The sequence below is a fragment of the Narcine bancroftii genome, chromosome 2, assembly GCF_036971445.1.
Source record: "Narcine bancroftii isolate sNarBan1 chromosome 2, sNarBan1.hap1, whole genome shotgun sequence".
Taxonomy (NCBI): Eukaryota; Metazoa; Chordata; class Chondrichthyes; order Torpediniformes; family Narcinidae; genus Narcine; species Narcine bancroftii.
This window is the reverse complement of record NC_091470.1, coordinates 89795746-89867834: the sequence shown is the minus strand read 5'-3', so window position 1 is coordinate 89867834 and position 72089 is coordinate 89795746. Positions and strand designations below refer to the sequence as shown.

The window sequence follows — 72089 nt, the reverse complement described above, 5'->3', positions numbered from 1 at the left end:
GAATATTTTCTAACTGCATTTATTTTCTGGAAAACTTGCTCCGACTTCAACTGCCATGCGAAAACTTTATGGACACGTTCCCTTAGCTCAAAACAACGTTTATACCTTTGTAATAACTATTCAAATTTATGTGTTTGTAAACTATTATAACATAACTTTAATTAAGTTAAATAGGCCTTTCTATCTTCCATCGAATTTCATTGTAAATCCGTTTTGAAACCATCAATTTCCTTCTCCAAATTTTGACTTTCAGCCAAATATTGTTTCTTCATTTTATTCGACTAATTAATAATCTGGCCTTTCAAATACGATTTTAAATCATCCCATAAAATAAATGTACTTTCTACTGAATAATTTATCTATAGAAAAAGTTTAATGTGGTCTCTAATATATTCAATAAATTGAGGTTGTTTAATAACATCATATTAAATCTCCAATGATACATAGTTTCTACATTTTCAGAACCTTTACAAGAAATTACCAGTAAAAAATGATCAGACAAAATCCTGCTCTTATATTCAGCTTCTGCAATTCTACCTTGTAATTGGGCTAATACTAAAAATAAATCTATTCGAGAAAAAGAACCATGTCTGGATGAATAAAAAGAAAAAGTATTTCTCTGTCAGGTTTAATCTTCTCCAGATTTCAATGAAATTTAACTCCTGAAATGGTTGACAGTTGCTTAGCTATCTTTGTTCTCTTCAGAGTTTGTGGAGATTTATCAAATAACGGATCCAAACAGCAATTAAAATCACCATTCACTATAACATTCTCATTCACTTGATTCAGATTTAAAAACGTTTCAATTACCAACCCTTCATCATCCACACTGAGTGCATAAACATTCATCAATGTCCACACTTCAGCAAAAATTTTACAATTGTGCCAGTACTCTCCCTGTCATTGAAGAAACTGAATCCAATGTAAAAGGTAACTTTTTATGTATTAGAATAGCCACTTCTTTTGCTTTGGAATTAAAGGAAAACGCTATGACGTGCCCTACCCAGTATGTTTTCAATTTCTGATGTTCTTTTTTCAGTCATATGTGTTTCTTGTAAAAAGGCAATATCAATCTTCTCCTTTTTAAATGTAAGATAATACTCTTTTCCTTTTAATTTGACTATTTAATCCATTCCCATCAAAAGTTGCAAAATTTAAATTTGCTATATCTCTAAACCTTCCCCCACCTCACATAGCTTTACAATATCAAATAGAGTTCCTTAAAAATCGCCTAGAATAAAAAAAGCAGTCTAAAAATAAACAAAAACACAATAAAAGGAAGAAATGCAAAAATAAAACCCCAAAAATGACAAAAAATACAACAAGTGGTGAAGTACCCTCCTCAATTATATGGATCTGACCAATGTCACCAGTGGCAGATGACTCCAGAAGTGGCCGAGTTATCCACCTCCCCCCAGACCAAACTCTACTATAATCAAACATACTTTTCATGGTTGACTCACAGCTTTCAATATGGGATTGACTTGATCATCATCATCATCGATATCAAACATCTGCAAAGACTCCAATTCCTTCTTCCCATTCTTTCCCTCGGATAACTTCACAAGCGGATTGTTCATCAAGTCTTAATTTGACCTCTTTTGGAATCAGGGTCGATGTAACAATATCAATATTTTGGGGCTTCCAGAGATATTGAAGGACTGGAACCATTAATTGTTTTGGAGGTGGATTCCATTCCTGAGGTTTTATGGTTCGAGGGTTTTCCAGATGGTTTGGAATTAGATTGAGTGCATCGAGCAATAAGGAGACAACCTTTTCAGGTCAACTTCCATGGTCAGTTCTTACATGATGTTTGCACTATCAGAACAGTGAGATGACTTTGCGTCTTGCTGTACAAAATGCCTGGAAAAAAATCAGGGCCCTTTAATGGTTAAAGGTAGTAGGGTATTTTTTCCATTTTGATTTAAGTCAAGACATAATCAAAAGTTGTAAAAATTTAATACAGCTACAGCGGTATTATGGGAAAAGGGATTCAAATTTGCTTTTCTGTATCTGGCTGTATTGAAGGTGGACGGTTTTTTGAAAATGATTATGATGCATTGACTTTTGCTAATTCCCTAAGAGATAAATTAAAGTTTGATTATATTTTCATGTTAAAAATAATGAAAAGCAAATTTTGTTTTAGTAATCTTATGTCTTTGTGAAAAACATATTCCTGCTGTGTTTTGGGATCATATTGGCTTGTAACATTTTATGGGAGCTCGTCCATTCAATTTTATTTTGGATTTTTTGTGGTTAAGTAGTTAATTTGTATATTCAAGCTAATATAAACCTTGTGTGTGGAGAAACAGCAGCAAAGGATGTTGATACATTTTTTGTCATATCCATCAAATCCTGTAGTAGAGCAAGAGATAAGAGGAACTTTTGGTTATTTCTAAGGCATTAAAACTGACTGATATTTTTGTAGTGGATGTGCAAAGTACAAATACAGAGGATTATAGTGAAATATTATATAGTTGAGGGAAGATTTTTTGAGAAAGAGAGAATTGATTTTGGAGGATGGATTTGTTGAATTTCAATTGGAATTGGAGAAATGGAGGGTATTGGAGGCTGAGAAACAGAGACAATATGAGACAGACCAAGCTGAAAAACAAAGAGAAGAGGCTGAAATACAGAGGAAACATGAGGCAGAGGAAGCTGAGAAATGGAGGAAATATGAGTTAGAGGAATCTGAAAGACAAATGAAATATGAATTATAGGTAGCTGAAAAACAGAGGGTGGATGATGAAAGACAAAAAATATGAAGTAGAAAAGATTGAAAGGGTCAATTTCAATTAGACAAATGAAGAATTGAGATGAGGGAGGTAAGAGAAATGAGGCTGTATGTCCTGGGGAGAGATTTTGCCTAGTAGAGAGATAAATCTAGTTCCTCCTATTGATGAGGGAGATATAGATACATATTTTCAACTTTTTGAAAATGTTGCTGAGAGCTCAAGATGGCCAAAAGGAAAATGGCCTCTTTTGCTCTGAAGTGTATTGAAAGAAAAAACACAAATTGCATACTCTAACTTGACTACAGAGCAAGTGGCAAATTATGATACTGTTAAATAAGTAGTATTTAAAGCTGATCATTTGGTTTCAGAAGTATATAGACAACAATTTAGGAGTTTGGAAAATACATGGTATCAATCTCATATGGATTTTGCTCTGACTAAAACTGTATGATTTGACCGTTGGTGTGCCTCAAAAGGAATAAATAATGATTTCGACATATTGATAAAATTAAAAGATGTGTTCCAAATGAGATTAAATTATACCTGGATGAGAGAGACATTGGAACATAGTAGATTAGCAGTTGAATTTGTCCTAATTCACAAAAATAATTTTCTGAATAGGATGTTTTTATTTTCTGGAGGTTCGATCTGTTGAGTTGCAATTGGAATTGGAGAAATTGTGCGTGGAAGAAGAAAGAGAAAAATGGAATTTTGAGTTGCAGAGAGAACAATATGAGGTGAGGTAGAGTGAATATCTCTTCACAACATAGTGCTGAATTCAGAATTAAGTAAAGGACCGTTGCAGTAGGAGTAATTTCAAAGTTACCCAAAGCAGTTTTTAGGGAATGAATTGGCACAGGATAAAATTGGGTCAGCTTTCAGATGAACAAATCTGCTTTGGAAGGATGAGGTTAAAGATGATTGTGAGATATATCCTGCATGTGCTGTAACAAGGTCTGTGACTAAGAAAATGAACGAGAGCTGAAGAAGATCCATTTGATAGAGACCTGCCCAGAGATCAAAAATAGGTTTGAAAGAGCAAGGTAATTGTGAGAGCAAGAATTTATTTTTTCAAGGAAAGAGCTAATTCAACAACACAATGCAGATATAAATCTTGTTGACTTAATGGACAAAGCTGTAATTGAACAGGAAGTTAAAGAAATGGCTGGTGGAGATGGCTTGAAGGCTGAATTGTTAATGGAACCTTATTTAGAGGAATAAGGTAGTGGGGAGAAATCTGTATCAGAGGTGTTATTTGTTGACAGGTTTGAAGATATTATGGATCATAAGATTATGGAAACAGAATCTTGTGAGGGTAACCTTAAAGAAAGCATGTTTCCTGTGCATCTGTTTGAAAAATGTGGAAGAACATTTAGGCTATCTTAAGTTACAAGAGCAGATGCAGTTGAAAGAATTAATTTTGAAATGTACAAATTTGTTCCCTGATGTTCCAAAAATGACATCACTGATTCATCATGATGTAGATGTAGGAGAGGCCAGTCCCATAAAACAGCCCCCACAGAGCATAAACATTCAGAAGAGTAAAATCATGGATCAGGAAGTGGAATATATGTTGAGACAAGATATTATTAGACCTTCGAACTCAGATTGGGGTTCTCCTTGTATTCTGGTACTGAAATCAGATGGAATTGTTAGGTTCTGTAGAGATTACAGGAACGTTAATTCAGTAACTAACACAGCTTCTTATCTTAATCTGTGAATAGATGAATGCATTGATAAAATTGGCAAAGCTAAATTTCTTACTAAGTTGGATTTGTTGAAATGTAACTGGCGTGTGCCATTAACTGAGAGAGGAAATAATATTTCGGGTTTTGTAACTCCATTCGGTTTATATGAGTATAATGTGTTACCTTCTAGCATGAGAAGTTTTTTTTTAGTAATAACAGGATACTATAGGAATATTTGGAGAAATTTTGTTGAGGTTGCTCTTCCTTTAACCAAACCTTTGAAGAAAAAGGGGGAGAATTGTGTGGGCTAAAGTTTGTCAGACAGCTGCAGAGAATTTAAAGGAGATGTTATGCCATTGCTCTGTATTAAAATCTCCTGACTTTGACAAATCATTTTCTTTAACAATAGATGTCATGGAGGAAACAGCAGGTGCAGTTTCAATGCACAAACAAACAGAAATGGACCATCCAGTTGCCTACCTTTCAAAAATATTGGATGTTCATCAAAGGAACTATTCCACTATTGTGAAAGAGTTGTTACCTATAATATTTGTTCTCCAGAATATTGATGTATATCTCGGTACCTTTGATGAACAAATTGTACTATTTACTGTCCACAATGCTCTCGTGTTTTTGAATAAAATGAAGTATAAATACAGAAGATTGTTACACTGGAATTTGATATTACAAGTTATACAAATAATGTGATAGAAGATTGATTGTCAAGATGTTAATCATGTATAGAAACATTGGTTACTTTATTGTAACATGTTATATATTGTGTAATGTTATCTATTTAGTGATTTTAAAACAGTTTAGTTATAACTGAAATTTAACTCATGAGTTCATATTCCTCTAAAGGGGAAAGGTGTGACAGCATATATGGATAGTTTTTTGGGAGTTAAATTGGGAAAGGCTTGTTAGAGTAGATAACATACAAACACTTGAAAACTGATCTTATTTAAAATACTGCAGCACTACCACATGGTAGACATAAAGGCTCCAGAGCTTTTGCAAGAGCTTTGAAGTGTGCTTAAGAGTCCATTAAATGATTTTTTTTCAAAAGGCAACAGATAAAAGAGCATGTCGGAACCGCTATGTCTGGAAGAGTTCTTACCATTCCAAAAGGGTGAGGGTGATGTGGTTTACACACACACACACACACACACACACACACACACACACACACACACACACACACACACACACACACACACACACACATCACTTATATAGTGTTACAGCCAGCAGAAGTATCTGGGACTGGAACTGGACAAGCTGGCAAGCCCAACTGGTAGATGGCCTGGTCAAAGCCCTTGTGGTTCATGCAAGAGGAGAGGACTGGCTCTCTAATTTTTAACTTGGAATAAGTGAAACAAAAAGGAACTCTGTGATGACCTGAAAGAAAGAGGTTATCATCTGGAGAACCTTGAATGGGCAAGTTTCGTCATCAAGATACTGGAGCGGCTGATGGAAGTGCATTGGTTTTGGATGTCCTGGAACAATAAATCTCTCTCTAAAAACCAACAAGAACTTTCTGAGCAGTAACAGTTTACCTTTCATGCACCAAAGACTGGTGAATTTTATCAGTGTTAAATGCTATGCACAATATTATAATTGCCTGCAACCAATTAACTTGGAGGAATGAGAAGTAACATTGGACAGTGAACCAAATAACTTTTTTGAATTCACACACACACACACACACACACACACACACACACACACACACACACACGTGCACACACACACACACACACACACGAGCACACACACACACACACACACACGTGCACACACACACACACACACACACACATATACACACACACACACACATACACACACACGCACACACACACACGTGCACACACACATTACATATATGTGCGCTTAGAATTACAAGGGGGTTAAGTAAGTCAATAGGGATAAGTTAAATTTTGATTCTGATTTCATGTTTAACGATAATTAAAAACAACTTTTGTCTTGGTGAATATGTATTTCTGCTGTGTTTATGGGTACTCTGAGCTCATAGCAGATCCACTAAATGAAATTTAACCGATGTTAGGCTTATGAACTTTGAATATAAACGTCATTATATCCAAGAATATATGTGCAGGCCAGTGGCTTAAGCGGCTGCTAATTAGTTCAATTTTAACAGTTTTGGCCTTAAATCCTCATATCTATTTTTCAGATATCTCTGACTTAAATTCATTTCATGAAGCAGTTTACACTTCCAGTTATTGTCATTCTTAAAAGCTATCTACTGAATCTGAGGCAATTATCTTAAGGCTTTTCTGTCAGTGAAAACAAACTCTCTTCTTCCAATATTCATTCATTTCATGATTTATTTCTTTCTGTATTTCCAATTATCTTTAAATGATTTAAATCTCCCAAAATGCATCATCTCATTATATCACCATTTATTTCCGAAATAAACTCGTTGAAGCTACCCTGCTCTTCCTACAAAAAAGATATATTGTCCATGCAAAAGGAGACAGAAATTACATAGAGTATTTCACATATGCCATATATGTGGTATAGGCAACAGCGAGCAAATTAGATAATTGCAGAGTGTGGAAAATGCTTAGAGTGAGAATGCTTAAGAATGAAATTAGGAAGGCAAAAAGAATACATGAAGATGTTTTGAAAATCCAAAAAGTTTCAACAGCTTTATTAAAAGAAAATGAATACTAAGGGACAAAATTGGATCCCTAAAATTCAGAGTGGGCAGAAAATGTGGGGAACATCGAGGACAGGGGAGATCTTGAATTTTTTTTTGTTTCATTTTTTTTTATGCTAGAAACTGGCATAGAAAATAAGGATTGAATGGAAACATATAAAATTGTTGTGGAACACATGAACCTTAAGGAGAAGGATGTGCTTGCTGTCCTTCAATGAATACAATGGACAAATATTCTGAACTGGATATGATATTGCCACGCACCTTGAGGGGACATGCTGACATTACAGGGCCCCTGGCCAATATATTAAGAATGTCCCAGGGGAGGGGCCAGAGGATTGGAAAGTAGCTGCTTAAGAAGGGCTCCAATTGTAAACCAGACAATTATATGCTAGAGAGCCTGATGTCAGTAGTATGTATCTTTATTTAAATAATTTTTGAGAGATAGGATATATAGATATTGACATCGTCATCATCTGATTAACAACACTGAGAATGGATTCATGTGTGATAGGTCATGTTTAACATATCTTCTAGAGTTTTTTGATGAAGAAGGTTCATGAGAGAGAAGCTATGGATGTGGTTTATATGGACTATAATAAGGCCTTTGACATCATTTCACATGAGTGGTTTGTTCAGAAGGCTAGGGCTATAGCTATACATAAAAAGATTGAATACCGATTTTGAAATTTACTTTGTGGAAGAATATAGAAATTAGTGGAGGATGGTTGCTTCTCAGTCTGGAGGTCTGTGTTGAGTGGTGCACTTAAGGGACCTGTGTTGAGACCATTATTGTTTGTTATCTATATTAATCACTTAGATGATGACGTGATGAATTGGATCAGTAAGTTTGTTGATGATGGCAAATATGAGATATAATAGGTATTGAGGAAGAATTGAAAAGCTTGCAGACGGATTTGGACTACATGCAAAACTGGCTGATGGAATTTAATTCCGTTAAATGTCAGTTGTTGCACGTTCGATGAGTGAATCAGGATAGGATGTACACATTATATTCTAGGACATTGAGGAGTGTGAAGGAGCAAAGAGATCTGGAAATACATATACATTGCTCCCGAAAGGTGGCGTTGCATGTGGGCAGGGTTGTAGAGAAAGACTTTGACATCTTCTCCTTTCTAAATCAAATAATGGAATGCTATGTTGAAGATATTCAAGTCATTGGTGAGACCAGACTTATTATATTGTGCGAAGTTCCGGTCGCGAAGCAGCAGGAAAAATATCAATAAGATTGAAAGAATGCAGAGAAGATTTAATAAGGAGTTGAGGTACCTGAAAAGTTGAACAGGTTAGGACTATACCCTTTGGAATGAAGAAGAATGAAGGGAGACTTGATAGAGGTTTATAAGGCAGAGTATAACTGAGTAGGATGTTTCCACTTAGATCTGCAGAGATAAATAGTTTGGGAATGAAAGGAAAGAGGGTTAATAAGAATTTTATGAGAATTCTCTTTGCTCGGATGGTAGGAGTTTTCAATGAACTGCCATCCTATGTAGTGAATGAAGATTCAATCTTGAATGTTTAAAGTAAATTGTATATAAACATGGATACGAGTGGTCTTGAGGGTAATGGATGAAGAGTAGGTCAGTTTAACTAGCAAGATTTATTGTCAACACAGACCTGAAGGGTCAAATAGCCTGTTTTTATGTGCTGTAACTTTCTATGATTCTAAATTGAATCTCCCTACATGATGCAGCTGAGTCAGCATGTCCTTCACTCAAAATCACGATCACAGAGTGAAGAAGAGCGATATCATATTATCCTTGCTCGGCACCACTAAAGTAGCATTCTTCAATACATATCTAGCAATATTTAAATATCTAGCAACCTCTCAGCATCATCTGTTCAATTTTTGCTTTGTTGTTTCATCCAAGTCTTTTATATACACTGCGAACTTTCGCGGGAACGATAAAGATTTCTACGGCAAACCACGAGCCAGTTTATGAAAACGCTCTGTCCTCTATTGCTTTATCAACACTCTCTATTATACAATATTAAAGAGGCCTGTCTGCCACCACCCCCCCCCCCACCGCTCCATGGATTAATGTTATTTGAAGACAATTGTGTTCAGCATATCAAATTCAATAATGGAAATCCAATGTTACTCGACCCACCTGCTCATATTCACCCATAGAACTCCACCTGTAAGTTCCATAAACAAGACATTTTGTTGCTGAATCAATGTTGCATCTTACTGATGGAACAAATTAAAATCAAATTTGTTGAAGATAGATTGGCAGATTGGTCACAAATATAGGGGTCCCAAAACCGATCCTTGCAGTATAACACAGGTCAGAAGTCTCCAGCTGACTACCACCCTTGAACCACTATCATTTATCGTAATAATCAATTACAATGCCAAATCCTCATTTTCTAATATTTAATTTACAATATTTCTAATATCAGACTGTTCCAATAATTCAGAGTACAACAATTAAGTTCATGAAGTATATTTACATTTCTTCCGCTAAGATTTGGTTTATCACCTGACAACACAAAATATCAAAAAAGAACATATTAACCATTTAAATAAAGAAACTTAAATTAAATAAAAAGGCAAAAAAACCCTTATTTAACATTAAAAAAGACACAACTGACCGAGCACAAATAACAAATTGAGAAAGAAAAAGAAAAATATACTAACTATAGGGTACGTACGTCGGAGCTCAATGCCAGTTCTCCTAGCCTCTCGACAGCCTGATTTGAATGAGCCCCACATCGCTGTCCAGAAGGGAGGGACAACAGGGTGGGGGTGGAAGAAAGCAGCAAAGCAGAGGTGACCGTGCCTTTATTCTTGGAATGATGTAATGGAGGCAGGGTTGCCAGATTTTAAGAAGATTTTCATTTTTTTTCATGCGACTATAAGTAACTTTCTCCAAGGGGGATACAGCTCCATATTTCCACTATTCTAAAGCACAATGGACAACCAAAAGTGTGACTTCCAGGTAATGATTATGCACTCCTTTGCCACCGCACTGAGTGATCAATACAAATTGGATTTGAAATTTGGACAGCTTCATTGTAAGTCTTACATCCATGCTAGTTCTGAAGAGGAATAACTGTGGGTTCAACAGAAACTCTTTTCCATTTATTTCCTCTAGGGTTTGGTCTACTTGGATCATGACCACACTGAGTTCACAAAGGTTCTTGTCTATATACCTCACTTGAAATATTGACCGAAATTTCTGATTTACCTTTATACAATTTCTGTGGCATGAGGTATAACTGGTGAAGAAAGTAATACTGCACCAGTGTATATCATGAGTTAAATATTATGGTCATGCTGTCACGACCAGTGCCATTCATATATTGTAACACCTTAGGCTGACTCCTCTCTGTACCCTGACCTATGAAGTCCCAGTTTTGGCTTTCCCGCTTGTCTTGGGTAAACTTGTACCTCTCACTTTGTTTGTTTTAGATTGGTCACAGTGTTTGAACTACCGAAAGAAAACAGAGACACACACCGAGAGCAGTTCAGTCTACACAAATGTTTATTACAAATTCAAAGCAGGTTTCAAACTACAATATGCAAGCCCTGCCTAATCATACTTAACAACGCCTGGACTGGTCCCAACTGCCGAAGTGAGGCAATGACGGCACACTTGTAGTAGGTTGCCGGGGCGCCGGTAGCAGCTTCTTCACCTCCCCCGACATTGCTCGGACTCTGGCTGTTCTTCCTTCTTGACAAGGGATGTTCCCATCCCTCAGAGAGTCTAAACTTCAGCAGCAGGACCACAGGCTTATATACCCCAAAAACAATTAATCATGCACCCACTCCCTCTAACATTTGTCAGTCAAAATCAAAGCTGAGCATACTATTCTACAATTTAGAAGATTAATTATTATGGAACCAGGATGCTATGATATCCTGGTTTATCTCGTAGATACAAAGACTTATTGAAACTTCTAAGGCTTTGCAATGCTATGCTATCCTACATTTAGGAAAGAACAATTAGTCATGCGCCTACTCCTTCTAACATTTGTCAGTCAAAATAGAAGCTGAGCATACTATTCTACAATTTAGAAGATTGATTATTATGGAACCAGGATGCTATGATTTCCTGGTTTATCTCGTAGATACAAAGACTCATTAAAACTTGATACAAAGACTCATTAAAACTTCTTGATCAAGACAGGTTGTGACCAATTCGTCAATTTCAGAGTGTTGTATTTGACAACTGCTTTCCCTGGGCCTCACAGTGGAATTCCATTTCAAAGTGTATCTTCAGATAAATCCCCATGGCTGAGTTTAACTACATCTGCTAATTCTGAAAGTAAGGTGATCTGAGTGTGGCCCCAGTGTCGTCAGTTTCACATAAGCAAACAAGCATCTGAGCACATGGTTTTAATCCTCCATTACACCGCTTGAAATAAATTTTGCAGAATAAACATTTTTGTGTTCCCTCTTCAAATTAGACTCATCAGGTCACTGTACTCTGTTAGGGCCATGGTTGGACTCATTTTTTTTCCCCGCAAGAAAGATCTTAATTGATATTTGTGAAAAAATAACCTCTTTGACAAATCATATTTAATTCCTAACTGCTCAAATGACAAGAGCTTCCCCTGCTCATAACAGTTCGCAATACACCTTTTCCACTTTTGACACCATGTGTCCTGGATCTTGTCATCAATATTCAGTGGTATAATATTATATTGAATCAGGGTGGTTTTTGGAGATAACCCCACCTTCTGGCCAATACATTGGTTTATTTTTGATCCACACATATAGTATGTGTTTTAGCAAGGGGTTATCCTTCTGACCCGATAACATTTTGACATTCCATTTATAAATAAATTCAGCTACTACTTTCTCATCTACCAATTTATTCCCAGTGATGTGATCCACCATGACTGGGCTGCAAAATATTTTTTTCTTAAATCCAATAATTTTATTCCATCCAGACTGTAGTCTCATATTAATTTCTGCATGGATACCCTGGCTACCGTTTATGATCCAATGGAATCTACATACCTGTGTATTTAGATTTGACAAATCCTCTGTGGCAATGCCATGTGCAAAGTCTGGAAGAGATTTTGGAACATTGGAAATATATTCATTTTTACACAATTAACCCTGTGTGTCAATGTAATAGGTAAGGTCATCCACTTATTAAAGTTCTCTTCAATTTTCTTGAGCAAATGGATGTAATTAAGATTGCACAGTTTACAATTTTTTTTGTCTTCTTTGACACCCAGATGCTTAATCCCCTTTTGAGGCCATCTCAATTGACTTTATTTTCCAATACACTGTAGTCCCCTTTGTGAGTGACATTATTGCATTTTATTTTTTCCAATTAATTCTATACCCAGAGATATTCTCATTATAATCCCACATGAAATGAATCTTAGCCAAAGAGTTTAGAGGGTGTGTCAGGTATATCAGCTTATCATCAAAAAACACATTTATTTTTGTGTTCTTCATAGTCACTCTGAAGCCCTTAATTTCTTGACCTTGGCGAATGACTTTTGACAACTGTTTAATAACTATATGAATAGAGCCAGAGATAATGGACACCCTTTTTCTATTAGAATTAAATAGTGGGAAGGCTGAAGACACTTTCCCTTTGGTCACAGTGTTAGGCTTTGATGCATGATATTATATTTGTCAAATACTTTATCACCATCCAGCAACAAGATACATTTGGAGCACCTCCTGACTGACCTGTGAAGAATGTTCAACAATATGATTATATTATCTGCAGCCTTTCGCTTCTGCACAAGGTCTGCTTGATCAACGTTGATTAATTTCGGCAAATATTGCACCAATCTATTTGCCAAGGGTTTTGCAAAAATAACAGTCAGCATTTAGTAATGATTCCGGTTTCCTTTGGACCCTATCCTTTTAGGGAATCAAAATAACGATTGTTCTTCGCCTGTCCAAAACTCACATCAAGAGGGGATCAAAAGAGACTTAAATACCCTGTAAATGTCTCCTCTAGATACTTTCCAGCTTGCAGTAGACCTAATGATTCCTATATCTCTTCTGTTGGAAAGAGGGCATTCAGCCCCTCTTGCTCTTATGGCCCTAAATTTGACAGTTCCTATTTTGTCCAGAAATAATCTATTTTTCCTGCTTCCTCCAATGACTCAGTACTGTTTTCCTGTTCTGTCACAGTATATGTTACAATATCTATAGGTAATATCTGTCTCTAAAAGAAATGGATTGGGTTGTTTAATTTAGGTTACACCACAAACAGTGCAAAACTTCACAAAAGACATCTACTTTAAAATACAAGAGCTTTGCTGAAGTGAGACATTGTGTCACCAAGAACTGGTTTGGAATTGGCTTCAAATGAAGCTGCAAATGGAACATAATGGTGATCATGTCCAGGCTCAGATACTGATAAGATCTTTTGATATTTAAGTTTGGAGCCTTTGGCGAGGTTTTTGGATTTTACAACAGAGAGAGGACAATCAGGTGATTTCTCTTTTGCAGAGATGGAGAAATGTCAGGTGTATAGTAGCCATTGAGACTGCAAAATCGCAAGTTGACAGGCTTGTTGGAAAACCCCCATTATTAAGACAGCTTGTGAGTTCTGAGTTCAGCCTGTTCAAAACCCTTGTAGCTCTTACAAGAGAAAATTGCTGGCTAGTGTGTTTCTCTTGATATAAGGGAAACATGCAAAACTCTGTGGTGACCTGTAGTTAAAATTTGGAAACCCCATGATGGGGCAAGTTTGTTCGGCAAGGCACTAAAGTGACTGATTGGACGAAATCAGTTTGTGTGTCTGTCCAACGAGGAACAAATCTTTCTCTGAAACCTAACAAGAACTTTCCTGAGGAGTAACCACCTCATTGTAAGCAATAGAGCCTGGTTGAAATTATAAATCTTGAATTTTGTGCACAGTATGAAAATTATCTGATACTGTTAAACTTGGCGAAGTGAAAAGTGAATGACTGGACAGGGAAACAGAGAACTTTCCTGAACATGTACACATTATATACACGTGAGCATAAAATTAGAAGGGGGTTATGCTACGTTAATAGTATTAAGTTAAGTATTGATCCTGTTATTATGTTTAAAGGAAATTAAAGCATTTGCTTAAGGAATGATTTTCTTGATTAATTTCTATTGCTGCTGTGTATAAAACTGCCGGAAGGTATCATTAATTTCCTTCAGTTTGTATGAAATCCTATTTTATGCCATTAATAGTTCTGGATGTCTTTTTTTTTTGCCCACAGCTGCCATGATAGAACTTTATGAGCCCTTTATCCTTGCTCATAATATTTCTGCCTTGTCCTTAAAATTGTTTTTCCCTATTCTATACGTTGGAAGTGTATTATACCTGAGCTTTTTATTTGATAAATCATCTCCAAGCTCATTCTTTGAAAATTCTTCTATAGTCCAGTAATCACCTGTTCCAATTTTCCACCTTTTTCAAATATTTTCTCTAATATTTCTAGTATATCCAACTATTTCTTCTCTCAACTATACCTTTAAAATGTCAAAAATGAGAATTTTATCTGCAATAGAGTTAGTTAATCTCGCAGAACGTGTCTATCTGAGTTCTAACAAAGCTTCAAAACACTGGTTTCTTCAATATCAAAGCGTTAAAGCGCCACCTGTACACTGTCTCCTGTTTATCTGGCTTTTCAATCGTACATCTAAGGGTGAGTGATCTGACAAAAGTCTCGCCATGTATTCGTTTACTATAATCTTTTCCTCGAATTGGGCTGATGCCAAAGATGAATCCATCCTGTGCAGGAACTATTATCCTTCGACTAGAATGAATAGTTCTTCTCCCGTGGATGATGCCTTCTCGATGCATCTATTAAATTCAACTCATTCATAAATGCCCACATAGCTGTTTCCGCCTTGACCCTTCTTACTCTTTTTGTCGACTAGTACAAAACAGGATCCAGACACAAATCGACATCCCCTCGAATCAGAATGTTTTCTCTACCCTCCCCCAATTTCAAAATTACATCTTTTATAAATTTCTCGTCTCCCTAATTGGGGCCATATATATTCAATAGGGTTCAGGGTTCCGAATATATATAACAGTGTATAATTAGATATCTTCCCGCTTTATCCTTGAACACACTCTCCACACAGACTGGAACAATCCTCCCTATTAACATCACTACTGTCCTTGCCTTAGAATGAAAGGAGGGCGCGACTGTCTGGCCCACCCATCCCCATTTTAACCACTGATGTTATTTTTCTGTAAGGTCTGTCTCTTAGACAAAGGCATTATCCTTTCATTTTTTGATGAGTGCCAAGACTCACTTCCTCCTCATCTACCCACTTGATTCATTAACATTAAAACTCATATATTTAATTGTAGTAATTATTGTCTCGGAGATACTTTCCATATATAGACTCCCTCGCACCACCACCGCCTTGTCCAATGACCATGCAAACCTTTGTTCTCGAACTTCCGTTAATCTCCAATGGGCTTCCCCTTTCCTTGCCGCCAACTGCTTCCGTGCACAAAATTATATCCCTATCCTGGAAATTTAAATCTCATCAAGATAGTGCGTGGCTTCTGACCAGGAGCCGGGCGTGGGGAAGAGGACCATGCACCCTATCTATTTCTACATTATCCCCTATCTTGTCTCTACACAATGACTCCGTGATCCAGTCTTGAAGGAAGGTAATAATATCCCTTCCTTCTGTATCCTTCCATAACCCAACACTTTTAACATTATCCCTACTACTGTGGTTTTCCAGAGTCTATTTTTAGCCACATCGTCTCCCTATTCTTGGCCAGTGCTTCCATCTCTGTCTCCATTGCCCTATCTCTACCAGTGTTTTCCGCCACCTTGCCTTCCACATATGCCACCCTGTTTGAAAACATACTGAGGGTCTACTGAACTTTATTAAGTCCATGAACCAAGAATTCCATTTTTTTTTAATCTCAGCATTCGCAGAGGCAACTCTCCCCCTCCTCCACCGCCTTTAAGATATATTTTTGGGAAAGTGCAAATCCCGATGTGAATCCCTCGACCGCAGTCCTCAGAATCCCAAATTCCGCGTTGTTTTTGAGTCGCAACAGCCCTCCTCCTGCGTTTTCGTTCCCCCTCCTCTTCTCACTTGATCAAGACGCCCCTTCTGGCATCTTCCAGCTTGGTCGCATATACTTTCCCCCTTACTCGCTCTATAGGCCCACCTGCAACTGTCTGAAGATTTTACCTCCAATTCCCCTCCATTGTCGCTATCACTCATCCGTTTCCTGCTGTCACTCGTCAGATTTCTCGCACCATCGTTGGACCGATCACCATGTTCGCTGGGTCCCCCAACGTGTCCGGGCGCTCTCTTTGATTCGGGCCGTCCCTCTCTCACCTCAAGGCCGCCATTATCACTTCGCGCCCGATCGTCGCTTCCCAGGACTTCCCTGGACTATTTCTCCGAGGCTGACTGCCGAACGTCCATCGATCCCAATGTTGACGAGGAGCTTCAAACCTTTTCGACTAGTCCTGCGTCTTGCCGTTCCAGGCTGGCGGAAGCATCTCCACCATTTTACTTCGACCAACTTCCACCTACCTTCTTATTCTGTTCTTCCGTTGCAGGGAGGGCGTCTCTTCCACTCCGTGGTCCTTTTCCAACGCTGGTTCGGGTCGACTCCGCCGTTTTGAATACCATGACTAAATTCACACTTGACCGAAATATACCTAGGCCGATTTTCTCTTATCACATCTTCAAGTGACATCTGTCTGACCCTGTCCACCAGATGGGGAACCGATTTAATTTCTGCAGGTGCTTGCTACCTCAGCTGGACAATCACCCTGCATGGACAATTCTATCAAGCCAGAACAGATTGGTTGACCTCAACAATTTTTCACCAACATTTGCTCGTTCATGCGCAGCCTGGCAGAGGTGATTCAATTACAACCGGGATATCCTGATGCAAGCCAGTCCGTTACGTCGATGCACCATATGCTTAAATGCCCTGTCCAATGGCACTACACTGTATCTTTTACATTCAATTTCAAAGAGAACGCGCGTCCTTTTCATACTTCTGCATTGGACGTTTAGCACTCCAATTATCTCCAATTCAACCACATGCATATGTGAGTTGAAGCAAACATACCTGCCTCCGCCATCATTTCTGAAAGTTCGTTTATTGTAGCTGTTCCCCGCGAACGGACGAATTCTTAACTCAGGTCCATAAAAAATCCGACCCTCTCACCTGATAATTATTTCACAGCGCTTGCATAATATTGCACACAAGGAAGTAGTAGTCTGTAATCATTCAAACTATCAGAGCCTTCAGGATTTTGGTGACCTCAGTTAGAACCATAGAGTATTATTTCATTAAAAAAAAAACAGGCTTCACCCTTCTAATCTGTTTTGACCTTTCTTTTTGGTGCCTTGTCCCACTGTCTTGCATCCAATCCGCAACCTCCATACCTCTCTCATGATGGCTCAAATCCTTCTTAAATGTTAAATGTAACCCCGCATTCACCATTTCAGTTGGAAGTTCGCTCCACACTCACGCCACTCTCTGTGTGAATAAGTTCTCCCTCATATTTCCCCCTGCACGATTTGCATAGCACCCGCTATTGGGACCGTGCTTCGCATCCCACTCTGATAGTAAGAGGTTCGTATGTTTTCACCATGTCTACATAGGTTTCCCCCGCGATAAGGTTACCTCCCACCCTCAAAATGTGCCGGGGATTGTAGGTCAATTGGCTGTGTTTTGGTGGAACGCTGCTGTATGTCTATATTCAAATTTAAAATTTACTTTCCCCTTCTGCACTTAACCTATGTCTTCAGGTTTATATCTCACCTATGCTCAGTGGAAAACCTACCCACATTTAACCTTTCATAATGTTATATCCCTTTGTGAAATCTCGGGTCATTGTTCCACGCTCCAGGGGAAAAATGTCCCATCCTTTTTAACCTTTCCCTATAACTTAGTGCCTGAAATCATCCTAATAAATATTCTCCGCTCTCCTTCAATCTTAGTGATATCTTTCCTCTATAAACACACAATGCTGGAGACTCAGCAGGTCAAACAGTGTCTTTACGTAGGAAAGATAGAAATAAATAACTGACGTTTCGGGCTTGAGCCCTTCATCAGAGTATAGGATAATGCCGTTGAGCTTCAGAATAAAAGAGTGAGAGGCGGAAAGGGGTGAGAGGGTAGGAGATGATAGGTGGTGAAGGGATGGAGGGAACAACAACACTGACGGGGAGGGTTGGAAAGGTAGGGCTGTGTTGAAGAAAGAACTGGAAAGGCAGAATATGGGAAAGATAGGAAGAAAATGCAAGCATGTTTAATGAAAATCAGTGATGTCAATGTTCATGCCATCTTGCTGCAGGGTGCCCAGAAGGAAAATATGGTATTGTTCCTCCAATCTGCGTGCGGATAGGATAGGACAGTACGTAGGATCATGGATTGACATGTAAGCGCGGGAATATGAGCCAGAATTGATGTGGTTAGCGACTGGGAGGTCTCTCTAGTTGCGGACGAAGTGGAGGTGCTGAGCGAAGTGATCTAACAGTCTGCGACCGGTCTCTCCGATGTAGAGAATGCCACGAAGGTAGCCAGATGCAGTAATTAAATCCTCTGGATGTACAAATGAATTATGCTTAACGTGGAATGTCTGTTTATAGCCCCAGACCGTGGCGAAGGAAGAGGTGTGGGCGCAAATGTTGCACCTCCTGCGGGCACAAGTGAAGGCGTCAAAGATGAGATGTGTTGGGAGGGATGAGTGCACGAGTGAATTGACAAGGGAGCAATCCATACGGAAGGTGGAGATCGGAGGGGCGAGAAAGATGTAACTTGTGTTCGTCTCCTGTCATAAGTGCTGAAAATTTCAATGGATGATGTGTTGGATGTGGAGGCTGGATGGTGGTGCGGGTGTGGTAATTGAGTTTGATGTAGATTCAATATTGTTTGCGTCTGCGGGCCGAGCGGACCCGGGCAGATGAGCACTGAGGACTGAGTCGAAGGTTTTGGAGGGGAAGCCACGTTTATGAATTAATGCAAATATTTAAGGATCTCTGGACTGAAATACCTCATCTTTGGGACAGATGCGGCGGAGATGGAGAAATTGAGAGAAGGGAAGCAATCCTTGCAGGGGACAGTGTATGAGGAAGTGCGGTCCAGGTAGTTGTGTATTGGCGGGTTTAGAGTATATGTCTCTCGAAATGGAGAAAGAGAGTTCCAAGAAGGATGGAGTGTTATAGAAGATGAAACATGTAAGTTTGAGTTCGGGTGGAACTTGGCTGCAAAGTGGATCAAGTTCACAAGCTCTTCGTGGGTGCATGAGACAGCTCTGATATAGTATCTATATACCGGAGGAAGTATGAGGGGTCTTGCCTCTGAAGGATTAGAGCATGGAATGCTCCAGAAAGCCTACAAACAGGGAGACATAGATCTGATACATGCATGTACCCATGGTACTCCTTCAATTTGGAAGAAGTGGAATGATTTGAAGGAGAGGTTATTGAGGATGAGGACATGTTCTGCCAGACGGAGGAAGGTGATGGTAGATGCTGACTGCTTAACCCTTTTGTCCAGGAAGAGGTGCAGAACTTTCAGACATTCTGTGTGTCTGGGAGCGGATAGGATAGAGGTATAAAGGTATTGGACATCCATCATATAGATGATGCTGACTTGTTCAAGAATTCTGATCTCATTGAAGAGATGCAGAGCAATCGCAATGTTGCGGATGTAGGTGGGGAGGAATTGGACCAGCGTAGAAAGGATAACGTCAAGGTAGGATTAAAGGAGTTCACTGGGGCATGAGCAGGGAGAAACAATGGGTCTAGCAAGATGGTTGGGTTTGTGTATCTTCTGCAGGAAGTAGAAACGGGGAGGCTGGAGTGTGAGTGAATGAGGTTTGTTGCCGTGGATTCCTGAAGATAGGTAAGCAAAGCAGCAAACAATATTCTAACTTCTGGCATGAGCAATACCTGATATAACTTGATCATAACATCCCAACTCCAATATTCAATGCTTCCATGGATGAAGGCCAATATGCATAAAGTTATCTTCACAACTCTATATACTTGCGCTGTCAATTCCAGGGAATTGTATTTCAGTATTCTCAGAAGTCTCTGCTCTGTCGCACTCGTCAATGCCCTACCATTTCTCTTCTACGTCCATTCCTGGAGTATCATTCGAAAATGTAATGCCTCACACTTGTCCACGTATGCATTTTTCAGGCTATTTGTCCAGCTGGTTCAGATCCGTTTCCAAGCTTTGAATGCTTTTCTCATTGTTCAAAATGGAACAAATTTCATAACATATCCAAACTTTCTGATCTAATTCACCACGTAATCAACCAGGTTATCGATTTTAATGGCAAATAATCATCGTGCCAGTACCGATCCCTGCGGTATATCATTAGTCACAGTCCTCCAGTCTGAGAAGCAATGGATTCTCCCCTATAGCTAATGTCGAATATAGTTTACTACTTCACCATGAATGTCGGGTATCTGAACTTTCTTGATTCTCCTCTCATCTGGATTGATGTGAAATGCCATAGAAACCCTCATCAACTTTCTTGGAAAAAAAAACTACTGGATTGGTTAAACACGACCAATCACTCATAGAGAAATGTTGGCTATCTGTAATCTACCACTAGTTATACAAATACTTCAGCATCCAATCTCCCAGAACACCCTCCAATAGCATACCTACTACTGCAGTAAAGCAAAGTAGCTTATAATTTTCTGTGTTACTTCTGGAGCCGTTTTAATCAATGTCACAAAATTGGTTACCTGCTAATCATCCGTCGCCACACCCGAAATTAAGAACATCTTAAATATTTCGGCCAGAGCTTCTTCAATTTAAACACCAGCCATACATAGGCTCAGAAAAATATCTTGCAAGGCCGTGGTCATTCATCAACTGTCATTTGCTTTAAGACAGTAAACACCTCCTCCTCATTAACATGCATCGGTTCCTTGAACTCAACGCTTGTTTTCCTATCATCCCATGATTCAGCGCCAGTTTAACAAGTAAACATTGATGCCAGTACCGATCCCTGCGGCATATCATTAGTCACTTTCCTCCAGTCTGAGAAGCAATGATCCAATGCTACCCTTTGGATTCTCCCCTATAGCTAATGTCTTTTAATTCCAAATATAACCAATTACTCTGATAGAAAACCTGCAGATATTCCTTAACGTTTTCTGCTTGAGCAACCTCGTGTCTACTTTGAGCCTTCATGATTTTCTTCTGTAATGTTTATTTGAATTTTCAGACTTTCAAATTTCACATTTTTTTTCCAGAGTAAATATATGACTTCACATACTTTTCCTGCAGGCTGGGCAGAATTATAACTTAATCATAATGCAAAATAAACTGTAGAAAGTGTATACATGTAAATAAAGAAAGACATTCAGACAAATAAGAAAGGTAAACAAACAGAATGTGCAACACAGAGCGAATAAAAAAATCAACAATGCACAAGTAAGAGGCATAAATGAGTCCCTGATTGACTTTCTTCTTTAGTCGTCCGGTGGTGCAGGGTTAGCAGCTATTTCTGAACCTGGAGCAAAGAGTGCTGTTGCATCTATACCATTTCCCTGATGTCAGCAGGGACAACGGTGCGTATGCTGTTATTATTAATGCTGCTGTCCGACGGAATCCTTACCCGTAGCTGTACTCGAAAGTGGGGAGGGTTTTGCCTGTGTTGTCCTCGGCTGTTGTCCACAACCTTTTTCATGCCCTTATGCTCAGGGATGCTGCTGTCTCCACTCCAGACCGTGATGCAGCGGTCACCACACTTTCAACCACACATCAGCAGAAATTTCCAGGGTTTCCAGTGTCAAACCAAACTTAGGCAAACTCCTGAGGAAGTAGAAACACTGATGTTTTTCGTCAAGATGTCATTAGTGTGTTGGGGACAGGAAAGTTTCTCCGAGATTTTGACTTGCAAGGAATTTTCTCCACATTCTCCGTAATATCTGTAGAAATGAGGTTGTTCTGCCTTACACAGTGATAAATTTACATGGCCTAATTCCCTGCATCATCATTTTGGATTTTCACCTGACCCTCCCCCAAGAAAGAATAACATGGAGGTAAGCAATAAAATGGTTTACGAACGTATTGAAAAAGGATATATGGAGTGCTGTCCTGCTCTCTATACAAGTCGGTATGCTCACTATCGAAATTACACAGATTGGTTGTATCGAAATCTAAATTGTTTGATAATTCGTGGACCCAGTAAGGCGAACATGTGTGGACGTTGAAACAGTAGACCTGAGCTATCTCTGGCTTCAGCTTGACCTTTAGCGGAGGAGTGTACGTCATGCATCTGCGCAAGAAGTCAGTCAAAGTCAAAACACCATGGTCATAATCTCGTAAATGTTTCAGCTGCGTTGATATGAGTGAATCCTGAGGATCGAGGTTTTGTAAAGTTTCCTTCCCCAGGCAATGAGGCTTTTGAACTTTTCCTGGATTCCATCCTTGGAAAGTTGCTGTGCTGGCGGGCACTGCTGCGGGTGCGGACTCGCGGAGAGTAGGAAGCGCAGTCACTGGACCTTCGCGGGTTACAACCGCTCCGTGTGACTGCCGTGAGCCCCATAAAGGCTTTAAAGGCCTGTAAATGGAATACATGTGGCTTCGTTTAATTTTACTGCAACCGTGGAGTCTGCACCAAAGATGGCGGCGCCTCTGATCGGCAGCAGCCACGAACGGTTGCAGACTCCGTGGAAGCAAAAGACGGCACCAGAAACTTATGATACCCCTTCCCCTGCTTTGAGAAGGAGAAGCAGAGGAGACGACTCACGGGATGCCGAAAACGGCAGCGGACCAGTGAGGGGTTCTGAGGGAAACGAAAACGCAGGAGGAGGGCTGTTGCGACTCAAAAATTACGCGGAATTTGGGATTCTGAGGACTGCAGTCGAGGGATTCACATCGGGATTTGCACTTCATGGAGGTGGCTCAAACCCCTCTGAATGTGTACTAGGTATTGGCAATAGGATGCGAGAAGGTGCCGGGAGCACTAATTGACTCCTGATGGTGTCCAATGTTCGCAGCTGGAGACCAGGCTGCTGATGGCTTGGGCTCGATGGGCTGCATGAGCACTGGAGATGAATCCGCGGCACTCAGTGACTCTGAGGATTGTCTTTTCCTTTACCATGTCCTTCACTGATGGCCCGTTGCGTTGCAGGAATTTCTGCCGATGGTGAAAACAAATTATCTGCAATATTGCACTGTATTGATTGAATGACAATAAATTGATTCTTGATGCAGCAGTGGAACAGAACTTTTATTCTTTCAATGTGCATTTTGGACGATTCTACCTTTCGTTTTAATCATCTTTGAAAATCCAATTGCATTAATAACATTGTTGTTGATCTTCAAGGAGCCCCAAATAGGTCAAAGTAAATATATATTGATGCACAGAGGTACAATGTACATGACAGTAACCTCCCAGGATATATGGCATTCCCCGCTGACCTTTTACTTTCGCTCTTTACTGGTATGCCCTCGGCAAGTGAGTGGACATGTCTCGTGGTGCCTTTCAATGGAATAACATCAATGAACCCGCATTTGGTTGATAATTAAGATTACTAGCGAAAGCTTTGTAGATTATTGCGGGTTATGTTATATTTTTATATTATATTATACATTAATATCTTTAAATGAGATAGATGGTGGAGGTTCAGCGTAGGTCACTTAGAAACAGACATTAATATTTCACAAAATACATCTCATTTGAAATGCAAGAGCTGTGCATAAGCAGAAAATTCATGTCCACAGTGACTTTACAGAATTTTGGAATAATGCCTTTGGAGACTTTGCAAGTTGGTGTTAATAGGATGATGTTGTGGAATAAATTTATTGTTATGTTTAAAGCAATAGATATCCAGGCTCTGAACTAACTTCGGTGCCAGCAAAATGTCCGGTTACAGTTTGCTATTCTAAGACGTATCATGTGGTTTTGCAAACAGAGAGAGAGAGAGAGAGAGAAAATTTTTTTTGCAGAGAACCAAATAAGTCAGTTCGACAGTTTGAAGTAGCTTTTGAAGGCTGCAACATGGCAGGCTTGTGAAAACCCCATTTTTGAGATGGGTTGTGAGCTCTTATTTCAGCCTGTTGAATACTCCTAAAAGAGGAATGGCAGGATCGAGTGCATTTCTGAAATAAGGGAAACAAGACGAACTCTGTGGTGATCTAGAAGAAGAGGTAATCATTTATAAAATGCATGATGGGGCTAATTTCTTGGCAAGACACTGAAGTAGCTGATCGGAGGAAATCAGTTTGTATGTGTGCCCAACGAGCAACAAATCTCTCTTGAACTAATGAGAAACCCTGAGCGATAACCATTTATTTTTAAGTGCCAGAGCCTGGTAAAAATTCAAATATGTTAAATTCTGCATAGATTATAACAATTGCCTGATACTTGTGAAATTGGAGGAGTGAGAAGTGAGATTGGACTGCGAATAAAATAACTTACCTGAACATATAAACATTACATATGCGTGTACTTTGATTTGGAAAGGAGGTTAAGTAAGGTTAAGGTCATTGTAATAAGTTAAAGTTTGATCCTGTCTTTATTCTTAAAGAAAATTAAACGCAACTTTGTTAAAGTAACCAATTGTCTTGATGAATTTCTATTGCTGCTGGGTTTTGGGGTCCTCTGGAATCGTAACAGGATTATTCATTCGCAATGTGATACATTGATGGGAGTGGTGTCTGGAGGTTTATGGAATGGGTGAAGTTACGAGGGTCCAATTTAATGATGTTTCGGACCATATTGAAGGGCCGAATGCCCTGTTTGCCAGTGTTATAGTGTTCTATTTTCCTATGAAATATCGTTCTTGGACTGACCAGGTGCAGTGTTATCATCTTATCAGTTATGCGACAACAATCGTGAAATATCAGGTCCATGATATCGTAAGCATTGTTGTTGAGGCACGAGAAGAATCATGTTTCACAGTTGGGATTCAACATGCACAGAAGCAGAATAGATTAGTTTGTTTATCACAGTATCAGTAATTAACATTAATTATAGTGCGTTATTTTAAACATTGGATATTTATTTGTTATTTAGAAAAGCGAGAGCACTTCAGGCTGAAACATCAGGACGCACATCAATGGAAATTGCGTTCGAATGAAGGAATAGACGAATCTCTGAAACCTTTGTGTTTGACTAAATCAAGCAAAGACTTCTTGTGTTCATGCTCAACTAATTCCTTACCGGATTTTTATTTAATCCCCACCAAATATTTCGTATCTTTGCAAATTTCTATATCGGATGGAGAGTTCAAAGTGCAAAATATAATGCTGGATTACAGGAATGTACTGTATGCAGTTATACGGTCATCAACATCCCTGGTAAGTATTTCCTGCGAGCGTGTAATTCCGTCGTTAGACTTTTCCAAGGTATATTTTAATGATCTTTCATGACTTTCACCCTTCATTTATAGTTGTTCATTCCGCATCAGAAGCACCCCATCCCTGGTAGTTTTTTGACGTACATCCCCCGATATAACATCTAGATTTGTTTCACAATGAAGTCAAATCGTTTCTTAATTCAGGGACAACAGTTTACATTCTACTGAACTTTTGGCATAATATCACTTACAAATTATGGCTAGTTGTTGAAGGATTTGTGTGGAATTCCGACTTATTTTCACTATTGTATGTTAACAGTGTCGGTAGGGGGACCTGTTTCAGCGTTCACTCTTAAAACATTTTGAGATGCAACCAGCCTGCTGGGGCGGGTCGAGTAATCAATAATCAATGATCAGTAATCACTCTTCCTAAATACTTGCTGACGACGAGTGAACGAAGGCGATCAGTTTATTCAGAGCTACAAATTCATATTTTGGCAGATTATAGCCTTTAGAATGAACAGTAAATCCTTGAAAAGTTATGTTAAAGAGGTAATTTTATCGTTGTCACAGAGAACATCCGAAGACATCTGTGTTCTCTGATCTATGACCCTTCGGGTTGCGTAGACCGTTTCTGAATATCAAACAGAACCAAATTAATTTTTTTTCCGCAGATTGTTTGTGAATCCACGCAGCCGTTGTGATCCTGCGTTGAACATCGGAACATCTTTGAATAGGAGCGAAATCCATGAAGAGACGGGCGGCGTGATTAGTGTTGGGCAGCACCATGTGGTTTGTGCAACGCTGTTCCAGTACCAGCGACCCTAACTCGAATATGATGCCTTCGGTAGGATGTTTGAAGCTTATTCTCGTTACTGGCGTGGGGTTTCTCCCTCCCTGCAGTTTAATTGGCTCGAACTAGGCGGCAGGAAAGTCCTGTGCCATGCCGTACGTCTATTTTTAAAAAATGTCTTATCATAAAGAGAATTAAAGCCTGAAGAAGCCCACGAAATGTAATGCAACAACTTTTCTCTTACTCAATTAGCCACTTGAATGACATGCGACTTTTGTCACAGTTTTACTGTTCATTTGTTTTCCCAGTTAACCTGGCGGATTCGTCATTCTTTGCCGAGGAAACGTCAGCCTCGTCAAAGTTATCGCTCGCTATCTGGTAGCGATGGCTGTAGCGGATATACTGGCGATGGGCATGGAAGTGATGTTCTCCCAGGAGATTGAAAGTTACCGCTAGGTCTGGTATTTTCATCATCGTTCTCTGTACAACATTGTCATTCTCTTAAACAAAGATCCATTCTTCCTTGTCCTCTACATTTGCGTTACTTAGCCGTAGATTATACCGTTTGGCTCACAGTGGCGTTCACTTTCGATAATTTTTGTCGCTATTTGCTCTGTAAAATGTAGAACATAATACTGCACTCTCAAAATTCCGAGTTTGGTTATTGGCATCATATGTATCGGATTGTGATTTTAAAATATTAATGTGGCTGCGCACCTGTTGACATGCCCTTCTCTTGTCGAGAGTGTTTGAAGAGTTTAACTGTTTGGACTGTCTGCCCAGTCTTCTTCATTTTGACACCCAACACGCTGACCGTGCGATATATCCTGGTGACGAGCAGTCTTCAGGAGACGTCATGGAGAGAGATATCAGTAGAAAGAGCGGGATCCAGAGATAGAGCCCGGGAGAAAATCCATCATTCTGCTCTTTATTTTATCGGCCAGTTTCCTTTTCGAATGGATGACAACCACTGGAGTTTTCATTTTGCAGCGATCTTTGTCACAGTATTAATTTATATTACGATCTATTTCATCAATGAAGCTGGGACCGTGTTCAGCTTTTGCAGGAACACCTTCATTTACGGAGTGACCCAGTCAAAATTCAGAGAGCAGCTGAAAATCATGGCGCTTTATCCAATCCAGCTGGCTGTTAATGCCGTTAGATATTGGGTGCCGTTCAGTGAATTGTTCCATTTGTTTACAATTTTGCCAGAGAGCAGAGACGTCAGAAACTTGCAAAATACAGTTTAGTCACATAATTCCTTCCAGACAAACCTTGAAACGACCAATGGGATTGTCGAATTTTTCCCTCTCCCCTCATTATCCATCTCACAACATAAAATTAATTCCATAATTTTGTGTATAAGATAAGTGTATAGAAATAAGACAAGTGTATCGTGAATGATATATTACACTCGTGCAGTTATTAAGATCGACATTCCCCTTATTATAATGTAACAAGATCAAACCAGCAACCTGAAAGAAGGCAGATCACACAGGGGTAAAGATGAACAATTATTTTATTTAAAATATTTCGCCTTCAAACTTTAATTAAAAATCCCCCCTTTTATAATAATGCCCTCGAGTTAATGTAAAAATTTCTATAACCGTGTAAAACCAATAAATTCCCCAGCCTAAATATAACATATATAATCAAAGTCTAAGTTACATTTCCAACCAGCCCACAGAAAAATAATTAGACACAAAACAAAATACAGTTTGCTTGGTAAACTGAAGCCAATTCGAAATGGACTTTTTGTGTTGCTTTGCAGAGAGGAACGCGAAAAAAAAGCTTAGTCCGGATCCTTCGGGCTGTGTTTGGAATCTTCATACCTTTTAAAATGCCCAGCATTCCAGATTTCTCCCAAACAATGACTCATGCTTGGGTCTTCTTCCACTCCACAGCCACAGCTTACAAGTCCCAAATCTCAAGATCATCTCTTGTTCATTTCCAGTCCATCTCCCACTCTCTCTCACACTCAACAGTCCATCTTCACCTTGGCTCTCAAAGGCAAACTGTCACTTTTTAACATAAAACCACACAACAAATAGATCAATACACAACACACAACTCTGTAACACCTCCCCTGCTAATAAAAATTGGTCCCCAAGAACTAATTTTTAACAATCAATGGAACTATTAGATAAATAAAATAAACCATTTTGACAGTAAGTATGAGTGTATACTCCTTTATGTGTATATTAATTAAATCATACTCTTGAAGCATTAAGCTCCAGTTCAATAACCGTCTGTTATTCTTTTTCATTTTAGACAGAAAAAAACACGGATTATGATCAGTATATATTAACGGTTTTTGAGCAGTAAAAATATACACATCAAAATGTTGCAATGCTAAAACAAGCTCTAATAACTCCTTCCCAATGGTCGAGTAATTTCATTGATGATCGTTAAACCTTTTTGAGAAGTATGAAATAGGATGTTTTACTCCATCACCATCCTTCATCTGTAACAGTACAGCACAAACCACTTTGTCACTGGTGTCCACGGCTAAAGAGAATGGCTTTTCAAATTTAGGGGACACAAGTACAGGCTGATGGCATACAATGGCCTTTAACTTCACAAACGCTTCCTGTCATGCATCTGACCAGATACATTTTTGTTTCTTTCCAAGTAGTTTTGTCAATTCAAGTGCAGTTTCTGCAAAGTTTTTACAAAATCTACGATAGTAGCCAATCATACTGAGAAATCTCTGAAGAACTTTCTTATTACCTGGGATAGGGAACACAGTAATAGCCAATACTTTTGCTCCAAACAATGCCTCCTGTCCCCGTCCTACAATATAACCCAAATAAATCAGTGACATGTCAAAACTCACTCTTGTGCAAATTCACTGTGAGGTGTGCTTTCACCAGCCTCTGAAATAACTGCTCTAATTGAAGCATGTGTTCTTCCCATGTATCCATACTAATTATTAAATCATCGATATAGGCTCCTGTGTGCTCCAAACCCTGAATTATTGCATTAATTATTCTCTGAAATGTACCAGGTGCATTTTTCAAAAAGGCATAACATTATACTAATGCAATCCCAAAGGTGTAATAAATGCAGAAATCTCCCTGCCTTTTATGTCAAAGGAAGACACCAGTATTCTTTTAAGAGATCAGTATTTGTAAGAAACTTAGCCTTCCTCACCTTATCTATACAAACATCTATTTTGGGAATAGGGAAAGCATCAATCTTTGTCACCATGTTTACCTTTCGATAATCTGTACAAAACCTAATTGAGCCACCTGGCGCAGGCACCAGAACATAGGGTGAACTCCAATTTGAACTTGAATTTCAGATGATGTCATTGTTGAGCATATAATCCACCTCGTGATCCAACAATCTGCCCTTTTCCTGATTCACATGGTAAGGATGCTGCTAAATAGGCTTAGTATCACTGACCTCCACACCAAGAAAAGCCACAGTAGTTCTTTTTGGAACATCTGGGAATATGTTCTTAAATTTCATACATAATGTCTTCATTTCTTCCCTTTCTGATTTAGTCAAATGCATTAGCCTGGTTTCTAAGTTTTGCAGAACTATGGAATTTTTCAGCCTGGGGCTTATCACTTTCTGCGCTCCATGACCTTCCATGAAACTTATCTCTCCATACTTTCCTCTATAACTAGCACCTTGATTGGAATCCTACTCTCCCCCTCAGTCATTTTCTCAAAGTAAGGTTTAAGCATATTCACATTGCAGACCTGTGTGTCAATGACATAGGTAACCTTGCTAATTTTTGATATGGTCCTGTAAACCGAGATCTCAAAGGGTTTGAACAAAGCCAATACTTTCTCACCAGGTTTATTGTTCCTAATTTTTGTTTTATGATCATACTGAATTTTCATTTTTCCCTGAGCAGTTTTAAAATTTTTCCTTTCCATCTCGCAAGCCTGATGTAATCTGATTTTAAATTTGAAGACATAATCCAACAGATTTGATTGTATATCATTATATATCTAATGTTCCTTCCATAATAGTAATGGACCCCTGACCATGACCAAACACCAACTCAAGTGGACTAAAGCCAAGGGTCTCCTGAGTTGCCTCTCTAACAGCAAGCAATAACAAATGGATTTCTTCATCCCAATCCTTTTTATTTTCCATGCAATTAGCTCTTATCATATTTTTCATAATTGATTGGAACCTTTCCAAGGCCCCTTGACTTTCAGAATGATCGGCAGACGACACGATTTGATGGGCTCCCAATTCATACACAACCTGTTGAAATATTCCAAACATAAAATTACTCCCTTGGTCAGATTGAATTTCCTTTGTTTGACCAGTGTGAAAATTTTTAGCATAGCCTTCAGAATCGTCTTTGCTTTAATGTTTTTTTCAAGAGAATAGCCTCTGGAACCCTTGAAGCTGCAGACATGAGTGTTAACAAATATTCATTTCCCACCTTGGTTTTTGGCAATGGGCCAACACAATTCACTATTACTTTTGAAAAGGCCTCCCCGAAAGCAGGGATGGCTTGTAAAAGTGCCATTGTTGGTTGTTGTTTAGGCTTACCCACCAGTCGAGAAGTGTGACAGGTTCTACAAAAGTTCACAACATCTTTTCTTAACTTCAGCCAATAGACCTGTTTTCTTTTCTTTTCTACCATTGTCCTCACTCCATGATGACCACCTGAAGGTGTACTATGAGCCAACTTTAATTTTTAATTCCTGTAAGTTTTAGGAAATACAACTTGACTTCTCCTAAGGAGAGCCATAAAGACAAGAAAAAAAATTAAGAAAAGATTAAGCATACAAATTAAGATCTAATCAATGTATTCAAAATGTAAATATTCTGAATGTAACAACCACTTATTAATAAAGAAACTATAGTTATCACGCGAAACATGTAATTTTTTCCATTATTAAACAATATTTCATCTCATTATGCCATCTATTAATAGCAATCATATTTGTATCTTTCTACGTACGAGCAATACATTTTTTGCTACAGATAAACCTAAATGTACAAAAGCAAGTTGAAATTTATCTAATCCCAAACCGTTTAGAGGTTGAAAACTACCCAATAAAAATACTGTCGGATCTAAAGATATTTTAATCTTATACAAGTATTCTAAAAACAATTGAATTTTCTTCCAAAAAGATTGTATATGTATACATGACCAAACGCCATGAAAAAATGTTCCAACAGAGTTACCACATTTAAAACACAAATCTGATTCACGAAAACCATAACTTTTTAGTTTTTCTGGTGTTAATTATAATTGATGTAAAAAAAATATAATTAATCATTGCATAGCATGCTTTTATCAGTCTAGTTACACTATCATAACAAATATCCAACCTATCATCCTCAGAGAAAATAAAACCAATATCCACTTCCCATTTACCTTTGGATTTATCCCAACCCTTTTTATCCATACCATCCTGTAGTATTTCATATATAAGTGAAATATAACCCTTTTCTGGTGCCTTCATAAGAAAAGTCTCAAATTTAGTTATTTCAGGTAAGATCATATCTCTACCAAAGACATGTTTTACCAAAGATCGAATTTGATAATAAAGAAACAAAGAATTCTTATCAATACCATAGCTGTCCCTCATCTGATCAAAAGATTAAAAAATTACCTTCTTTAAAACAATCTCCCAAATTTTCCACACCTTTAAATCTCCAATATAATAAACCGATTATGTATTGAGAAAGAAATAAGTTGATTATTAAACAATGGATTCAAGGCCGATAAGTCACCCCTAGAACCTATCACTTTCTTTTTCTTTGTCCATAACTTCATTAAATGTTTCAATATAGGCACATTATGTTGCTGTAACAAATTTACCTTCCATCTAAACATAAATTGATGTATTTCAAATTCAGAGATATTTGCAATCTCAATTTTGGCCCAGCTAGGGGGCCATTCCAAATCCATCGATGAACTAATAAATTTAAGTTGGGCTGCTTCATAATAATTTTGAAAATGTGGTAAATGTCGTCCCCCAAAGTCATATTTCCAAGTTAATTTATTCAAGGCTACTCTTGAAAATTTACCTCTCCATAAAAACTTCCTAACCATTTTATTTAAATCTCAAAGAAAAATTATCAAGTAAATATGGAATAGATTGAAATAAATGTTGCATATGTGGAAAAATAATCATCTTAATTGTATTTATTCTACCCAATAAATTAATAGGTAAATCTTTCCATTTAATCAAATCAGTTTTAATTTTCTTTATTAATGGACATAATTTAATTTATATAAAGATTGATAATTAACATCCATAATTATACCCAAATATTTAATTCGATCCATTCATTTCAAATTAAAAATATTCTCATAAGCTGAATAAGCTCCTTCACTCACCAGTAATATTTCACTTTTTTCCCAATTAACTTTATATCCAGAAAGACATCCATATTGCATCGAACACTCCTTCAAATGCAAAAGTGATTGAGCTGGATTTATTAGATACACCAATACATCATCGGCAAATAAACTAATTTTATACTCCTCATCTAAAACTTTCATACCTTTTATCTGTGTATTTTGTCTTATCAACTGTGCCAAAGTTTGATCACTAATGCAAACAAAGCTGGTGATAAAGGACAACCTTGGCGAGTAGATCGGGTCAGTTTAAATGGTTCCGAAATCAAACCATTCATCAGTACTCTAGCTACTGGTTTACTATATAAAGGCTTAATCCAACCAGTAAAAAAGGGCCAAACTTAAATTTCTCCAAAACTTTGAACAGAAAATTCCACTCAACTTTATCAAATGCTTTTTTGGCATCTAAAGATATCACCATCAGATGATGTCGAAATCTATTAATCAAACTAATCACACGTAAAATATTATCCGAGGTATATCTATTCTTTATGAAACCTGTCTGATCCACATGAATCAGCTTAGGTAAAAACTTAGTCAATCTATTCGCTAATATTTTAGCTATAATTTTATAATCTACATTCAACAACGAAATCAGTCTATAAGAGGATACTTTCAAAGGATCACTATCTTTCTTTGGAATTACTGTAATTAAAGCCCTGGAACAAGACTCAGGTAATTTATAGTGTTCTCCAATTTGACGTAGTACATCTTCAAACACTGTAGAGAAGTCATTATAAAAAAATGTGATAAAATTCAACTGAAAATCTATCATCACCAGGCAATTTACCGTTCAGCATTTCCATCATAGCCATTTTAATTTCTGAGTCAGTAAATGGTGCTTCCAACTCCTGTATATCTACATCCTCTAATGTCGGTAAATTCAACTGTGATTAAAAAAAAGATCAATCGATCCATTTTCTTGTTTTCCATCAGATGTATATAATTTTTTTATAAAAGGAACAAAATATAAAAGAAAAAAAACAGCATTAATAGTCCTTGAAACCTATTCTTTCTTTAATTGCCATGGCAATACCTTATGTGCTTTCTCTCCCCATTCATAATATCGTTGTTTAGTCCTGTTAATCATACATTCAAATTGATAAGATTGTAAAGTATTATATTCCAGTTTCAACCTAGAGTATTCAATTTTCTGATCTTCTGTAGCATCTCTCTGAAATTCCTTTTCTAACTCACTAATCTGTTTCTCTAACTCAAGACTCTGATTTAATTGATTCCTTTTTATTTTAGAAGTATAACTAATTATTTGTCCTCTCAAATAAGCTTTCATAGCATCCTATAATACAAACTTACTTTGAACAGAGTTAGAATTTTCTTTCCAAAAAAAATTAATTTGTTTTTTCAAAAAAATCATTAAATTCCATATTTTTTAATCTTTGGCTTGGCTTTGCGGATGAAGATTTATGGAGGGGGTAAATGTCCACGTCAGCTGCAGGCTCGTTTGTGGCTGACAAGTCCGATGTGGGACAGGCAGACACGGTTGCAGCGGTTGCAGGGCAAAATTGGTTGGTTGGGGTTGGGTGTTGGGTTTTTCCTCCTTTGCCTTTTGTCAGTGAGGTGGGCTCTGGCGTTTTCTTCAAAGGAGGTTGCTGCCCGCCAAACTGTGAGGCGCCAAGATGCACGGTTTGAGGACATATCAGCCCACTGGCGGTGGTCAATGTGGCAGGCACCAAGAGATTTCTTTAGGCAGTCCTTGTACCTTTTCTTTGGTGCACCTCTGTCATGGTGGCCAGTGGAGAGCTCTCCATATAACACGATCTTGGGAAGGTGATGGTCCTCCATTCTGGAGACGTGACCCACCCAGCACAGGTGGATCTTCAGCAGCATGGACTCGATGCTGTCGACCTCTGCCATCTCGAGTACTTCAACGTTAGGGATGAAAGTGCTCCAATGAATGTTGAGGATGGAGCGGAGACAACGCTGGTGGAAGCGTTCTAGGAGCCATAGGTGATGCCGGTAGAGGACCCATGATTCGGAGCCGAACAGGAGTGTGGGTATGACAACGGCTCTGTATACGCTTATCTTTGTGAGGTTTTTCAGTTGGTTGTTTTTCCAGATTCTTTTGTGTAGTCTTCCAAAGGCGCTATTTGCCTTGGCGAGTCTGTTGTCTATCACGTTGTCGATCCTTGCATCTGATGAAATGGTGCAGCCGAGATAGGTAAACTGGTTGACCGTTTTGAGTTTTGTGTGCCCGATGGAGATGTGGGGGGGCTGGTAGTCATGGTGGGGAGTTGGCTGACGGAGGACCTCAGTTTTCTTCAGTCTGATTTCCAGGCCAAACATTTTGGCAGTTTCCGCAAAACAGGACGTCAAGCGCTGAAGAGCTGGCTCTGAATGGGCAACTAAAGCGGCATCGTCTGCAAAGAGTAGTTCACGGACAAGTTTCTCTTGTGTCTTGGTGTGAGCTTGCAGGCACCTCAGATTGAAGAGACTGCCATCTGTGCGGTACCGGATGTAAACAGCGTCTTCATTGTTGAGGTCTTTCATGGCTTGGTTCAGCATCATGCTGAAGAAGATTGAAAAGAGGGTTGGTGCGAGAACACAGCCTTGCTTCACACCATTGTTAATGGAGAAGGGTTCAGAGAGCTCATTGCTGTATCTGACCCGACCTTGTTGGTTTTCGTGCAGTTGGATAATCATGTTGAGGAACTTTGGGGGGCATCTGATGCGCTCTAGTATTTGCCAAAGCCCTTTCCTCCTCACGGTGTCGAAGGCTTTGGTGAGGTCAACAAAGGTGATGTAGAGTCCTTTGTTTTGTTCTCTGCACTTTTCTTGGAGCTGTCTGAGGGCAAAGACCATGTCAGTAGTTCCTCTGTTTGCGCGAAAGCCGCACTGTGATTCTTGGAGAATATTCTCGGCGACATTAGGTATTATTCTATTTAGGAGAATCCTAGCAAAGATTTTGCCTGCAATGGAGAGCAGCGTGATTCCCCTGTAGTTTGAGCAGTCTGATTTCTCGCCTTTGTTTTTGTACAGGGTGATGATGGTGGCATCACGAAGGTCCTGAGGCAGTTTTCCTTGGTCCCAACAAAGCTTGAAAAACTCATGCAGTTTGACATGCAGAGTTTTGCCACCAGCCTTCCAGACCTCTGGGGGGATTCCATCCATACCTGTTGCTTTGCCACTTCTCAGTTGTTCGATTGCCTTATATGTCTCATCCTGGGTGAAGACCTCATCCAGCTCTAGCCTTAGGGGCTGTTGAGGGAGCTGGAGCAGAGCGGAATCTTGGACTGAGCGGTTGGCATTGAAAAGAGATTGGAAGTGTTCTGACCATCGGTTGAGGATGGAGATCTTGTCGCTGAGGAGGACTTTGCCATCTGAGCTGCGCAGTGGGCTTTGGACTTGGGGTGAAGGGCCATACACAGCCTTTAGAGCCTTGTAGAAACCCCTGAAGTCGCCAATGTCCGCACTGAGCTGGGTTCGCTTGGCGAGGCTAGTCCACCACTCATTTTGGATCTCCCGGAGTTTGCGCTGAAGATGGCTGCATGCGCGATGGAAGGCTTGTTTCTTCTCTGGACAGGATGGCTTTGTAAGGGGAGCCTGGTGGCCAGCTCGCTTCTTTGCCAGCAGCTCCTGGATTTCCTGGCTGTTTTCGTCGAACCAGTCCTTGTTTTTCCTGGAGGAGAAGCCCAGTACCTCTTCAGTGGATTGCAGTATGGTAGTCTTCAACTGATCCCAGAGGGTTTCAGGGGACGGGTCCGTGAGGCGGATTGCATCGTCGAGCTTTGCTTTGAGGTTTGCCTGGAAGTTTCCTCTCGCTTCGTCTGACTGCAGGTTTCCAACATTGAACCTCTTTCTGGGGGCTTTACTGTTCCTGGGCTTTGGCTTGAAGTGAAGGTTGAGCTTGCAGCGAACCAGCCGGTGGTCAGTGTGGCATTCCGCGCTGGGCATGACCCTGGTGTGGAGCACATCTCATTTGTCACTTTCTCGCACCAGGATGTAGTCCAGGACGTGCCAGTGTTTGGATCGGGGATGCATCCAGGTGGTCTTAAGGCTGTCCCTCTGCTGAAAAAGGGTGTTTGTAATGACAAGCCGCTGTTCAGCGCAGAGCTCCAACAGGAGGCGCCCATTATTGTTGCACTTGCCAACGCCATGCTTGCCCAGGATTCCTGGCCAGGTTTCTGAGTCTTTGCCGACGTGAGCATTGAAATCGCCAAGGATGTCAACCTTGTCGGCTGTAGGGGTGCGTTGGATGAGGTTGCGCAGGTCAGTGTAGAACTTGTCCTTTCCTGCTGGTTCCGCCTGGAGGGTTGGAGCATAGACACTGATGAGGGTGATGCAACGCTTGTTTTGAAGGGGGAGTCGCATGGACATGATTCGGTCCGAGTGGCCTGTCGGAAGGTTTTCGAGTTTGGAGGCAATGAAGTTCTTGACCATGAAGCCTACACCAGATAGGCATCGTTCATCTGAAGGCTTGCCAGACCAGTAGAGTTTGTAGCCCACGCCGCGTTCTTGGAGGCTGCCTACATCTGCCAGGCGGACTTCACTGAGAGCGGCTATGTCGATGTCAAGTCTGAGAGTTCATGTGCAATGAGGGCAGACCGACATTCAGGTCGGTGGCTGTCTGCCTTGTCTAGCATGGTTCTGATGTTCCAGCATGCTAGCTTGAGTTTGTGAGCATCTTTTGAGGGGGAGGACATGGCGGGGGAGGACGTGGAGGGGGAGGACGTGGACCTGTCCTCGGGCCTGCGCAAAGGAACTTTTAGGTGGAGTGCAGTGCGCGCAGTACTGGCCCCACCCTTTACACCCATGGTTCGTGTGCCGTGGCCAAGCAAGCTGGGACGTGGCAGCGAGGTCCTTGGGTCGTAGGTTTTATATCGGAGTGGCCTTCTCCTATGCAGGTTTCTTACCCAGGCTGGAGGGGTCTGCCTCCCCTCCTAGGTCGGTCCATACTGCCCAGACCGGGGCCGAGGCCGCCGCTGCTCTCCCTGTGCCCTGACTGGGGCCACTGCCTCCAACTCTCTGCCCGGACCGGGTCCTCCGCCTGCCTCACTCGACCGAGGCTGGGGCCACCGTCTCCCCCTTGCTCCTGCCCGGATCGAGGCCACCGCCGCCTACCTTCAGCTCGGACCGGGGCCGGGGCCGCCGCTGCTCTCCCTGTGCCCGGACTGGGGCCGCCGCCGCCTACCCTCAGCCCGGACCAGGCACAGGGAGAGCAGCGGCGTATTTTTTAATAACATTATATTAAACCTCCAACGATAGGCCACCTGAGTTTTCTCAGAGGTTCCATATGTAAAGTATAACAAAGAATGATCTGAAATCACCCTACTTTTATATTATGCTTGTTGTATTTTCCCTTGTAAATGTGCCGATACTAAAAAAAGTCAATCCTAGAAAACGATTCATGTCAAGTTGAATAAAAGGAGAAATCCTTCTCTGCCGGATTAAGACTTCTCCAAATATCCACTAAATTAAGATCTTTCATCAATGCCTGAACCTGAACTGCCATTTTAGATTTCTTAACTTTCTTCAGAAATTTATCTAATAAAGGTACCAAAACACAATTAAAATCACCACCAACTAAAACATTATCATTAGCCTGACTCAGATATAAAAATGCATCAGAAATAAATTTTTCATCATCTAAATTTGGGGCATAAATATTAAGTAAAATCCAGAATTCACTAAAAATCTTACAATTCAATTTAAGAATACATCCTGCCTTTTCCTCCATTGATTGTAATTCAGAAGATAAATTTTTATGTATCAAAATTGCTACACCTTTAGCCCTGGAATTAAATGAAGAAAAATATACATGCCCTACCCAGTCCCTCTTCAATTTCATACTTTCTTTGACATTCAAATGTGTTTATTGTAAAAAAAGCATCAATTTTCATTTTCTTAATATACGCCAAAATTCACTTACGCTTAATTGGACTGTTTAAACCTCAAACATTAAAAGTAGCAAACCTCAACTTTGACATATCTACTTATATTACTAAGAAGTAATAATATCATTATATAAAAACTCAAAGCAATATAAATAGGCCCTCCAATAGGAGAAAGAAAAACCACAAATTAAAGACTAAATAAAGCGAAAATAAAAATAAATTTAAAAAAAAATAATTTAAAAAGACGCAAAAGAAAAACTACCGAAAGGTAGTAAACCCTAAATAAAACTTGGGTTTGGATCACCCACCAGTGGCTGATGACTAATAGAACTTAGAGCCAATCTCTCCCTCCCCAGCCGAACAAAGAATAACATCAAAATATCATAATGACATATAAAATAAGGTAAGAATAAGTAAGTTCTTCTATTCATCCAAGAGATTCCAAACTCGGAGACCCCATTTCCAGAGAAGTTGGACTCTTTCCATTCCCATTTCTCCCATTTCTGCCATTTCTTCAATTTCCAGAACAACCAGATTTTTCTTCAGGGGACAATGGTGGACTATGTCTTTACCCTTTTGCATCTAGCAATGAATCAGCAAAAATCATTGCTTCACAATCATTCTCAAAAAACCGAGATTGAAATTCTCCATAGAACACCTTCAACACTGCCGGATAGTGAAAAGTAGACTTATAGCCATTACGCCACAAAACTTCTTTAACTGGATTAAATCGAGTCCGGCGCTGAATAACCTCTTGACTCAAATCTGGATAAAAGAAAACTATTATTCTGAATCAATAACGGAGCCTGTCGTCTCGCACTTTGCACTGCTAGACGAAGTATTACTTCTCTGTTCAAATAATTCAAACATTGAATTATCACAGGTCTTGTTGGTTGACCAGGTAGAGGTGTTCTTCTTAAAGCTCTATGAGCTCTTTCCAATACCAAGCCTCCAGAGAAAAATTCTTGTCCAAATACCTGTGGAATCCATTCTTTAAAAAATTGAAGAGGATCTTGTCCTTCCATACCTTCTGGCAAATCAACAATTTTCACATTATTCCTTCTACTTTGATTCTCCAAATAGTCTATTTTCCTCTCTAACTCCTTCTCATGTTCTCGCAATTCTATAATGGATTTTTCAAACTTCAACACTTTTTCTGTATTAGAAGCCACTTGCTGTTTACATTCCAAAGAAGCAGACTGAATTTTAAAAAAATCTTCACAAGATACTTCCACGTGTGTTTTAACTGTAATAAATACTGACCTCATACTATCTTTCATTTGAGCCAGCTCTTGCATTATAGGCTGAATGACAGCAGTTAACTGGTTAAATTGTAATTTAGAAAAGCTCAGCCCTGCTTTCTCTAACGTAGAGGCAGAACCAGGTAACTGCAACTCCTGCTGCAACTCAACAACAGGCATTTTAACAGTCTTACTGCAGGTCTGGACTCCCAGCGATGTCACCCTGACTTCTTCAGGGGGTCGACACTGGTCTCCCCCCACAACTCACTGTTGTTTCAAGAACTCACGGATGAGATCGATCTCTTTAGGTTGGAACATTGCCTGAGTGGTTTCAAACAATGGAGTCATCTTCCTGCATGCTCCCTCTGTTAAAGTTGGCAGGCTGCGAGAATCAGGATCCACTTCTTGGGAACACGCACCTTCCTCCTGAGAACGGGTAATTCCAGTGATGTCCTTCTCTTGGTGAGTAGCAGTCATTTTTTTTACAGCTTTCACAGGCAATCTTTGTGGTTTAGGCACTGAAGAAATTAAACCTGAGTCTGTAGCAAGCTGTTTAGGCCCTAAATCTTCAACACTCTGAAAATATAATTTCTTCTGCACTTGAGGTTTAATCTTTTTACCATTAATGACCATAACAGTTCCTTAATACTTTAAACTAAAATTTTTAAAAGTTTAAACTTGAAAACAAAGAGTTAAAAATGGGTACTTAAAAGTCCAGCCAGAGAGGTCAAGATTACATGTCTTGACTCTTCACCATCTTGCCACACCCCCCCGCCCCCCCATTTACCTGGTTGATATTCTCATTGACAGTCACAACCACGATGAACACAAAGCCCACCTTTCCACACTCTTTGTCCGGCTGGTGGACTTCAACCTCACGGTCAATGTGGCCAAATGCCAATTTGGCAAGGGGCCCTCCAGTTCCTGGCCACACCATTTTAGTGGCTGGGGCAACAATTCCTCAAACCCTCCACCCAGAATGGCCTTCAAGAGTTCACAGGGATGGTGAACTTTTACCATCATTTCATCCCCAGAGGCATGTGCACCATGCACACATTGTTTACACTCATACCACCAAGGAAAAGACTTCATCATGGTCAGAGGAGTTTCACAGGGCTTTCATCATAACAAAGGAGGCTCTAGCCAGCACCACCCTGCTGGTGCACCCGCGGCCAGATGCCTCAGCTACAGCAATGGGTGGTGTTAATGGCTCGATGGATAATAGGACCAGCTGGCCTTTTTTAGCAAGCAGCTGCACCCACCAGAACTCAAATACAGCACATTTGACCAGAAGGTCTTGGTGCTGTATTTAGCCATCTGCCATTTCTGCTACTTCCACGAGGGCAGGCCATTCACAGACTTCACAGTTCACAAGCTACTCACTCAAGCACTGGTGATGGTCAAGGTTCCATGGTCCACCAGACAGCTGTGCCACCTCTCGTATGTGTCTGAGTTCATGACTGATATCTGACACAAGGCCGGCAAGGACAATGTAGTGGTGATATGCTCTCCCATCCAGCATTCAACACTCTCATGCCCAGCCTGGATTATGAGCAACTGACTCAGGCATAGATGAATAATGTAGAGACCCAGGCTTTGTGGACTACCATCTTGGGTGTGAAACTCAAGGATTTCTGGGTGCAGAATGGTTTGTTTGGCATGGGTTGAAGGAGGAGGTGGCAGAACTGGCAAGGAACTGTACCAGGTGTCAGACATATAAGGTTTAGCAACACACGCGATCTCCCATCCAAAACTTCAACCTGGTGGTTTGCAGATTCCAACAGATCGTTGATGTTGTTGAGCCTCTGCCTGTGTCCAAGGAGGATCATTACCTCCTCACGGTGGTGGATCAGGGCACAAGGTGGCCAGAGGCCATCCCAATTAAGAAGGCCTCCACAAAGACGTGTGCCAGGACTCTGGTCAGCCAATGGATCGCCCCTTTCGGAGTCCTGGTGCACAGAGGGGTGCAGTTCAAGTCTGCCCTGTGGGCTCAGATGGCGGTTCCTGGGGGTCAAGCTCCACCACACCACGGCATACCACCTGCAGTCCAATGGGTTGGTAGAGATGTTCCACAGGCACCTGAAGGCATCGCTTATGGCCAGGTTCTCTGGACCAGACTGGGCGGATGAACTACCCTGGGTGTACCTCGGGATTAGGATGGCACCCAAGGAGGATCTGCAGGCTTCAGCAGCAGAGATGGTCTATGGCACACTGCTTTCCTTGCCGGGTGAGTTTTTCGGCCTATACCCTGACACCATGGCCACTGGCTAAAACCTGCTGGTGTACGTACACTGGCAACTGTCCTCCCTAGCTCCACCACCCCTGGCACACCATGCCACCCGGCTGTTTCATCTCCTGAAAGAGCTCCACTTGGTCCAGTTCATTTTCATGTGGAGAGGACTACAAGGTAAAATGCTACAGCGACCTTATGAGGGGCCATACAAAGTATTGCACTGGTCCAGCAGAACCTTTTATCTGGATGTTGGGTGGAGGGGGGGGGAGAGAGGAACTTTTTACAGTGGACCACCTGAATTTGGCCCATCTGGACTTATTACAGCCAGTGCAGACGTGTGCACCCAAGCGCCGGGGCCGGCTGCGAAGGTGATAGGATGCGTAGCCGGTTCTGGGAGGGGGTGTGTTGTGTGGCAGTGCACATCCTCATGGTGAAGCGGCCTTACTTGTATTGGCACATGGCGGGGCAGCCATGGAAAATGGCATCATCAGAGATTTCTCTCTCTGACTCCAGCATCCATTCCAGCACGTACCCTGGACAGCGATTATAACGTCACCATACACCAGGTGACTGAGCTCATGCTGAATTTGAATAATAAAGTCGTTACCAACCCTCAAGGTGGTGGCTGTGTTTCTTCCATTGCTCACACCACCACAGTGCAAACTTTTAAGGAATTGCTGTTTTGGAGAAAAATGAAAATATTGTTCTCACAGCTATGAACTGTGCTGTGTATATGGTAACAGTACAAGTAAAACTTTTCAGAGGTTGAAGAATACATTATTTTATGAGAAAACAAAATGTAGATCAGGATGTTTTAAATTACAATCAATGATACAGCGATTTTTTGAGAAAAGTTAAAACATTTGTTTTCACAATTATAAACTGTGGTGTAATGCATAACGCCAAAGTAAAAATTTTTGCAATGAATAATATAAAGAGAAAATCACATGCTGATCAGGGAATTCAGAGTTACATTTTGATTTTACAAAATGATTTTAAAAAATGCTAAAAAGATACTGCAAACAGTTAGGTAAAATAAAAGGAAACTGCAAACGGTAAAAAAAATCTTTTTTGAGAACAAGTTTAACATTGTTCTCTCAGCTATGAATTGTGTTGTGTAAATCATAACAGCAAAATATAAGTTTCAGAGGTTGAAGACTACTTTATGGTGTAAAAGGTCAGGATATTCAATGTTAAATTTCCATTTTATAAAAGGTTAAAATTAATGCTAAAATATAAGTGCTGGTGTGCTGGACATAGCCAAGGAAGACTCAGCCACCACACTTAAAGTCTTTAATGACTCTTTTTATTCAAATTCAGTGTGCTCCCCTTTAAGGGCAGAATGAGCACAGTCACCTTGTGCATTGTGATGTCATATTCGCTGCCCCAGGCACGCTCTGGGCAGGAGGCAAGGCAGGGACAAACCCTGACAGCGCCATCTTCCCGTGGCTGCCCCGCCACATGGCATTACACATGGGTCAGGTTCTCCATGAGACAGTGTGCCACCTCACATATCCCCCCAGAACTGGCTATGTATCCTACTGTTTGGGTGGGCAGCCCCAACATTTGGGCATGGCTGTCTGCACCAGCCATGATCAGTCTAAGTGCGCCGCCTTCAAATGGCCCACAGTGAAATGTTTATCTTTACCCTCTATGTCCAAAGTGAAAGTTCTGCCACAACACTGGAGGACCTTGTATGGACCTTCGTATGGGCATTGTCAAGGTGCCGTATGTGGGCCGCACCAAACAAATATGAATTCCACTGACTCCAGCTCTTTGGGACGATGTGTTGGCCTGGCGCCATGATGCGACGGAGGCAGTGGGTCTAGTGAGGATAGTTTCTTATGGAGATTTGCCAAAATGTTTGTGTGTTCAGACGTGTGCTCCGGGGCAAAGAACTCACCAGGCAGTGAGAGCAGCACGCTGTAGACCATTTCCACAGAAGACACAGTAGGTCCTCCTCAGGTGCTGTCTGATGCCGAGGAGGACCCAGGGCAGTTCGTCTGCCAATCCTGGGCCGGTGAGGCAAGCCATGACATCAGATTTCATATGACAATGAAACCTCTCCACCAAAACATTTGCTTGAGGATGGTAGGCTGTTGTGTGGTGGAGGTTAACCCCCTGGTAGTTTGTCAGTTGAGTCCAGAGCATGGAGGTGAACTTGGGCACCCCATCACTGGTGATGAGCACCAGGAGTCCAAACCTAGCAATCCAATGACTGACTAGGTTCCTACTGCAGAAGCAATTTTGATGGAAAGGGCCTCCAGACATCACGTCAGGGTCACCAATGGCCACAGCCAAGAAAGATTCAGATACCACATTGAAAGTCATTAATGACTGTACTTATTTGAATTCAGCACACGCCCCTTGAAGGGTAGCATGAGCTCAGTCACCTTGTGCATTATGACGTCATAATCGCTGCCCCAGGTGCGTGCTGATTAGGAGACTTGAGGCAAGGAGAAACCCTGACAGTGCCATCTTCCCATGGCTGCCACACTACTTGGCATTACAGAGAGTGTGCTGCCACAGTGCAAACATTAAGATAAACACTGTTCTGGGAAACATTAAAACATTGTTTTCACAGCTATGAACTGTGTTGTTTATTTATTAACCACACAAATAAAACATTTTCAGAGGTTGAAGAATACCTTCTTTTATGAGAAAACAAAATTTAGATTAGGATATTCAATATTACATTAGTTTTATCAAAGGTATATATAAATGGTATAATAAAACAATTCTTTTTTTTGAGAACAGTTCAAACATTTATTTTCACAGCTATGAACTGTGGTGTAATGCATAACATCAAAGTAAAATGTTTGTAATGGATAATATAAACATTTTTCGATGAGAAAAATCACATACAGATCAGGAAATTCAGAGTTACATTTTGATTTTATCAAGGATAAAATAACTGTTAAAAAGATACTGCAAACAGTAAGGTAAAAGTAACAAAAGGAAACTGCAAACAGTAAAATTAACATTTTGTTTGAGAATGTTAAACATTGTTTTCTCAATTATGAATTGTTTTGTCCAATTCATAACAGCAAAATGAAAGTTTCCAGAGTTTGAATATTACTTTATTGTAAGAGATCAGTATATTCAAGTTACATTTCCATTTTATAAAATTAAAACCTTAATGCTACATATGTAAGTGCAAATTTTATAAGAAACACTGTTTTGGGAAATATAAAGTTGTTTTCACAGCTATGAACTGTGTTGTGTATTTGGTAATAGCACAAGTAAAAGGTTTTCAGAGGTGGAAGAATACATTCTTCTATGAGAAAACAAAATTTAGATCAGGATGTTCAATATTACATTCATTTTTATCAAGGGTGTATATAAATGATATAATGAAAGAATTATTTTTTTTGAAAAGAGTTAAAACAAAACATTTGTTTGCACAGCTATGAACTGTGGTGTAATGCATAATGTCAAAGTAAAATGTTTGTAATGAATAATATAAATATTTTTCGATGAGAAAAATCACCTTAAACATTGTTTACTCAGCTATAAATTCTGTTGTGTAATTCGTAACAGCAAAATAAAAGTTTCCAGAGGTTAAAGATTGCTTTATTGTAAGAGATCAGCATATTTAGTGTTACATTTCCATATTATAAAAGTAAAACCTTAAATGCTACATATGTAAGTGCAAATTTTAAAAGAAACGCCGTTTTTGGAAATATTAAAACATTGTTTGCACAGCCATAAACTGTGTCGTGTATTTGTTAACAGCACAAGTAAAAGGTTTTCAGAGGTTCAAGAATACATTCTTTTATGAGAAAACAAAAGGTAGATCAGGATGTCCAATATTGCATTCGGTTTTATCATGTGTCAAAATAAATGGTGTAATGAAACAAAGCTTTTTTGAGAACAGTTAAAACATTTGTTTTCACAGCTATGAACTGTGCTGTAATTCATACCACAAAAGTCAAATGTTTGCAATGGATAATATAAACATTTTTTGATGATAAAATCACATGCATGTCAAGAAATTCTGAGTTACATTTTGATTTTTATCAAGGATTAAAAAAAATGCTAAAAAAATATACTGCAAACAGTAAGGCGAAAGTAACAAAAGGTAACTGCAAACAGTAAAAGAAATGTTTTTTTGAAAACAAGTAGAACATTGTTTTCTCAGCTATGAATTTTATTGTGTAATTCTGAACAGCAAAATATAAGTTTCCAGAGGTTGAAGATTACTTTATTGTAAGAGATCAGAATATTCGATAATACATTTACATTTTATGAAAGGATAGATTTATGGTAAAATGTAAGTGAAAACTTTAAGAAACATGCTGTTTTGAGAAATATTAAAACATTGTTTTCACAACTATGAACTGTGTTGTGTACTTGGTAACAGCACAAGTAAAACGTTTTCAAAGTTTGAAGAATACCTTATTTTATGAGAAAACAAAATGTAGATCAGGATATATAATCATATAACACCATACAACAGTTTATAGCATGGAAAAAGGCCATCTCTGCCTTTCAAGTCTATGAAACTTCACTCAAACAACTCTGCTAGATCTCCCCTGCCTAGTCTCCCCCCATAACCCTCCAACTCCCTCCTCTTAAATGGAACAATTGTCTCTGCCTCAACTATCTTCCAGATGATAATTCCATTCAGCCATCACTCTCTGAGTGAAGAAACATCCTCTAATAGTTCTCCTAAAATTTAACACCCTTACCCTCAACTTGTGTCCTCTTGTTTCAACCTCCCCTGCTCTCAGGGGGAAGAATCTACTTGCATCTCATCTATCTATTCCTTTCATAATTTTAAATACCTCTATCAAATCTTCTCTCAACCATCTACATTCCAATGAATAAAGTCCTAACCTCTTCAATCTTTTTCTGTATTCTAGGTATTTTAAGCCAGGCAACATCCTTGTAAATCTTCTCTGCACCCTCTCCTCCTTATCTATATCCTTCCTATAATGTGGAGAGTAGAACTGAACAATACTCAAAACCTGACCTCAGCAATGCCTTAAACAGTCACAGTATCACTTCCAAGCTCCTATACTCTATTCTATTATTTATGAAGGCCAATATACTAAATACCTTCTTATCCACTCTGTCAACATGGGAATCCACCTTCAAGGAACGCTGGAACAAAATTCTAAGATCTCTTTGTTCTTGTGCAGTCCCTTCACTACATATGTCCTAATTTGATTATTTGTTTCTGAAATGAAACACCTCACTTTTTTCTACATTAAATTCGATCTGCCATCTTTCAGCCCAACTCTCCAAACAAACCAAATCCCTCTGTAATACGTGAAAACCTTCCTCACTACCCACCACTCCCCCTATTTTTGTATTGTCTGCGTATTTAATTACCCAGTTAACAGCCACATCATCCAAATCATTAATATAAATTATGAACAACAGGCGACCTAGCACTGATCGTTGAGGCATGCCGCTCATCATCACAGGCTTCTATCCTGACAGACAGTTGTCCACCATGACACACTGCTGTCTATCCTCCAGCCATCTCTGAACCTATCTTAAAATTTCTCTATTAATCCCTCGTGACTGAACTTTCCTTACTAACCTTTCATGTGGAACCTTATCAAAAGCTTTGCTAAAATCCAGATAGACTACATCAACTGCCCTACCTTAATCCACCTTTCTTGTCACTTCTTTGAAAAACTCAACAAGGTTCGTCAAACATGACTTCCCCTTAACAAACCAATGCAGGGTGCTCCTGATCAATCCCTGCCTATCCAGATCTTTATACACACCATCTCTAAGAATACCTCCATAATTTTCCCTACTACCAAAGTCAAACTTATAGGCCTATAATTACTTGGCCGACACCTCATGTCTTTTTTAAACAACAGAACTACATTAGCAACCCTCCAATCCCATGGCACCACACCTTCTTCCAGTGATCATTGAAAAATCACTGACAGTGCCTCTGCCATTTGCTGCCTGACTTCCCTTAATGTCTTGGGGAAAATCCAATCAGGACCGGGAGACATCCACTTTTACAGACCCTAAAAGCTCCACAACCCTCTATTTACTAAACCCTATCTCTTCCATAACTAAGCCATTTGCCTCACTTGTCTCACATAATCCAATGTCTTTTTCCTTCATGAACAAAGATGAAAACAAAATTGTTTACTATCTCTCCCATCTAATACAGTTCTTCGCACTATTCTATCCTTAACCCTCCTTTTACTATTCATATATCCGTAAAACCCCTTAGGATGCACTTTTACATTATCAGCTATTGAGACTTCAAACCTTCTTTTTGCCTTTCTAATTTCCTTCTTAAGGTTTTCTCTGCAATCTATGTAATAATTATGTATTGTATCCCTTTTTTGCTTCTTAAATTTAACACATTCCCCCTTCTTATCCTGAACCAACTAATCTTTCCAGAAAAACACGGTTCCCTTGAACACTTGGCCTTGCCTTTTGATCTGACTGGCACGTAAAGATCCTATACTCTCAATATCTTCTTTAAATAGCTTCCAAATCTCCTCTATATCCTTTCCAGATAAAAGATCATCCCAGACAATTTTTTGTAAATCCCTTCACATTTTTCCAAATCTGCCTTCCTCCTCTTGATGAATTTCAACCTCAGACCTGACCTATCCCTTTCCATATTTAAGTTGAAGCTAATGGACCCATGATCATGAGATCCAAAGTTCTCACCAATGCACACTTCCATCACCTGCCCTATGCCATTCCCTAACAATAGATCTAGCACTGCCTCTCCTCTAGTAGGCATCTCAACATACTTCTGTAAAAAGCAATCCTGAACACATTGAACAAAGTCTAAGCCATCCTTCCCTCTCACTGTTTGTGCTTCCCAAACAATGTTAGGAAAAATTGAAATCCTTAACTATCACAACCCTCTTTCATCTACATTTGTCAGCTATTTTCCTGCACATTTGCTCTTCCAGTTCCCTATCCTCTTTAGGCGGCCTATAATAGACCCCTATATTTGTAGCCTTACCTTTCTTACCTTTTAGTTTAACCCACAGAGCCTCCCCTGATGAATTCTCCAGTCAATCTTGCCTCAACACCGCTGTAATATCTTCCCTAACAACCTTCCATCAACCATGCCTCACAAATTGCTATCATATCATAACACCACATGTCAATCCACACCATTAGTTCATCCACCTTGTTTTCCACACTCCTTGAATTGAAATAAATGGATTTCAGAGATCTTCCACATTTACCTTTCTGCCTCTCACCCTCTCTACAATTGTTACTATGGCCACTATTTATTACCTGCTGCTGTTCCACCTCCAGATTGTGTGAAAAAGCCTTTTTTCTTTGCCTAAATACCCTGCTATCCTCCCTGACATGAACCATTGTCCCCAACCTTACTAGTTTAAATTCATAGCAAACACCCCTTCCAGGAGATTGGTACCTCTGGGATTTAAATGTAACCCTTCCCATCTCCCCAAGAAATGGTTCCAGTGGTCCAAGAACTTAAAACCCTGTCTTTTACTCCACCCCTTCAGCCACACATTCAATATCACCTGACTCTATTTTTGCCCTACTATCGCGTGGCACAGAAAGTAATCCAGAGATTACACCCTTAGTGGTCCTTCTTCTGAGCTCCTTGCCTAACTCCTTATATTCACTTTGCAGGATCACTTCTTCTTTCCTACCAATGTCATTGGTACTGACGTAAACCACAACCTCATGCTCTTTCCCTTCCCCCTTTAGGATGTTCTGGGCACGTGTAGCCACATCCCGGTCCCAGGACCAGGGAGGCAAACCACCATTCGGTTTTCTTTATCTCGTGCACAAAAATCTCTGTCTGTCCGCCTCACCATCGAGTCCCCTATAACTATCGCCATATTCTTCCTATTACTTCCTTTCTGGGCTACAGAAGCTGACCCTGCACCTCTGCCTACCTTAGCCCGACTATCCCTTTCCTCAGTATTCAATGAGGAGTACCGATTTCTGAAGATTTCAGGCTCAGATGCTCTCTCTGGACCCTGACCTTTCTCTTTCTTCCTCCTAACAGTAACCCACTGCCTCTCCTCCCATGGGTCACGTGTGACCACCTTTTTATAACCTATCTATGATGGCTTAGCTCTCCCTGATCAAAGCGAAGTCATCGAGCTGCAGCTCAAGGTCCCTGACTTGGACCCTTAGACACTGCAGCTCAGCACACTTAGTGCACATTGGGAAGTTAGAAGACTCCATGACTTCCCACATGTGACAAAGGGAGCAGAAAACTGCTCTCAGACTCAGGTCCTTCCTCCTTCTCCTTGTACCTTACCTGAGAAAATATAAAAAGATATATGTTAAATTAGATGTGACAGTCTTACCTCAATTCAGATTTGCTCGTCCTCAGCCTCTGCTTGCCGAAGCATCTTGAGCCAAAACCTCAAAGCCCCACTCCTTCACAGGGCCTCTCATCAACTGGGCTGCTCCTCTCTGGCCACTCCCTAATACCAACCCTCTTTTTATTGGCCCTTGAATAATTAACCCCTCGATCTCTCCAAGCGCCTCCTCCTCTCAACAGTCACACAAGCTCTGAATTGCTGCCTCCTCTTACTCCTCGCCTGGAACAGTAGGCCCAACGCCTGGTAAACCCTTGATTTTATCTGTTTACCTGATACTCGACCTCTCCAAGCTTCTCCTCCTCTCAACAGTCGCCCAATCTTCGAATCACCGCCTCCTCTGACACCTCACTTGAAACAGTAGGCCCAACACCTGGTAAACCATTGATTTCAACTGCTTACCTAACCCTCGACCTCACCATCCTCACTAACCACATCCTAACTAGGCCAATTTGTCAATCTTAAAACTGACCCAACTTTATCCTCTGCCAAATTATTCCAAAACAAAAATGAGTCACCCTGCATGGGTAACTTTGTAATTACTCCTACTACAACAGGTCGTTTGAATAATTCTGAATTCAGCACAACCTTGTGAAGTGATATTGACTCTACCTCACCTCCAATACCTTTAATCAAAGTTGTCTCCCGTGTCAGTCCTTTGATCCACAGTTAAAACACTTCCCAACAAAAAATGACTGAGCAGCCCCAGAAACTCTAAGAATTTTAACTGGAATCTGTGGTACTCTATTAGCCAAAAACCCTCCTCCAGGAGTTACAGCCTCAGTTCTCATACTTATTTCTATTTATATTATAACTTCTTTAATTGAAACTGTCTGTCCCTTTCAATTTCCTTGTTCCATCTTTCAGCTACCTCTAACTCATGTTTCCTCCATCCTTCAGCTTGTTTAGCCTCATATTCTTGTCTCTTCAACTCAAAATTATGTTTCTCTCTTTCCTCTTGCACCCTCAACCTCTCATTCTTCTTGCACTCTAAATTTCTCCAATTCCAATTGCAATTCAAAAGATCTATTCTCTGGAAAATTTTCTAAGTCTTCCTCAACAAATTTTTGCTTAATTATATAATATTTAACACTAATCCTCTGTATTTGTACTTTTCACATCCAATGTTTAACTTCAGTAATTTTCAATGCCTTAGAAATAGCCATCAGTTCCTCTTTTCTCTTGGTCTGCAGATTTGCTGTTGATGGTTGTAACAAAAATGTATCACATTCCATTGCTGCTCTTTTTCCAGGTACCAGCTTGCAAAAATGTCAGACACAATAGCTTGCAAAACAAAACCAATGAATTAATAAATCAATGTTCAATTCCCAAACGACGATCCCCCATAAAATATTACGGAGTCCAAAGGACCCAAATACCAGCAGCACTATATCACAGATTTACTTAAAGAAAAGTAGTTTTTAATTATAATTGAACAAGAAAACAGAATTAAACTTTAACTTATTACTTAACCTACTTTATCCCCCCCCCCACCCTCTAATATTAAGTGCAGGTATGTGTAATGTATATTAAAGTTTAGAAAAGTTCTTTGGATCACAGTCCACTCTCACCGGTTGCAGGCAATCCTTGTACTGTGCACAGAAGTTAGCATTAACAAAGTTCACCAGTCTTTGGTGCTTAACAGGCAAATGGTTACCACTCAGGAGGGTTCTTGCTGGTTTTCAGAGAGTGATTCCTTTTTTTTCCAGGACTTGGGCAAATGATTCCTTCTCAATCAGTCTTGCTGATGAAACTTTCCCCCTTCAGAGTTCTCCAGATGATCCTCTTTCTTTCAGGTCAACCTTTCACACTGCCAGTCTTCTCCTTTGACCAGGCAGCCTTCCAAAGTTTGCCAGCTTGTCCCTCTGGAACTGATTTCTTTGTATCTCCTCTTTTTTTCACTCCCTTCCTCTCTGAGAGCAAAACTGTTCTCTCTTGCCTGCAAAGATCACATGTTCCCAGGCAAGTTTTATTTTGCTACTTTTTTGCTTTCTGCAAAAAGCATTCTGCAAAAGTCCCGCAAAGATTTTGTGTTTTAAAATGTTTGTGTGCAACCTGCTCTAACAATTCCTCCCAAACTACCTCTAAATACTCTGTCAGTCCAGGTATGTGGTCCTGAAGAGGCATCAGCTGGTTTACCCCATTCCAACTGAATCGATTCTGGGAGAACATTGGGGAAACTAATAGGCTCTACAACAGGGTCAAAGGCACGGTCCGGGGTTAATATTTCACTGACACTCAGAGGGAAACATCTGCATGAAGCCCGCGGACCCACTGACCATTTATCATACGGAACATGAACACAAACACACACACGATCCGCTGGATTTTCGGGAGTGACGGGTGAGGCGTCGGGGTGGGGGGGGGGGGTTGATCCCACCTCCCGCTCCTTCAGTGCACGGATTGTTCAGAGAGCGGAGACGAAATCCTCGGGAGCACGTGTGAGACCGACCCAGTCCACCCTGCAGATGAGCGAGTGTGTGAGAGGGACAGGGAGAAAGAAAAGATGGTGCAACTCCCATTTTTTTAAATCTGCAACACAGGTGCAGAGACCAAGTGACAGTGAACAGAGTCTGTCACAGGCTGGTACTTACTGCTGTTTCTATATGTTCCAGTCGGTGTCCCTCAGAGGCTCAGACACCAGTTTTACTCCTGATTTCCCCAGTTCATTACCACCCAGGTATAATTCTGTCAGTGAATTTTTGGTACTGACAGAGGAGGCGCCAGATTGCGTGAGAACGACCCTGTCGATGAGAGAGTGAGGTTGAGGACAGCGAGAGACAGGAGAGTCAAGGTTCCGGTGCGGTTGTAACGGCAAAGCCACTGCTGATGTGGACCAGGAAGGAGCGGGGCCCTGGTCCGTACCCCGCGGGGTCCCACAGCCCGGTCCTCATGCAGGATAAGACCGAATGCAGACCGGGCTGGCAGTGAATTATTTCACATCCAGAATCCAGGGAATCCAAGCACAACACGGCGACGGCCAGTTGGGCGGCTAGAGTTTGATGGGTCCTGACTCCCTGGGATGAGAGGACAGGGCAGCGTACCAAAGAGGGGAAAATCTTGAAGAAAAGCGGGGGTCATTTTTTTGTCACATGTGGGAAGTCTGTCACCTTCTGGTGCTTATCTAAATGTCTTTATTTTACAGTCCGGGACCCACAGAGCTGCAGACACCAGGTTCACTCCCGAATCTCTCAGGTCATTGACCCCATCTTGAATACAAGCAGAGAGGGGAAACCAAACTGATTCACGCCTCCCGTCTCTTAGAAATTCTAATATTCAGTCATTTCATTAAATTACAAACTCCACAGGAATTTCCCGAAATGCCACTAATTCGCTGGATCATGTGCTGTCAGTGTGAAGCTTTGACCTCTTTTCATGACTGTATTGGGGGGGGGTGTTTGAAAGCTGTCCACTCCTCACACTGACGTGCAGACTCTGAACGATACGCCATCAGTGATCGGTTGTCCCCAACGCGGATATCTGTCCCGTTACTTCTACTCCTATAATACCAACGGTTAGGGAATTGGGACAATTTCCCAGGGTTCGCCGATCTCATTCCATGATATTCATCACCATTTTTTCTCTGTACTCCATGTACCTATCTTAAATGTCTCTTAAGATATCCATTTGTTCCGGATTCGCCCACCATTGCTGGCAGCGTATTTCATGCCCCACCTGTCTGTGGGGAAAAAAACTACCACTTCCATCCCCCTATACATGCTCCCAAGAAACTTAAAACTATGGTGTAAGCCATTTCAACCCTGGCAATAATCCTCTGACCATCTGTTGGGGAAAAGCCTTCTTTCTGCTGACCATCAATACGCCCACGTCATGATGTCACCCTTCCACAGTTATAAAACATTGTGTGTCAGTAGCCATGTTAGTCAAATAGAAGTAAAGAATGAGAAACCATCACGTCTCCCAGTCTTAATTGTGTGTTTGCATACACATCAGTGGCGATGAGGAATGAAACGAATGCTACACATGCTCCAATCAACATGCCTGAGAAGGAAAACAACAGAGGAAATGTAGGAAATGACTACCTAACAGTCCCAAAATGTTCCCGCCAAAGATCAAGGCAAAAGTGCACCAATATTGCGGAGGGAAAGTTCAGGGATTCAACGAAGTAGAAGAAAGTAGGGATAACTATGTAGAACGGGTTAAACACTACTGAATAGCCCTCAATATATACTGAGTAGCCCTTCTAGGTCCAGAAAACTGCAAATGGGGAGCCAAATGTTCGACATTGTTACGAAGTCTAGAGGAACCCAAAACCAACAGCAATAGATCTGCACCACAACACAAAAGGGTACTTAAACAAAAGTATTTTTAATTATATTTGATCAATAAAAAACTTAGACTTTAACATTACTGTCAACTTACTTAACCTATTTAATACCCCTCTAATACTAAGTGCAGGTGTGTATAATGTGTATTTCAGATTAGAAAATTTATTTGGATGACAGTTCAATCTCAATGGTTGCAGTCAATTCTTGTACTGTGCATAGAAGTTAGCATTAACAAAGTTCACTAGCCTTTGGTGCTCAATGGGCAAATGATTACCACTAAGGAAGCTTCTTGTTGGCCTTCAGAGAGAGATTCCTTTTGTTTCAGGACATCCGCACCTGATTCATTGCCAATCAGTCTTGATGACGTAATTTTCCCCCTTCAGGGTTCTCCAGATAATCCTCCTTCTTTAAGGTCATCTTTTAGACAGCCAATCTTCTCCTTTGACCAGGCATTCTTACAAAGGCTTGCCAGCTTTGTCCTTCTGGAACAGATTTTGGTCTCCTTTCAGTTCTGTCTTCCTGCAAATATCACAAGCTGTATGCTGCAACGTTGTTGTTCTTTTTGCAAAAAGCACTCTGCAAATATCCTGCAAATATTCAGTGTTTTAAAATGTTTGTGTGCAACCTGCTCTAATAATCCTTCCCAAAACACCTCTAAGCACTCTGTCACAACCTCCTTAAGAACTTGCTGGTCATGATAGATCCAGGGACAAAGGCAGTCAACAGCTCCAAAGAAACCTTTTAAGCTCCAAATCACCATTTATGACAGAAAGGCAACGATTCTATGAAAGGAGACAAGTACGTGAATAGCTGGCATCGTTGTGCAAACTGGCAAGGCATTTTCATTTCGACAGATGGGCCTGACAAATCACCAAGAAAGGCAAAAAATATTAGCAATGGATAAAGATATTACTTTCCAAATTGCATACAGAATGGCCTGAAGCTCTGAAATGGCAGACAAAAAGTTGCATGTCAGTCAACTAGATCTACTGTTTTGGGAGTCTTTGCACCATCAATGATTCCATTGTGGGGAAATACAACCACCAACCAGAAAACTCTTTCTTGAAAAATTCTAAATGCATCCATTGCAAAGAAGAAGGACATGTCAAAGTTAAATGTCAGCTTTAAAGTGCAGGTGACCTGCAAATAAACAGACAGATAAAGTCTAAACAATTGCAGAGAGAGACAACCTAGCAAAGATGATGATAATAGCCCAACGGCTGACCTTCAGACTATTGATATCTCAGATCTTGAGATATTACACATCCGAGGAATAAATGGAGGAAACACAGCAATCTTTGCACTGCTAAAAATAAGTCGACACCACCTGAAGATGGAGTTAGACGCAGGAGCAGTGGTGACTCCAATCCCATTACATGTAAAGGAATGCATGTTGCCATGCCTCCTGGTAAAAACAACTGAAATATATCTAACATCTGTTACACGAGATGTTTGGAAAATGTACATTACAAAAAAACAGCAACCAGAAACACTCTCTCCCTACATCGTAGATACCCAGGGACCAGCACTCTTTGGAAGGAACTGGCTACAGCGAATTACCGTAGAAAGGCAGGAAATCAGTTCAATACTAAATGTAAACCACATAGACTCCTCCAAGCTGGAAACTGACCAAATCCTCACAAACAACACAATTGTTTTCCAAGAAGAATTGGGGAAAATCAAAGCTGCTCAAGTCAAACTGCAATAAAATGATAATGCAGAACAAGAAATTTTCAATGACAGAATGATACCATTTGCTTTAAAAGGAAATTTTGAGGTTGCATTAAACATAGTAAAACATGAAGGCACATTAGAACCAACACAATACCGTGATTGGGCAGTCCCCGTTATACGCGTACAAAAAGCAAATGGGGAGATTCTCATTTGTGGCAATTAAAAAATCACCATCATCCATCACTCAAAATATCTAAACACCCCATGTCCAAGACAGAATTGTTCCAAGCACTAAATGAGGACAAAAATTCACAAAATGAGATTTGTCACAAGCATATCAACAGATCGAATTGGACAAAATATCCATCTGGGACGACTCACCGATACACATGTGCCTTACGGAATATCAGCAGCACCTGTGATATTTCAATCAACAATGGACACATTACTACATGGATTCCAATTTGGGTGTCACCCAGATGATGTCATCATCACGGGCTGAAATGACAGTGAACACTTACAAGACCATGAAATGGATTTAACCAGACTACACAGGCTAATATACGATTATGAAAGGACAAATGTGTCTTCATGTGCCCCTCATAAACATACCTTGGGTTTACAATTGACAGTGAGGGGGTGCAAATTAATCCAGAAGGAACACCAGCCTCTCACAAGGCTCGAGACCCAACCAACAAATCACAATTACTTTCCATCTGAGGATTTGTTATTCACTATGGAACCGCTGAAACAATTACTCAAGAAGATCAAACATTGTATTGAAACACAGAAACTAAAAACACTGTCAACAAATAAGCTGCAGATCCACTACAACTCTCGTAAAGAGTTTACATTAGTTGTTCATGCTACAGCAGTGGGACTAGGAGCAGTGCTATCCCTAATCACAGAAAAAGATATGAAACCAGTGGCATATGCTTTGCAAACATTATCCACAAGCAAACTCAATTATGCTCAACTAGACAAAGAAGGATTGGCAATAATGTTTGGTGTAAAAACATCATGAATATCTTAATGGAAAAAAATCACCCTGATCTCAGACAACAATCCTCTTAGTCTAATCGTCAGGCCACACAAAGATATATCAGTATTATCTGTAGCCAGAATTCAAAGATGAGCCATGCTACTAGTGGCATATAACAATGTTATAAAACATAAATGAGAAACAATCACAGCCATGCCTATGTTTTTCACACATCCTGCTACCCATGACAGAACAACCAGATGAAATTATTCAATGGAGATCAGAGGCAGTAGTCACCCATCAGAAACAGTATCAACAAGTGCTCACTACAACCCAGATGATCACAAAGGAAACCAGAAAAGAGACAACATTAAGCAAGATCCTACACATCACCCTTAATGGGTGGCAAGAACCTAAAGTCAATCCAACATATCAAAAAATTTACCACACATGCCACCATGAACTATCAGTTGAAGGAGAATGTTTACTATGGGATACCCATACAATTATTCCAGCCAAATAGCAAACCATCTTATTATCCGAACTGCACCACAACCATGTGGGAATGGTATGAATGAAGGCGCTGTCCCAGATGCAGGTCTGGTGGCCCGCCATAGACAAAGACATTGAAACAACAGTAAGAGAATGCAAATTATGTCAGTTAATGCAGCCTAAAATGCCGCAATCCAAAGCAAACCCATGGAAATGGCCATCCCAACACTGGCATCGGATTCATGTGGACTTTACTGGACCATTCATGGGTGAGACTTTCCTAATAGCTGTGGACACACCCTCCAAATGACCAGTAGTTTCATACATGAACAAACACGAAAACCAATCCCACTATTCACTGTCCATGAGCGATTTTGCCATTTACAGATTGCCTCATGAATTAGTTACAGACAATGGGCCTCAATAAACTTCAGAACATTTTTCTAAAAATTATGTGCGACAACAATATCAGACATATTGTAAACCACATAGACTCAATTGACACTTGTGAGCAGGTTCACCATCCAAATGGAGAGGGGAGTTGTGGTTGCCTGGCAAAGGGCAAGGGGCAACTCAGAGGGGGGACACATTTGGGGTTAAGGTCATTTTAGATGTGAGAGTTGTTGAAGTATTTTATGTTTTAAATGTGTTGTCATACATTGAGTTCAAAAAGGGAAAATTGAGAGATGAAAATGGGGAAAAGGGGGATGGTGGTGTTGAGGAAGCAGAAATGAGGTTTAAACAGAATATGAGATGGCCATGTTGAACTATGTGACTATAAATATTAATGGAATACATAACCAAATTAAATGAAAAAGGCTATTAAATTACCTGAAAAAAGTAACAAAATAGACATAGCATTTGTGCAGGAAACGCATGTAATTGAGGTGTAACATAATAAATTAAGGAGAGACTGGGTAGGGCACGTAGCAGCAGCATCATATAATTCAAAAACAAGAGCTGTAGCTATATTAATAAAAAAAATGTACCAAACAAAACAGAGGAGGAAATAATAGATCCAACAGAGCGGTATGTAATGGTAAAGTGTCAGATATATTCAGAATTCTGGAATTTGATCAATATATATGCACCTAATGAAGAGGATCAAAAGTTTATGCAAGACATGTTTTTGAAGATTGTAGATACACAGGGGAATATATTGATAGGAGGGGATTTTAACCTTAATTTGGATCCATTGTTTGATAAAACTGGACAAAAGACTAGCAAAAGGAATAAAGTGGCCAATTTTATGGTTAAATCAATGCAGGAATTGTAACTAATGGACATATGGAGGAGGCAGCACCCAAGGGAGAAGGAATACTCATATTATTCAAGTAGGCATAAAAGATACTCAAGGATTGATATGTTTTTATCATCGGCACATATTCAAGGGAGAGTTAGGAAAAATGAATATAAAGCTAGATTGCTATGTGATCACTCACCCCTGTTATTAGCAATAGAACTGGAGGACATCCCACCAAGAAAATATAGATGGAGATTAAACTTCATGCTACTTAAAAGACAGGAATTTAGAGAATTTATTGAGTGCCAAATTAAAATGTACTATGAAATAAATACGGAATCAGTGAAAGACAAATTTATATTATGGGATGCAATGAAAGCCTTCATTAGAGGGTAGAACATAAGTGATGTAACCAAGATGAAAAAGGACTACAATCGGGAAATAGAACAGTTGTAAAGGAAGATAGTAAGTACAGAAAAAGAACTAGAACTACCAACAAGAGATGATATAACAAAAATAAGAGAATTGGCAGACAAGCAAGTAAAATACAAAACATTACAAATATATAAGGTGGAGAAGAACATAATGAAAATAAAGCAAAAGTATTGTGAGCTAGGAGAAAAAAACATACAAAATACTAGCATGGCAACCTAAAACAGAACAAGCTAAAAGAATTGTATTGGCATCAAGGGAAAAGGACAAACAAATTACATATAATCCAATGGAGAATAATGAGAACGTTAAGGAATTTTATGAACAATTATACCAAACAGACAACGTGGGGAAAAATGATAAAATATAAAAGTTTTTAGCCAAAATCAAACTGCCAAAATTGCAAGAAGAGGAGCAAAGCAAGCTGATAAAACCATTTGAAATAGAGGAAGTACAGGATATATTAAAAAATTTCTGAACAATAAAATGCATAGAGAGGATGGATTCCCAGTAGAATTCTGTAAAACATTTAAAGAGTTATTAATTCCTCCTTTCCTGCAAGTAATGAATAAGATAGAAGAAACACAGAACTTGCCAGATTCATGTAAGACAGCAATAGTTACAGTAATACCAAAGACGGGGAAGGGTACACTAACACCAGCATCATATAGACTAATATTTCTACTTAATTCAGATTATAAGATAATAGCAAAATTATTACCAAGCAGATTGGCCGATTGTGTATCAAAAATAGTAAAACAAGACCAAACTGGATTTATTAAGAAAAGACAAACAGTGGATAATGTCAGTAAATATATTAATTTAATTCATGCAGTTCAAGGAAATAAGATGCCAACAGTGGCTGTTGCTTTAGATGCAGAAAAAGCCTTTGACAGGGTAGAATGGAATTATTTATTCAAAATATTACAGTGGTTCAATCTACCAGAAAAAAAAATATTAACTGGATTAACGCATTATATAATGGACCATTAGCGAAAGTGACAGTAAATGGATATGAATCGAACCAATTTAAATTAAGTAGGTCAACAAGGCAGGGATGTCCACTATCTCCCTCGCTGTTCACTTTAGCAAAAGAACCATTGGCAGAACTTATAAGAACAGAAAATAAAATAAAGGGGATAGAAATAAAGGAGAAAGAGTATAAAATCAGTTTATTTGCAGATGACACCATAGTGTACTTAACAGAACCAGAAATATCAATAAAAGAACTACATAAGAAATTGAAGGAATATGGAGAAATATTGGGGTACAAGATCAACACAAATAAAAGTGAAGTGATGTCAATGAGTAATACCAGTTATACAAAATTTTAAAAAGAATCACCATTTAAATGGAAAACACAAGCAATCCGATACCTAGGTATCAGGTTAGATAATAACTTAAGCCACCTGTATAAATTAAATTATCAGCTATTAATAAAGAAATTGCAGGCAGACTTAGAACATTGGAAAGAATTACCACTAATGTTGATAGGGAAGGTAAATTGAATTAAAATGAATGTTTTCCCAAGGATACCAAACTTTTTTCAATCGTTAGCAATTCCCTTAACAGAGAAATTCTTCAATGAACTAAAGAGAATAATAAGGATTTTTTTATGGAGGGTGGGGGGGGGGTGTGGAAACCGAGGATAGCATTAGATAAATTAACAGTGGTACAATCAAGGTGGTTTGCAGTACCAAACTTTAAAATTTAATATCGAGCAGCACAATTAAGGTAATTATCAGATTTTTATCAGACAAGGGAAAAACCAGATTGGACTAAGATAGAGCTAGATAAAATAGGGGAGAAGGTACCAGAACATATACTTTATAAGTGGGATGGAAAGCTGATGCAATATTAAAGCTCACCAGTACTGCATCATTGATTCAATATATGGAAGAAGATTCACTTAGAAAGGAAAAAACAAATTACCAACTACCAAAATTATTATTGATGGCACAATCAGCTAATGCTTTTTTACAATAGATAACCTTTCCTTTAGAGAATGGGAGAGAAAAGGAATTCAAAGTATATAAAATTGCTTTTTGGGAAATAATTTATTAACATTTGAACAAATGAAGTACAAATATGGAATAACTCATGGTATAATGTTTGCATACCATTAACTGAAAGCCTACTTAAAGGATAAATTGGGAAAAAGACTGAAATTACCACAAACAAACAGCTTTGAATATGTGATTACAGAAACAATGATAATGAAAAGATTTATAATGAACATGTACATTTCATTAAGCTGCAAGAGAAGTAAAATGATGAAATAAGTTATAAATCTAAACAAAAGTGGAAAAACGATTTTAAAATAAGATAAAAAAATGAAGCATTGGAAAAGTTATGCTCTGGAACTATGAAGAATATAATAAACACAAAATTATGCATGATACAGTATAATTTGTTCTTTGGCTTGGCTTCGCGGATGAAGATTTATCGAGGAGTAATGTCCACGTCAGCTGCAGGCTCGTTTGTGGCTGACAAGTCCGATGCAGAACAGGCAGACATGGTTGCAGCGGTTGCAGGGGAAAATTGGTTGGTTGGAGTTGGGTGTTGGGTTTTTCCTCCTTTTGCTGTCTTTTGTCAGTGAGGTAGGCTCTGTGATCTTCTTCAAAGGAGGTTGCTGCCCGCTGAACTGTGAAGCGCCAAGATGCACGGTTTGAGGCAATATCAGCCCACTGGCGGTGATCAATGTGGCAGGCACCAAGAGATTTCTTTAGGCAGTCCTTGTACCTCTTCTTTGGTGCACCTCTGTCACGGTGGCCAGTGGAGAGCTTGCCATATAACACGATCTTGGGAAGGCGATGGACCTCCATTCTGGAGACGTGACCTGCCCAGCGCAGTTGGATCTTCAGCAGCGTGGATTCAATGCTGTCGGCCTCTGCCATCTCGAGTACTTCGATGTTAGGGATGAAGTCGCTCCAATGAATGTTGAGGATGGAGCGGAGACAACGCTGGTGGAAGCGTTCTAGGAGCCGTAGGTGATGCCGGTAGAGGACCCATTATTCAGAGCCAAACAGGAGTGTAGGTATGACAACGGCTCTGTATACACTAATCTTTGTGAGGTTTTTCAGTTGGTTGTTTTTCCAGACTCTTTTGTGTAGTCTTCCAAAGGCGCTATTTGTCTTGGCGAGTCTGTTGTCTATCTCATTGTCGATCCTTGCATCCGATGAAACGGTGCAGCCGAGATAGGTAAACTGGTTGAGCATTTTGAGTTTTGTGTGCCCGATGGAGATGTGGGGGTCTGGTAGTCCATGGTGGGGAGCTGGCTGATGGAGGACCTCAGTTTTCTTCAGGCTGACTTCCAGGCCAAACATTTTGGCAATTTCCGCAAAACAGGACGTCAAGCGCTGAAGAGCTGGCTCTGAATGGGCAACTAAAGCGGTATCATCTGCAAAGAGTAGTTCACGGACAAATTGCTCTTGTGTCTTGGTGTGAGCTTGCAGGCGCCTCAGATTGAAGAGACTGCCATCCGTGCGGTACCGGATATAAACATTGTCTTATATTTCACGCCCCAAAAGTTAAAAAAATGGGTCCAATGTTATCAGATAGATGTTTTCACAGTAAGAAGGAAATGGGCACAACAGTACATGCAATCTGGGCATGTGAAAAAGTGAAAAAGTTTTGGGAATATCTAAATCAGGTATTAAATAAAATCACATAAAGCAACATACCAAAAAATCCATAGATCTTTCTCCCAAGTAATATTAGAAGTAAAGAATTAGGCCTCAAACTGAATGAAGCACAGAAAAGATTTATTATGATAGCCTTAGCTATAGCCAAAAAATGTATAATGTCAACTTGGAAATCAAAAGAGAGTCTGAGAGTACAGCAATTTATACATGGAAATGAATAAATGTATTCGATTGGAAAAAATAACATATAATTTAAAAAAATAAAGTTACATTATTTGAACAAATTTAGGAACCATACATGGAACATAACAGAGAGGGCTTGCCTTGGACCTCCACCCCCTAAAATGATAAAATGATAAGAAGACAAAATGATTTGATCCAGTGTGTAAAAATAGATCACACAATTTTCTTGTTTATTTTCATTGTGTTATAACATTGTTTAATGGTTTTATTGTATTGTATATGTTGAATGTTTAATGGGTTTGGAGAGGGGTGGGAAAGGAGGAGGCAAGGTAGGAGGTAAAAAGGGGAGAAAATGCTACTGTGTATATTTAAGAGGGAAATGTTTATGTATTTTGATTGATATGGTTCACAGGGTAAAAAATAAAAAAAATTATAAATTGGAAGGCAAACCTAAAGATTTATACAGGTGTATTAAGAGAAAAATGTTATTTAAGATTGAAATTTCCCCTTTTATATTCTGAGTGGACATCCTTGAGTGGAGCCAAAAGAGATGGGGTATTTGAAATATTGTTTTCTCTCATTATTTCCTCAGGAAATGGGGACAATGTCGAGGGAAATAGGTCAAACAAGCTTTGATGTCATAGAACCTATAACATTAGAGAATGGGGTTCTTGCTGTCTTAAGGAAAATAAAGGTGAAAGATCCTGATGTCTTGAGAATATATTCCTTTGGACCTTAAGTGCAGCTAGTGTCGAAATTTTAGGGGCTCTGGTACAAATATTAGAACAAACCTCACATTATACAAGGGAGTGGTACCGGAGCATTGGAGTGCAGCTCACATTGTTTTGATGTTTCAAACAAGATCCAAAATTAACCCTATAAATTTAGTCCTGGTACGTGTTTCATCAATAGTATTTCAGTTTTTGGAAGAGATTTTAAATGACTGGGTATACAATTATTTCAATAGTATCTGAGCTGATGAGTTGGGTGGCTGAAGTCGAGGAAATTGTGAGTGAATATGGGGACACCATTCAAGAAAGCGGAGATGCTACTGAATGAAAGAGAGAATACCTGGAAGAAATTTGATGCTCTTGAGAACTACAGCAGGAAAAATAACATGAAAATAATGGGGCTAAGAGAAGGGATTGAAGGGCAAAAACCACAAAGATTTTTCAGACCCTGGTCCCCGAGGTGCTGGATATGGGTATACTGGGAGAAAATATTGAGATAGAAAGGGCACATCGATCCCTTTTCCCAAGACCAGGTCCTGGGCAGAGACTGTATTCTGTTCTGATATGCTTGTTATGTCATCAGGACAGGGAGATAAGATTAGGAGCGGTGGCAACAGGTGCAAATAAAAGAGAGAAATAAAATCTATTTTTTTAAACCCAGATATTAGCACGGACCTTTGAAGACCAGAAAAGTACTTGAGCCAGCCAAGAGACTGATCAAGCAAAAGGGGTTACAAATGTGTACTAAGACATAGAGCCACCCTGAAGGTGATACATCCAGGAGGGGAAAAACATATATTGCATATCCAAAGAAAGCGGGAGAATTCACTGGGGGTCTATTCACATTGGGGGTACAACAAATAAGTAAAGCCTGACTGGGGTTCAGCCTGCAGTGATTTTAATTACTTGCAAATGTATCCCACAGGAATTTAATTTGTAAAAATAAGGGGTCTGAAAAGAGGTTATGCCAAATAGATGAAGAGTTGTAATTAAAGTTTATCCTGGGGAGTTTGGGAGACAGAGAGAGTAGTAGATGGGTGCTGGTGGCACAACCTGTTATTGGGTGGAGGAGTGTTGGCAATAGAATATAGGGGAGTGTGGGTGTTATTTGGGGAAAAGTTTATGTCAGGAGGGCAATATGAGGTTAAGGGAAGATATGGCTATGAATGTTTCTTGTGTCTTTTGAATTTATTTTATTAGTTATTTGGGTTTTTGTCTTTATCCTTATTCCCCCCTTTGATTCTTACATAGTTATTTTCACAGCTCGGATGGAGTGGAGCAAAGGGTGAAGATCTTCCTTCCTTCAAGAGATGCATTTAACTGAGCAGGAACATCAAAAGCTAAAAAGGGTCAGGTTATATCCTGCTATTTTGGCTCAAAGTCAAGGGGATTGGTACTTCCTGTGGGGAATAGTTTTTCAGTGCAAGTGCAGATGGTGATCATAGAAACAAAAGGAAGTATTGTTATGGTGCACTACCAGATATATTCATTATCCTGGACCCTACTGAATGTGTATGGCCCCAACTATGACAATGAAAAGATTATACAGGGAATTTCTCTATGATTGATGAAGGGGAAATGAAAACATTTTATCAGGGCTGACTTTAATCTATGTAACTATGATCAGGGCTGTGAAAACCACCACTGACACCATGAGAGAACTGAATTTGATAGATGCATGGCCTAGAAAGGATCAAAAGGAGAGAGACTACTCATTTTACTCAAAACAACATGACTCGTAATCTAGAATAGATTATTTTTGGCTTCAGCCCATTGGGAAGGTAGGTTTATGGAAGGCGAGTGTAGGACAAGGTTTCTCTCAGACAATTCCACCTTGGCCTTAACTATAGATATGCCAGATATGCAAGACACAGCCTACAGGTGCCATCTTAACAATTTGCTTATGCAAAAGCCAGAGTTTTGTAGTTTTATAATAACTCAAATAGCCCTATTCTGGGAAGACTACTGCCCCTCTATTCCAGATAAATTTCTTATGTGGTACACCCTCAAGGCTTACTTGAGGAGTGAGATAAATGTGTATGCAAAGACAAAAAAAAAATTAAGTACAAGGAAAAACCGCAAAGAAAAGTACTAACTCCCTAATTAACTGGGTGTGGAAAGAAATAACCCCACAGGTGGCAAATGACTTCCAAAAGCTTCAGCGTTATCCACCCCAACCTGACTTATGAAATTATAAATCAAAATCAGTTCAGAACCCCAGTGAATTCAGTCCCACAGCTTGTTCTGGATCATCAATGTCAATAAGGCTTCATGAATTATCTGCCTTTCCATTCCCATTTCCATTCTTCTTATCAGAAGTCTTCCTCTTAGGAGAAGAATGCCTTTCAGTAGCCCTGTCTGGCAAAGAGTTAGCAAAAATTAAAGCATCATGATCATTCTCAAAATGACTGTGATTGAAAGTTGGCATAAAAAATCTTCAAAAACTGCAGGGTACCGAGAAGTAAACTTGTATCCCTTCCTCCACAACTCTTCTTTAGCAGAATATGCATCTTAATAATTTCCTGGCTTAAATATGGGTAAAAGAATATCTTATTACCCTGAACATTCAACAAAGATTGATATCCACACGCATTTTGAACCGCAACCCGCAAAATAGTCTCCCTATCTTGATACCACAAACAGTGTATCAATGCTGCTCTTGGAGGTTGACCTGGGTATGGTTTACTCAAAGGGCTCTATGTGCCCTGTTTAATTCCAAACTTTGCGGAGCAAATTCAGATCCTTATGCTTCAGGAATCCACTTTTTAAAAAATCTTAATTGGTTTGAACCCCAATTCCCTCTGGAATTCCCACTATTTTAACATTATTCCGACAACTTTGATTTTCCAAAGAGTCTATTTTCTTCAATAAATCTTTCTTCTGAAATTCCCATCCAACTTAGGAATCTTGCACTGTTCCTTTTTTATTGTATTACGTTCCACTTGTTTTCTGCAATCTTGAAATGCACCTTCAATTTTCTTAAAATTATCTTGCACCATATTCAAACATCAGCTTTAATAACAGAAATGTCTTCCTTTACAGTAGTAACCTCCTCACAGATATTATTAGTAAACTCCTCACAGATATTATTCATTTTCTCAGTGATGTTCAATCTGAGTAGACGTTTGTATTGACATATTGCCCATCTGATGAGCTATAGATTCCAAAATAATAATAACAGCATCAAAATTTGATTCACCTGTCTCTCCTTGAGGCCTACCTTCATTCCATACACCAGTAACCAAAGTTTCTTCTATCAGCCTTTCTATTTGTACAGGAACATTTACTGCCTGATCCTTCACTTTATCAATGGTTTCCCGACTTTGCTCCGTATCTGCATGCTGACCGACTCAGAGCTGACATATTCAGCCTTTTGCCACCCAGTGTCACCAACGGCCCAGACTCTTTCCAGTAATTTTTAATTTGTTTATGGCGGGGGTGGTTAGTACTTGGTTCATTTAGAGGTTATTTTAAGCAAGGGGAGCTTTATTTTGTTTTCATAAGAAGGGGGTGTTTTTTTTATTGTTAAAATAATGTCTAATTTGAATTTTGCAACATTTAATGTTCAAGGGTTAAATAATCCGATCAAGCATAAGCATGTTTTGGCTTATATAAAGAAGATGAAAGTAAATGTTGCTTTTTTGCAGGAGACTCATTTAACTGTGAAAGAACATTTAAAATTGAAGAGAGACTGGGTTGTCCATGTTATTTCATCTTCTTTCCATTTGAAAGCATGAGGAGTGGTGATTTTGATTCATAAGAAAATACCGTTTGAACTTGAATCCTCGGTGGAAACAGCTGGTCGAATTTTAATGATTATTGTAAATTATTTGTTGAGTCATGGTCGTGATGATGAACAATTCATTTCTGAATCTTTTCTAACACTGAGTCAAGGTAAGGATAATACTTTGCTTGGGGGAAGATTTTAATTGTGTATTGGACCCTTTATTGGATAAAGCTCTGAGAACTGTGGAAAAAGTCGAAGGCAGCAGTTCAATCGGCTTCCTTGATGAAAGATTTAAATTTGATAGAGGATTAGAGAAGGTTAAATCTGACTGAGAAAGATTTTGCAGTTTAATCTTTGCGTCATGATACATTTTCCAAGGATAGATTTGTTTCTAACATCAGCACATTTGCAATCACATTTTATTCAAGTTGAATATAGGAGTATATTAGTTTCTGACCATTCATTGTTATTTATTTCCTGTGTTGGGTCAGAAGTCCCTCAATCAACTTTTCATTGGAGGTTTAATGCAATGTTACTGAAAAAGCGAGAATTTGTAAAATTTATTATGGATCAAATTGATTCTTTTCTAAATTTGAACAGGAACTAAGTTCAGAGTAATTTTACTTGATGGGATGCTTTGAATGCATTTTTATCTGGTCAAATTATTAGTTATGCATCTGACAGAGAGATGTTGGAGAAATAAATAGCTGATTTGGAGAAAATGAATTTCAAAGGAATTGTACAGAAGACAATAAAGCTGCTTTAACTAAATTAAAGTTAAGATATAATAGATTACAAACATATCAGTTTGAACGATTGATTCAAAGATCTAAACAATGTTATTATTAGTTAGGGGATATAGCTCATAAAGTTTTAGCATGGGAATTGAAAACAGAACAAACATCAAGAACTATTAATGCAGTGCACAAATATAACTCAATTACTTAGAAATCTCAGGAAATCAATGACTAATTTTTATCATTTTGCCAGAAATTATATACTTCTAAGGGAGTTCGAGATGATGGTGCTATTGAAGTTTTCTTGTCTGATTTAAATATGCCAAAATTGTAGGAAAATTATGTGAGGAAACTAAACTCTCCTTTTATTTATTTAGAGATAAAGGACATTATTCAACAAATACCCAATTTGAAGACTCCAGGAGAAGATAGATTCACTGTGGAATTTTATAAGGTATTTTTATGAGGATTTATCTTCTCTATTTATGGATGTCTTTTTTTTAAATAATATTTTCCAAACAAAAACTTTTACAAATTCCATAATATAAAAATTTTAAAACTACAACTATAACTATCCCATCCCCTGCCCTCACCCTCAACAGACCCCACAAGGGAAGCATTAAAGAAAATACATGATGCAATTTAAGATATTACTAAATTCATACATCTCATATAAGGCGACCACATTTTAACAAAGAAATCATAATTATCATGTAGATTTTATGTTATTTTTCCTATATAAATACAGAACTAGTACACAAACAAATAATTCCCTGAAATCCCAAATTATTCTCTAAGTTGATTACATGATACAAATTACCCTCTTCAAGACAATCCTGCAATAACTTTATTCCTTTGTTCTGCCAGTTTTCTAAATATCTATTATTCCATGTAAAAGGAATTGATTTAATTTGATATATTGGGGCCTGAACTGATATTTTCCCTTTTGAGCCTATTAATAAATTCCTTTTGGTCCAAGTCCCCAATAAATGTTTCAAAACTGGTACATTATATCTTTGTAAGAAAACAGAATTCCATTTAAATACAAATTGATGTGGACAAGGTTCCAGTATAGCAGCCAATTCTATCCTAGCCCAGTTAGGGGGAACAGGAAGCATCTAACATATGATTAATAAATCTTAGTTGAGCTGCCTCGAAATAATTTTGTAAATTGGGTAATTGCAAACATCCCAAAGTATACTTCCAAGTCAAGGTAATTCTCGAACTACCTTATTTAAGTCTTGAAAAAAAGATTTTGAAAGAAAACAAGGAACTGATTGAAAATAAATACTGAATTTGTGTAAAGATATTCATATTAATACAATTTACTCGACCTATTAATGACAAAGGTAAATCCTTCCATTTAATCAGGTCAGCTTTAATCTTTCTCATTATTGGTACATAAATTAAATTGTTCCATCATTGAATATTTACATCAATCATTATCCCTAAATCTTCAGTCCAACGAAGATTAGTAATTTGTCTACACCAATCATAATTTTCTTCAGAGATTGGTAATATTTTACTTTTATCCCAGTTCACTTTATATCCTGATAATTTACCATATTTTTCTAAACATTCTTGCAAATGGATTAAAGATAGTTCCAGATTAGTTAAATATATCAAGACATAATCAGCAAATAAATTAATCTTATATTCATCCTCTACTATATTAATACCTCTAATATTCTGATTCTGTCCAATAGCTTGAGCTATCAGCTCAATGACCAACACAAATAGAGCTGGCAAAAGAGGACAACCCTAACGAGTTGAATGTGATAATTTAAAGAAAGAAGATGTTTAACCAACCTTGCTACAGGATTATTATATAATGCCTTCACCCAAGCAATCTAAAGGGTCCAAATTGATTTCTCCAATACTTTAAATAAAAAATTCCATTCAACCAATGAAGCGTAGATTAGCAAAATCGCTCTAAGAATACTATGAGAAGCATACCTATTTTTAATTAAACCAGCCTGATCAGCATGTACCAAATGTGGTAAATACTTAGCAAGTCTATTGGCCAATAAGTTCGCTATTATATTATAATCCACATTCAATAAAGAAATTGGCCGATATGATGCTACTTTCAAAGGATCTCTATCTTCTTCTGGTATAACTGTTATTATTGCGCTTAAACATGAATCTCATAAGGCTTGGTCTTGGGTTACCTGATAAAGAACGTCCATAAATAAAGAGGACAAATCATCATTAAAAAAAACTTTATATAATTCCACCATGAACCCATAATCTCCTGGAGATTTCCCATTGGCCATTTGTTGAATAACGTCCTTTATCTCTAAATCTGTAAAAGGAGAATCCAGTTTACTCACATCCTCTTTCCTTAGTATTGGTAGATTTAATTCTGACAAAAAAGCTTCAATAGAACCATCTTCTTGAACTACCTCAGAAGCATATAATTTCTGATAAAATAATAAAAATTGGTTGTTGATTTCCTGAGGCTTAAAAGTAACTGCGTTATCTTTCCTCACAGCATTAATAGTTCTGGATCCTTGTTCTGTTTTCAATTGCCAAACCAAAACTTTATGGGCTCTATCTCCTAACTCATAATAACGTTGATTAGATCTTTGAATCAAATGTTCAAATTGGTATTGTTACAGAGTTCTATGTTATGTATTTGCCTATGTGTTGTGTGGTTTTAAGTTTAAAAAGTGACAGTTTGCCTTAGCGAGCCAAGGTGAAGATGGACTCCTGAGAGAGTGGGAGACGGACTGGCCATGCGCAAAAAAATGAAAAATTTCTGGACTTGGATGATAAACCACCTCTGGGGGGGCTGTGGAGTGGAAGAAGGCCCAGAGCATGCATCATGGTCTGGAGGACAGTTTAGAATGTTGGGATTTAAAAAAGGATGAACATTCCGAGGCAGCCAGAAAGATGCAGTCCAAGCCAGCAGTTCCTCTCTCTGCAAGAAACACCATAAAACTTCAAATTTTGTTCTCTCTTTCTCAAAGATCGTTTGGCTTTAGTTTACCAAACAGGCTGAATTTTTAAATGATATTTGCTTCAGTTGAGATCAAAATTTTATGAGTCTTGTGTGTTTTTTGTCTAAGTTTTTCTGTGGGATGGTTGGAAATATAACTTTGACTTTAATTACATATGTTATATTTTTACACTGTTATTGAGATTTGCATAGTAACGAGTGGGCATTGTTATAAAAGGGTGGATTTTGAATTAAAGTTTGAAGGTGAATTTTTTGTTAATAATGTAATTGTTCATCTTTACCACTGTGTGATATGTCTACTTTGTGGTTGGTGGTTTGATCTTGTAACATAATTTGGGGACATCATCCCAGATCAAACCAATTTGGAAGCTTTAGGGGTGATTGACTTGTGCTTAGTTATCAGTCATCTGAGTTTGACTCAACCTCCAGCTTGAAATTAAAAATAAATGGTGAGTGTATAAATTACCATCAGAAAAAACAGCAACTATGAATATTGACCAGTTCATAGCTAACCCTTCAGTGGTTAATTAAAAATGGCTAGAAAGTCAGAACAGATGGTTATAGTTGGCAAGTTAAAACTTCTTACTATAAGAACGGGGATGATAAAAAGGAAATTGCCCAGAAGATTGTTAAGCATTATGTAGGAAACTGGACATTTGAAGAAGCTGAATTCGAAAAGTTGTTGTGAACTTTTGTAGAACCTGTCAAACTTGTCAAGGATCACCAGTGGCACCTTTACAACCCATCACTGCTTTCGGGGAGCCCTTCTCAAAAGTAATAGTGGATTGTGTTGGTCCATTGCCAAAAACCAAAGCAGGAAATGAATATTTGTTAACACTCATGTG

The 72089-nt window shown here is 39.2% G+C and overlaps 1 long non-coding RNA gene across 2 annotated transcripts; it reads right to left on the bottom strand.

Annotated features, from left to right (window-relative positions):
- Positions 1-30056: 30056 nt before the first annotated feature.
- LOC138752405 (uncharacterized) lies at positions 30057-44064 on the bottom strand. 2 transcript variants are annotated; one of them, XR_011350602.1, is made up of 4 exons: positions 43740-44064; positions 32490-32558; positions 30686-30873; positions 30057-30391 (listed from the first exon to the last, which is right to left on the bottom strand). It is a non-coding gene; the product is annotated as an uncharacterized lncRNA (long non-coding RNA). The 2 variants fall into 2 exon arrangements; XR_011350601.1 differs by having other exon boundaries at positions 30057-30873.
- Positions 44065-72089: the final 28025 nt, after the last annotated feature.